This window comes from Lissotriton helveticus, chromosome 6, assembly GCF_964261635.1.
Source record: "Lissotriton helveticus chromosome 6, aLisHel1.1, whole genome shotgun sequence".
In the NCBI taxonomy this organism is placed as follows: domain Eukaryota; kingdom Metazoa; phylum Chordata; class Amphibia; order Caudata; family Salamandridae; genus Lissotriton; species Lissotriton helveticus.
The window spans coordinates 1,882,370,158-1,882,442,246 of record NC_136067.1 but is presented as its reverse complement, the minus strand read 5'-3'; positions in this window follow the sequence as shown (position 1 = coordinate 1,882,442,246).

Genomic DNA, 72,089 nt, shown 5'->3' with positions numbered 1-72,089 from the left:
GTGTTTCCCTTTTCGTGTCTGGCGGGACTGTGTTTGGACTCGAGACTGTTGGCGGTGTTGACATTGTTCCAATCAGACTTCCGCCATGCATCATCGGCGAAATTTCGGTGGCTTGGGTCCTATGGAGCGGCAACACTGCCTGATCCTTCCGGTGTAATCGGACCCTTTGTGCTACTTTGTATCCCGTTTGAGGGGTGTTTCAACGTTGGTACTATTGACAAACGAGAACAGGGGTGAATTCGGTTGGAACATGGAGGGACTCATGGCTGGTTGATGGTGATTTGAGGGGCGCTTAGCGGGGTTGTCCTTGATTGCATTATACGTGATTGCTGCTACCTGTACTTCTTTTACCATTACTGTTTATACGATTTTTGCACGCGGAGGTGGGAGGGGCCGGAGGACCAGATTGTGGGCCCGTCTCCTGTATTTTTTCTCTTCTTTTTCTCTTTTTCTTCTCTGTATTTCGGGTCTCTTATTTAGGGCGACAGGCACGCTGCTGGGGGGGTAGGCCGTAGCCTTTTGCAGGGGTGCAGGGTTGAGGGTTGGGGGATGGGTTTGTTATTTTGTTCTATCTTTGTTTCTATGGCCCTTTGCCCTTTTCCTTTTTCGATGTCGTCGTCTTCCATGTCTCCCATATTGTGTTTCGCCTTGAGGGGTGGGGCTAGTTCGCCGTGATTGCTTGGGGTTTATTGCATCTATCCTGACTCATATACCCCCTCCCCCATCTTTTTCATCTATGTACATCACTGGCGAAAAATCTCTTGCTTTAGTTTGCTGTATTAGGGATGTGTGTGATTATGCGACATTGATTTTCATTTATTTTTTGTTATTACAAAATGAACCGTCTCAGATCCTTATTATCGCATGGTACTTTAACTTTATGATGTATCCTGTATGCTACTCAGCTCTTGAACTCCGGACCGCTGTGTGTTTTTATACTACATTATCTTACTCGATTTGAATAGCGGCCGGCCGGACTGGTTGTAGGCCCATGTCTGTATCTCCGTACTATAACAATAAAGGTTCTTTAAAAAAAAAAAAAAAGAAAAAAAAAGTTGATTGTTTTATGGAATGGAATTTGTCTGTGTCATGATACAGACAAATTCGATTCCATAAAACAATCAACTCTTGAATATTATTCTTGCTTTCCCAAACACTGCACTTATAATTCTTTTTGTATTTGAAATATTTTTATTGATTTTTTCCCATTGCAAAAAAATTACTTAATACATGTCATGGCAATTCTTCAAAAACATAAATGAAACATTAAAAAACAGTAAAGAAAGCAGGAAGAAATATAGTTGAGATTTCATAACGACTGTACCAAATACTTTACAGGTTTAGGCAGGATTCGATGCAGGTGCAATTTTTCGAATACTCCCCCAAATCAAATGTGAAACTCAGTTCAAAGTTTTCATATCCCTTCAGAATACAAGTCTTACCATACACGACAGCCTCAACTGTGACACCACCTATGTGACTACGACTGAGCCTTTGACTCGCTTTGTATTTTTTAATGACCCTTCAATCACGCGCATTTTAACTTGCTTTTATTTCTAATTGCTGCTCTGGCGCTTAGCGTGAAACTTTATTCATTCCGCCTACCTTAGTGTAATGGTGCTCTCCACTGTGCACTTTAGAATTTTGCGTGTTTGCACATTTGAGGTTACTCCCGCCTTCAGCGCTCGGCCCCAGCGGTTCCCGGAAGTGAAGTGGGACCGCATTGCACCGGGGTTGGCGCTCTAGTTTCCGGAATCGGCCGCCCCTATTTAATCGGAGCAGGTAGGCGAGGGATGGTCTATGTGACTACGACTGAGCCTTTGACTCGCTTTGTATTTTTTAATGACCCTTCAATCATGCGCATTTTAACTTGCTTTTATTTCTAATTGCTGCTCTGGCGCTTAGCGTGAAACTTTATTCATTCCGCCTACCTTAGTGTAATGGTGCGCTCCACTGTGCACTTTAGAATTTTGCGTGTTTGCACATTTGAGGTTACTCCCGCCTTCAGCGCTCGGCCCCAGCGGTTCCCGGAAGTGAGGCGGGACCGCATTGCACCGGGGTTGGCGCTCTAGTTTCCGGAATCGGCCGCCCCTATTTCACGCGTCAATGCGTCGAGCGCGCAGCGGTCGCGCGCTGCGGGCGCGCCGTCTGCGCGCAGAAGGAGCGCCAAAGGAGGGCCCGTCTGTGCCCGTCCGTGTCCCGGACGGGCCCAGAGCCCTGCCTCCTCCCTATCTTCCCCGATGTGTTAATGCTGGCTCTCTGAAGTATACTTCGGAGGAACTTTTTGCCCTCAATACTTTCAGCTGCGATGCCACTAAACACTGGGAGGTGCTGGAGACCACGCTACATTGTTGTCCGGCTTGTGGGTTCCATTTTACACACCAACCGTCCCCTGCCATTATATCCAGGACCAATGTAGACAATATTAAAGCCGGACTGATTAATGCAAGATCTATGGTCAGCCATGCGGCCGACATTTTTGAGCTGCTTGATGGCCAGGAGTTTGATCTCCTCTTCATTACTGAAACTTGGCTCACCGAATCTTGTATTCCGGTGATCGAACTTGCCATTCCACGTGGATTTAGGATCACGAGGATGGACAGACCATCTGGCAGGGGCGGTGGTGTGGCGGTTATCTATCGTGACCATTGGGTAGTGATGAATGAACCGCCAGATTTACTTGGCGACTCTGAATTGCTACACTTTGTTGTGGTCCTTTCCCCCCACTTCACTCTGGGAGGTACCCTACTCTACCGCCCCCCCCGTCTATGCCGGTAGTTTTATGGGCAATATCGAGGAGGTTATTGTGCCTCGTGCCCTTAATTTTTCTCGCTATCTCCTGCTGGGTGACTTTAACATCCATATGGACATTAGGGACTTGCCCGAATCAAGGGGTTTGGCTGAGGTCCTTGCGGTGGCGAACCTAACACAATGGGTGAACTTCCCCACGCATAAGGCTGGTCACTGGTTAGATTTGGTCTGCTCTAACTTCGAGATCACTATGTCACCCCCTATGAGGGTTACCTGGTCCGACCATGCCTTACTTCGGTTCACCTGGCCCTTGGGTCCTAAAGTGCTGAAGGATTTGCCTGCCCCTCAAGCTCACGCCCAGAGAATAAATGTAACCACCTTTTCAGATTCACTTTTGGCTAATCGGCCAACGTTGCCGTCTAACCTAGAGTCTGCAGTGGATGTATTCAATGCTTGGGTTAAACATAGTGCTGCTGTGCCCACCAACAAAGGGGGCTGCAAACGGGTTAGGTCATCACCCTCTAAACCCTGGTTCTCCCACGCTCTCAGGGAACTCAAAGCCAGCTGTAAAAAACTGGAGCGAGCCTGGCGCCCTGAGTTCCGCCCTGATCTGAAGATCGATCTGCGGAGGGCGCAGAAGGTTTACTACGCAGAAATTAAAGCTGCCAAAAGTAGGTACTTCTCTGATAGGATAGAGAGGGCGGACAACAATGGCAGAGAAGTCTTTGCCATTGTTCAGAGTTTTCTCTCTCCCTGTGCTGCCTCCCCAGTTCTTCCGGCTTCTGATCTCTGGTGCGAAGAACTGTCCTGTTTTTTTGATAACAAAATCATCAAAATCCAAGAGGAGCTCCGGAATTCCTGCGGTCTTCTGCAGCCCGCGCTACCCTTCGCCAGTTCTGGGGTGAAGCAATCTACTAGCCAATTGTCCACTTTTGAGCCAGCTACGCAAGCGGACGTGCTGGCCATCTTGGAGTCACTAAAGTCGGGCTCACCCTCTGACCCGTGCCCCGCCAGGGTTCTGGGGGGAGCTGCGAGCTTGGTCTACCAGGAGGCCACTCATGTGGTCAATCTGTCGCTGGCCTCTGCCTCTGTGCCCCTCTGCTGGAAACAGGCGAAATTGCTTCCCCTTCTTAAGAAGTCCGGCCTGGACCCTCTTGCCACGTCCAGCTATCGTCCGATATCGTTGCTCCCGGCACTGGCGAAGGTCTGTGAAAAGGTGGTCTTTAGGCAGCTGAATAATTTTATTGAGTCCTCCCAGGCCCTGCACCCGGCTCAATCGGGCTTCAGGGCGGCTTTCAGCACCGAGACGGCTTTGTTGGAAGTCTCGGAGGCCATCAGGGAGTGTCTGGACGGAGGCGGCAGAGCGGTCCTGGTTTTGTTGGACCTATCTGCCGCCTTCGATACGGTACCCCATGCTTTGCTGCTAAACCGGCTGGCTGAGGTTGGACTGTCAGGCGCGGTTCTGGCCTGGCTGTCCTCATTTTTGTCGGAACGGACGCAGCAAGTTTGGATGCCTCCCTACGCCTCGTCTCCCAAGAAGCTCAGTACAGGGGTCCCCCAGGGGTCGACGTTGAGCCCCCTGCTGTTTAACGTTTATATGACCCCGTTGATCCATCTGGCTGAGCAGTGGGGGGCTAAAATAATGGCCTATGCCGACGACACACAGCTGTTGTTTACCTGGCCTAAGAATAGTTTAGATGCCAGTGTCGTCGGCTCCTGTCTATCCAACGTCTTCCGGTGGCTACTTTTAGCCCAACTTAAATGCAACGAGGACAAGACTGAGCTGTTGTTCTATGGCAATTTTCCGGCCAACTTTAAAGATCTTATTTGGCCGTCTGATTTTGCCTGTCCCAGCTCTCTTGGAGGCCTGGCAAAAAACTTGGGGGTCTGGTTCGGACAGGATCTTAAGTTTGAAGCACACCTAAAAAAACTAACGGCGACCTGTTTCTTGACCCTCAAGTCACTAAAAAGGTTCCTTCCACTGCTCCACAGGGAAGCAAAAGAGACGGTCCTGCGTGCTCTGATCCTTTCAAGGCTGGATTATGCCAATGCTCTCTTTAGCGGTCTCCCTAAATATCTCATCAACCGAATGCAGATTATTCAGAATGCGGCGGTCCGACTTCTTTTCCATCTTCCAAGAAGAACTAGTGCATCTGTCCATCTCCGAAAACTCCACTGGCTTCCAGTGGCCCATCGCATTGTGTTCAAATCTTTGGTCCTGGCCTTTCGTGCCCTGCACCAACAGGGACCACAATATTTGCACAAAAGGTTCATTTTCTATACCCCTCGCCGTGCACTTCGATCAGCTAATCTCCTCCTGATGGACATGCCGAAATTCAGATATGTGAGATTGGGTGGTCAGTCCATTTCTGTCCAAACAGCCCGTTCTTGGAACACCCTGCCGCTCTCTCTGCGAGCGTCAGCGACACTGACAGAATTTAAGAAAGGGTTAAAAACTCACCTTTTTAAACTCAGTATTTAGTTGCTCTTCTTCCCCTCTGGTCAGGCTCTGTTCTAGTTCACATATCGCGCCAGGATACTCTGTAGTAGCAGAGCGCGTAATAAAATATTTTATACATACATAAAATGTGTGCTCCTTTTTCCTGACTCCCTACAAAGGAGGCTTATAGGTGCCTGAGAAACAAAAGAAGTTCAAATCAACTACAATTTAACAATTACAGTGTAACCCATCTGGTCACACAGATGGTTGATTAAGTATGGATTTATCACAAATTCACATCCAAGCTGATATAAATCAGTTGCAGAAACGTAGTATAAAAATACAGAATCACTAAAGGATATCCAAAACAATGTACAAAATGTATCCTCAATAACAGAAAGCAAATGAGGATTTTTTATTGCTGCTATGCTGGGACTGGTGGCTTAGTGGACTAATGTGTCCCCTGTAAGGGCCGGCATTTGACCTCATGGTCACAGGTTCAAATCCAGGCAGATCCACTCAGCCTTTCATCCTTCTGAGGTCTATAAAATGAATACCAATGAGTTGTGTAAGAATACACATCTGTTATTCAGTGCCAAGATTCCATTCGAGGTGAACATGTGCTTTACAAATACACATGTTATGTTATACAAAGGATAAGCAATAGAGTCTGGTGAGTAGATTGAAAGTTTCTATCCTCCTGCCCATACATGAGGTTGTCTAAGAAACTATTAGGCTCCGTCCTAAATTAGGAATCAGTGAAAACCCTATTCAAGTCAGGGAAGCAGAGCATAGCTGTATAAATTCTCAAAAGTAAAGAAGGTTGGTTAGCATGACGCCACACAACAGAGATGTCAAAAAGAGGTCTGCACCTCTCAGAGTCTAAAGGGAATCTGAATAAAGTTAAATTGTGATCGTCAATTATACCTACAACAGGACATTCTAAAATCTCGTCACATGTCTCATTATTTTTCCAACTTCACATACTAAAACTTGGCAACTACACTCGAGATTTCTTTCCTTTGGTACATATATTTGAAAGTCCTTGGTTTCCTCCCGTATCCCTATTCCACACAAACGGTAGTCCTGCCTTTATTTGTTAAATCTTCTTATCTTTGCCAAAGATACTCCTATCGAGTTTCACTATCTCTTTCACACAATGTGCCTTTCTTTTAACCATGAGCTCTTGAAACTGCACCTGCAGAGGCGAGTAAAAAGATTGCATCCAAAGCAAACATTCACATTGAAAATTAAATGCTAAGAAGTCCAAATGCTTAAGGCCTTTGGTCAACTTAGAGCAGCAAGCATTTCACTGCATGTTTAAATCCATGATTAGAGATACATATCCGGCTACAATGCCATACGTACACATATATGTCACCTAATTTAACATGAAAGGGCAGAGACATAATTATGCTGCTCCAACTGCCAATGTTTAGTCTCTTGCTCGCAGTGTAGCCTGATCCCTGTGTTTTACCTGCTAGTTACTGTAGCAATTCAGCATGTTAAGCAGATGAGATCTTGCCTCCCCCATCATGGCAATGGTTCCTCAACTGTAGAGGTTGTGCCAGCAGCCTTGTCAAGACAGAGTTTACAGGGATGATTGGTGAAGCCAGAGTGCATGGCGGCACTTATCCTCAGTGGAAACAGCCCTACAAGCAGACTGCAGGTTGATGTTCTGGTGTGGTGCTCTCCAGGCCAAATCCCTCACCTTAGTGTCTTTCTGTGAGTTTCAGCCCACAGGTCAATCAGAGCTTCACGCTTTGGTGGAGACATGCTTTCACTCACAGCAGCAGTACCATCTCTTAAGCCTGTTGCTTTCTGTGAGAGAAGGGATACTTGTTCCACTACAGTCTTATGCTGCTCACTCAGAAATGGTTCCAATTAACCAGGGTGGCCTTAAATGACACAGGTTACTTCTATCTTACCCCTCTTGTCAAATCAACTTTCTCTGGGCACACATTACGTTAGTGAACAACTAGACTTCACCTCCTGAACAGTCTCTCCTTCTGCAGGGCCAAGTATAGTCCTTGCCTGATTGAGTTGCCAGTCAGCTTTCTAGGCACTAGACATAAGCACAGTGATATGCGAGAATTCTGCTCTGAGCAGTCCTCATCCTACCTAAAGCAGTAATCAGGGAAAATAATTTTAGGCCTGACCCAGACACTTCCTTCCTGTCAGAATTCAGGCAATGTGACAGACCCACGGGGGCTAGAGGTGCTGGGAAATAGGTCGATGGAAGCTGAGACAGGAACTCCAGATGGCTAATTGTTACTGATTTGCATGCACTCACTTCCTGGGTTGACATCCTTTCAGGGTAAAGAACAGCAGAGTCACTCTAAGTCCTCGTAGAACCTTCTAGTCCTGTGCCTGGTAATGATATGTGGTTGCATGGGCTTTCCAATTCTAGCTTTATTTCACACCCATTTTGGTGTTCTGTCATTGTTGTGTTTTGCTTTTTGGTTTCCCTTTGTTAGCCTAGTCAGATACGCCCCTTGTATTGTTGGTTATCCGGTCTCTTTTACCTTTTTATGGTCTGGCTTGACAGAGCAGCTTTTGCCAGACAATTGTGCAAGCATTACTAGAGAGGCCCTTTGGCTCCAACCACATATTGGGAGCCAGGAGTACAGGTTTAGATTAGGCAGACGTTGTGTGCTTCCACAACGAAGTGCTTACCCTCTGCACAACTGTGATCATTTTGTTTATTTAGCCAGCTTCCTGAGCATGAACTTTCTGGGACACACACATGACTTAGTAAGGCCATTAATGTGTCTTAGATAACTGGATACCTTATAGTGTTTTTCTCTGGCAGCAGCACAGATGGGGGGAAGGCAGTCATTAACCTACAAGGATATTTAGGTCTGGCTTGACATTGCAAGTGTCACTTGACCTTTTAACCTATAACAATATTATTCTACATTTCTTTTCTCCGCACAAATGCATATCCATTCCCATGCTATTTACGTATTTGGCTTTGCATAACCATCTAAAATTCCTTGAAAGAAGTGTTGGACCTGGTCATCTCTGCAGGGTCATACCGAAACATTTTGCACTTATACCCTCCACTTTTTTGCTGAATTTGTTTTTGTTGGCCATAGGACTCTGTGCACTTTATCAGTGCTAACCAGTGCTAAAGTGCTTGTGCTCGCTCTCCTATAAATGGTTTGATTGGCTTATACCGATTTGCAATTTTTAATTTACTTATAAATCAATTGTGGTGCGGTATACCACATATTCAAGGCTTGTAAGTTAAATGCAACCAGTGGGCCTGGAGTACTTATTGTGCCACACACTTAAGCAGCCTGCGGAAGGACTCTCAGAGGACTAACTGACTCTTCCAGATTGCTGCTGTACCTGGAAGAACTGCTTTGCTGCCTTGTGATTCCCTTGAAACCTCCAAGGGCAGCCCTGCTGTTCCCTGCATCTGTACCTGCACCTGCACACAAGACTACCAGAAGTGACTCCAAGGGCTAGTTTACTGGCCTCCTGTTCAGAGCCACAGGGACATAACAAGCTCCCACTAACTTCAACGAACACCTGAACCCAGTCTTAGTGAGTCCTGAGCCCGGAGGAGGTGACTCACCAGTCCTGGTCCCTTGGTTGGGATGCTAAAAGTGCCCAGATGGGCAATTTTCAAAACTGAGGACTTAGACAAAATTTGGCCAAAAAGGGCTCTGAGAACCAGGAGGAGACCGGTGCCAACCTGCTTACCTATCCACCAAGACGCATCTCTGCTCGGATTCACTTCTCGTTTTCTCCTGCTATGTTCATCTCCTCATAAGCAAATCTGTATCTGCAGTCCGTCGCCAAAGGAGTATCTCACTTCGAGGAACTGTCTTCAGCTGCACCCATCTGCCTTGTCTCACTGGAGTTTTTTTACTTCCATTTCGGCACCTAAGTCTGAATGTAAAAACCTTCACAGTGGCTCTGAACCAAGTCCATCCGACAATGATGCTCACCCCTGGGACACCTCCTGCAGCCATGCCCCACTAAACTTTACCTTCTCGAACACTTTTCTTCAGAAATCTCAAAGTCTGTAGGTAAGTGCTAACTTGGTCCAACCACTTCTCGTATCCGAGCTATGCTCCATCGCAGCCAGTCTTAACTTTAGACTGTGACCATGTCTTGAGGAACCTGATGTCCGCGGTTGGTGCTTTGACATTTTAGGTGGTATTTTGAACTTTAAAATGTAAACATTCATAATTCTGGTTCTACTGACTTGATTTTTGTTCTTTTGGTGTCAAATAATTTATTAAAATGTACTCTATATTTCTAAACTGGTTTAGAATTTTTTTTTGTTTTGTGTTTTCACTTTATCACTGTTTGTGCACTGCATACATACTTTACACATTGTCTCTAGGTTAAGAGCTTTTTGTGCCAAGCTACCCAGAGATAAACGCTGGGAAATTTAGTGACTTTTTGTGATTCACCTGCAAGGGATTGTGGCTGTTGCTTGACCAGGGTTCACACCCCAGTCAACCAACAACTCAATTTCTCACACATATCTACTGCCAATACCAATGCTCAGCAGTATCCTTGGGACCAGACTGATTCCATCTGCTGCTGAAGCCTTATTTCAATTGGTATTTGTTTTTGCTGTTCAGCTGGTATTTTATACTTACAGTATGCCCTCTTTCTTCCCACTGGTCAGATTCATTTGCTTTAGTAACATCCAGACAGATTAATGTGATATTCCTCACCATTAGTGCTTTGTTCGGATACAGCACAGCTCAGAAACAGAAAGAGACAAATCACTCTCAATATTTCCAAGCTGAACTATCTGAAAATAAAGCACTATTTCATAGGAATACTGGTTACAATTAATTCATGTTATGCCTTGCTGATGCATAAAACAGGCACTTAGGGACTCATTATGATGTTCACCCGCCCGCCATCATAACGGTGATGGAACCACCCGCCAGACGTGTGGCGGTCTCACCAGCCAAATTAGGATGCGCCCGCCTGACCTTTTACCATTGTGGACGGTGCTGCTGGCTGCAGCACCGTCCGCAATGATAAAAGAGCATGCACAGCATTTCCCTGGACCATATGGCTGGCACCACGCGCCACTTGGTGAAGGGAACTGCAGGGGGCACCATGGGTACCCCCCAGTGCACTCCCCCAGGAGGCCCGCAACAGGCCCCAAAGCCAATCCCCACCAGCCTTTCCATGGTGGCAACGCCACCATGGAAAGGCCTATACTCACCCACATCCTAATATGGCGGACGGTGCCTGCCAGGCACGCCACCATATTAGTGGCCCAGCTCCGCCTGGCAGGCAATCGTGACGATTGCCACCGGCAGACGGACTTTACTTCCGCTGCGATACCCACCGCCATCCTAATATGGTGGTGGGTAATTCTCCTTACAATGGCGTAGCGATCACCACTGCCGACTCGGCGGTGGTGATCGATACACCATCGTAACGAGCCCCCAAGTTCTGCAATGTGTCTGAAAAGCTTATCATGAAATGGCTCCTGCTTTCTCTCTCTCTCTCTTTATGAAGTGCAGCAACTTTGGTTGCTGCAGCGTGTTGCATGAAATATTAGTAAATCTAATCCCAACATGCTTAAATCTATTTGCACGGATTTGTACCTGCACTGATCCCTCAAAGGGCCATTGTGTGCGCTGCTTTCCAATTTCCTTTCTGTGTTTCTATTTGCATATTGATTATGTTACTTCTAACTAGGCGTAAGCAGAATATTGTTATTTTTATAGAATATCCCTTACATTTTACATAGAACTCTAAGGAAGGGGGGTCACTTCCCCCCTTGTTTTTACAGTCTTGCCTCATTCCTATATCCTTTCAATGCTAAATATTTAAAAAAAAATGGTGCATTATTCAGCAACTCAATGACCAAAGATTTCTTTAGGCTGGACAAATTCCAGGGCTCTGGATTTGCAATACAGCCCTTTTTAATACTGCCACTTTCTAACAACGAAATATTCAATTTCTATTTTACTCAACTACATCCTCTTTCCACTAAATCACAGCACTTCTTTTGGGCCACTTGTGTTCTAGCTTCATTTCATATTTCTGCTTTTAACTCCGACATTTTTCTGCATTAGTCATTAGACTCACGCTTCCTTTTTCAGGTGCCTATAATCAGATTATCGTGTTCTAAATGGTCAAAATGTGAATTCAAACGAATTTCTGCGTGAATTAAAAATAGCATGCCAAGTGATTTTCCTCTTACGATATAGAATGCAGTAATGTGATCTGTTTTTTCTCTCTCTCTTACTTCATTAACAGATGTAACACATATTAATATGAATATATTTTTAAAATGAAAAGGAATACAAATTCCTATTGTGCGTATTTCTATCTTTGAGTTTTAATCAACAAAGTGGTTTATTTTAACAGATTATCTTTTATTTTATCTAATCCCTTAGGTTTTTCTAAAATTTAATTGGTTTATTTTTGTAATGTTTTTATTTACAACTAAAAGATTATATTTCTTCTAGTTTGGCTTCAGCAGGATATTGCAATCCACACAGGAGAACCTTATCTGTAAGAGTAGATGTGCTGGCCAGTCACATTACCTCTTTAAAATCACAGTTATTTTGGCAAATTCTGGTGTTAAATACACCACACCAACAGTAAACAAGTGGCGGATGTCTGAATACCCGGTCCCGTATTGCAGAAACAGCCATGGGGGCGCAACAGCCATGTGTGCCCACTTTGTGCACCCCCAGGACTGTTTGGTATACCTGAATAGGCTGAAGACGCTTGTGCGGCCCTTTCTGCAATACTGGTAGCACTGTTGCACATGTAGCACCAGTGCAGTCTCAAGAGGGCAGTCTCTCATTTGCATGGGGTGTGACCTCATGCAAATGAGAAAATCTCCTTGCCTCTGTGCTTGCCCCGTATTATAGACTTGGGTGCAAATGAGAAAAGAAGCTATCAGGAGGAGCACTGACAGTGTGTCACAAAAAGGTAGTTCGCCCTCAGTGCGTCCCCTGAGAGCAACCCTCTAGAGGGGACTGAGGGTGTCACAATGATCCCCCTGATATCCCCCTGCAGGCGGGGGAAGTCACTTGATGCACCCACCTGCAGGGGGGTCTCTGCCCCTCTCTAAAATTCAGGCTGGCCCGGCCTGCACTGTGAACTGTTTGTAAACAGCTGCTACTGTTTTACATTCATTGTAATCAGGAGCACTGTTTATGTTTGCACCCAGCACACCTGTTTAAAGGTGCACTGTGGCACAGACATGAACAGTGCCCATGAGAGGATGTATGACGTTACAACGCATGCTTTCACATCGCATGCCTTTACAACGCGGTTTTTACATCGCATACCATTACAACGCATAGCGCTTTTGGGTGCTGGATAGTGAATAGTTTAATTTACTATTCCAACTCCAGTCCCCGTGGACACTAGGGAAGGTTATTGGATAGTAAATTAACCTATTCCCTATCCTAGAGCGCCCCCCAGCGCAATGCGTTGTAATAGTTTGCGTTGTAATGACCGCGTTGTAATGGCAGTGCGTTGTAAAAGATTCGTTGTAAGTGATGTTTACCCCCATGAGACGTAACTGAGGTGTGGCCTTACAGAACGAGAACAACCATATGCAGATCAGCGTTTGTTCTGCCCCAATTAAAGCAGTCCAACATGACCTGCTATGCCACAATCCTTGTGAACAAGAAAATGCTGTCAATAAGCCACATGCTTTGAGTAGGACGGCTATGTGTGCAAGAGGCTGGGGTAGTGGCGGGAAAGTTATTATCCAATATTTTTCTAAAGGGTGGCCCAGTGGTAGTTTTTCAAATATGAGGCTTCAATCAAGCTGTGTACGGCTATTTAGGGAAAATGGATTCAACATCAGACTCAAAATGACTTTCCTGTCTTACCTAAGGCCACCACTGGACAGCCAACTCAGTCTCACTTCAGGAAGAGCCAGGTCTTCATCACTCTTCCCAATTTTGGAAAATGTTCAATGACATAGCTGCATAGGAGCATGAACTGGAATTGTATGTATGGAGACTATGTACTTGTTTGTTTGAAAAACTCAATACATTTACCCCAACTTCATTGCGTTAGTACATCATGGAAAAATGTAATTGCATCAACTGCATCGTAGTCCAAGTAACTATAACTCATGCCCTAAGGTAACTATAACTCACAACCTCGCCATGCACTATTAATTGGAGTGGGCGCAAGTTATAACTACCTTAAGGCCAAACGTCTTGCACACTATGCACTGTGTTCTGAAGAGCATAAAGGGGACCAGGCACATGGAGGTAGATTAGAATGCTCAGGCCCAGGATCACACAATTCTGTCAAAGAAAAAGCTGGGAGTGAAATCCAGGTTGGTAGGCGCAAAAGTGTATAACCTGGACATTAGAGCACGCCTTCCCCTTTCCCCATTGGGATGGTGGTCAGTTCATTAGAAATCAGTAAAGGACACGTGAGAGGTGACCCCAGGTCCAATCAACTAACGGCCTGGCCCCACAAATAACATCCTGACAGGAATCGTTGAAGACAGTACATTATATTTTATTTGTTGGGCTATGAACTACCGTCTTGCCTTCTCCAAGAACAATTCACATAATTGTATCACTTTTAAAGATAGTACACTACGCAGTCCAGAGTTTCCCTCAGAACCTCCCCGGTTTTGGGTGATAACTCTAGAATAAACTGGGACCGGGAGTTTGACACCCCACTCACCAATAAACAATGGACATACTCTTGCCAGCAGACGGGCAATATCATAGCTAGCAGCTGATTGCGCATTATTCATTTTAAGTTCATACACCGAGTCTACTATACCCCAGAAAGAATGCACAGATATACATTAAGGGCAGCTGACAGATGCTACAGGTGTGGACAGGGTAAAGCAGGCTTTTTGCATCAAGCAAGGCAATGTGCTTCCATACATGTATATTGGGCGGCAGTAACGGCTACACTTTCCCAGATGATAGGCACTTCGGTCCCGATATCCCCTACGATTGCACCCTTGGGATATGTTGAAGAGCTGCCTCATACATACTGGAAATTCCTAGGTCTAGGGTTACTCCTAGCAAAACCTAGGGTGGCCTGCAAATGGGGACGAGGGTGAGCTCCCAAATTCAAAGAATATCTTAATGATTTTGTACCTTGCCAGGATCAACGGTAAATGTATGCAGAACTGCTACCCTTGTCCTCCCACCCTAAAGGTATGAGGGATCCTCTTATGTCATATTTGAGCTCACACACACATTGATTTTATCTGAGGTACAATTGATGGTCGCCCAGCTCCTCTCACATGCTGGATAGTTTCAGTCCATTACAGCTGGTCAGGTCTGCCTGCAATGACAAGACAATCCCTCCATAGGACATACTAGTCATCACCTGTATAGTTAGACATTATTGAGTGTAAAAGGCGATGGTTCACACACTGAGATAAGTCTTTGGTTGATTGCCTCCCATTATCCCCCTGATGAGGCTGAATAATAATATGATGGATGAATCTATTGTAGATTAATCTGAGGGTTGTAATGTATCAAAAAGATGTCAAGAATATACATTGTATGATGGCATATGTATGGATACTATGTACTTGTTTGTTTGAAAAACTCAATAAATAAATTTGGAAAAAAAACAACAAACAAATAGTACACTAGAATGAAGTCATGCCCCTGCTGCAGAAATGTGTCATTGTGTGTTGGACAAATCTGTGGATTGCTGCTTGACAGCGTTTGGGCAGATGCGCAGGAGTATAGCAGGTCAGAGTCTAAGGACTATCGTACACATGGAGAACAAATGTGTACTGTTGGCAGTGTGCAAGTCTGGCACAGGTGTGTGTGTATGTGTGTAAAGTTTAAATCTGCTTTGAATATCAGGTCCCAATCCCCACTCTGCATTAGAAAATAATACTATTGAAAAGTTCTCTTTGGTTAAGGGTGCTTTGAAAGTTTGTCTTTGTTAGTAATTAAAAAAAGAAAATCAAGGTAAGGTGCAATTAGTTTAAATTGTATCAATTAACTGATCAATATTTACATAGTGTAAACGTGAATCATTTACAACAGCCATTCTTAAACATAGCTCAGATTAGAGATAATCATGCACAGAGTTCTAGCTTTACTGTAGAAATACACCACTTACTAAAACATTTCAGTTAAAGCATATTCATGTGTTAGTCAAAAGAGGCATAACGCGACATCTGCTGCTGTATAGTTTTGTTGGGTGTCTCTTACTCCATGTTGTTATGTTTGTCAGGCATTATATATTTGTCTGAGACTGTGGTTCAGTTGTTACCCCGTGAGCATCTTCCTTGTAGTCTGTGCTAATAGACGTGTGTCGCGCTGGCACTGCAGTTGTGTTTTATTTTTATGCATGGTGCAATCCTGCAGTGTGGTTGTGTGTGTGCATCTGATCTATGCCCATCTCTAACTGATGCTGCTGTTACAAGCGCTTGTGCCCTGCTTCTCTTTCGCTTATACATGCGGCGTGCCCATATGCAAAGAAAGAAAAAAAACTCAGAGACTCATGCACCCACTCACTGACCCACTCAGACACTCACAAACTCAATCACAGACGTACTCACAGACTCATGGAAGCACTCACAAACCTACTCAGACACTCTCACACCCACTCACAGACCCTCACTCAAACACTCATGCACCCACTCAGACACCCACACACCCATTTACAGACCCATTCAGATACTCACACACCCACTTACATACCCGTTGAGACACACATGCACTCATTTGATTTGATTTGATTTATCCATTTGTAGAGCGCGCGAATGCCCAAGGGCGTCTTGGCGCTGTGATTTACCTCTGACTCTTGAAGACGTTAATTAGGGATATGCTGAGAAAAGCCACGTTTTAACTTCCTTTCTGAATGATTTCAATGACGGACTGTTTTTTATATCTAGCGGTAATTGGTTCCAGGTTCTTGCCGTGTGTACCAGGAAACGTCTACCGCCCCAGTTCGCTCTCTTGAATCTTGGTACCGTGATTGTTTTCTTTTGGCTGGATCTAAGAAGTCTATTTGGCTCATATAGTTTTAGATGAGTTTTTAAAAATTGTGATCCAGTTCCATTGATTGCTTTATATGCTAGGCATAATGTTTTGAATTGTATCCTCTTTTCGATTGGTAACCAATGTAGATTTCTGAGTTTATGGCTGATTCTTTCGAATTTTGGTATCCCTAATATCAGTCTGGCTGCTGCATTCTGCAGACGTTGGAGTTTGATTAAGATTTTCTTCCTGGCTCCAGCATATAGGCCGTTCCCGTAGTCCAGTCTGGACAAAGCTAATGCTGTCACCACTGTCTTACGTGAGTCATGTGGTAGGTAGGGTAGAATTTTTTTTATCATTTTTAGAATGTACCACAGTGATGATGCCAGTTTATTTGCTTGGGCATCAAAGGAGAGATTTGTATCTAAAGTGATTCCTAGATTTTTCACCTTGTCTGTTGGTTCGGGACATCCTCCTAGTTCTTTTGGCCACCATGAGTGGGTCCATATTTTTGTGTCCCCTCCCAATATCATGACCTCACTTTTATCCCCGTTTAGTTTTAGACAATTTGTTCTCATCCATTGGCTGATTTGTACCATGCAGATTTGAAATTTTTCTGCTGTGTTCTCTACGTTTTTTTTTATTGAGACCACAATTTGGGTATCGTCAGCGTAGGATATTGGGGTGAAGCCGCAGTTCCTTATTAGTTGTGCAAGGGGGGTTACGTACAAATTAAAAAGAGTGGGGCTCATTGAAGAGCCCTGCGGGACTCCACATGGTAGGTTAAATTGGTTGGATTTTACCTCTCCCGATTCTATTGAGAAGGTTCTATTCTCTAGATAGGAGGTGATGAGTGCACAAGCCGATTCATGTAGTTGTGCTGTTTTCAGGCGTGTTATGAGGATTTCATGGCTGACTGTATCGAAGGCCGCCGATAAATCAAGTAGTATCAAGGCGGCCTTCGATCCGTTGTCCAGTACTTGCCTGAGTTCCTCCACTGCTGTAATGAGGGCAGTTTCTGTTCCGTGCCCTTCACGGAAGCCGTACTGCGAATGGTCCAGCCAGTTGCCGTCCAGTAGGTATCGGGATAATTGTTTGTTTAGTAGTTTCTCTAAAACTTTGGCGGCAAAAGGGATCCTGGCTATTGGTCTGTAGTTGTTCGGGATTTCGCAGTCCAAGTTAGGCTTTTTTAGAAGTGGTCTGATCGATATCATTTTCCAATCATCGGGAAAGATGTTGGTTTTAATGATTTGGGAATAGAGTTTTTCTAGTGTTATACTCAGTTGTTCAGAGCAGATATGCATTATTTTGGATGGACAGGGACCCATTGGGCTACCCGAGTTAATGGTGTGGATCTCTTTATGGATCTCTTCCATTGTCGGGGGAGTGAATAGGAAAGAAGCGGTAGAATCTGGGTCCTTGCTCACTGGGGTTATTGTCTGTAATGTGTCCCTTTTTGATAATTCTGTGTTATGGTTTTTAAAGGAGTCATATACTAGTGATACTTTGCTGACAAAAAATTCCCCTAACACATTGCAGAAGTCTGAAGATAGTACTTCTGAGTTGTTATTCTCAAATTTTGATAGTTTTTTAACCGTGTCGAATAGAGTTTTACTTGAATTTTTAGATTCATTGATTTTATGGATAAAGTATTTACTTTTTTCTGTTATGATTAGTTTTTTATAACATGCTAATGTAGCTTTATATTCTTGTTTAAGATAGGTGTCATAATTAGTTCTCCACTTTTTTTCCGCTCTTCTACATGTCTGTTTCTGGATTTTTAGTGCTTCCGAGAACCATGGCTGTGAGGGGGTTTTTCTTTTTAGAGTAGTTTTCTATCGTGGGACAGTTATCTCCACTGCATTCTCTATCCATTCGTTAAATTGTTTGCAGGCTATATTACAATTTTCGTGAAATGTAGGGTATGATGATTGAAGTGTGTCAATGAATGCCTGATCATCCAGTTTAGACCAGTCAAGGTACGTTGTTTGTTTGATATGTTCCATAGGTCTTCCAGTGTCTTCTTTGATTTCTAAAGTAGATCTAATTAGTTTGTGGTCTGACCGCGGGATAGGGATGGTATCCGTTTTTATTAGACTTGTACATGAAGTGAAAATACCGTCCAATGTGTGGCCGGCAACATGGGTATCCATGTGTACTTTTTGTTTTAGATCAAAGTTTGACATTGGATCAATGAATGGGGCTATCTTCGGGTCGGAGATTTTTTCTAGATGGAGGTTAAAATCTCCTAAAACTGTGTAGTCTGAACTAGTCACACTGGATTCGAGAAACGGGCTTAACAGCTCAATCAACGGCATTTTTGCACTTGGTGGTCTATATATGAGTAATCCATTGAACGTATATTTGTTCGTAATTTTTATTTGAAATGTTAGGGTTTCACAGTCTGGGGTACTTCCTTTATCTGAAGTTTTGATGTTATAGTCTTTTTTTGCTATAATTGCCAATCCTCCTCCACGTTTTATTTTTCTATCCGCTCTGGAGAAGGAGTAGCCTTCCGGAATGGCCAGTACCAGATCGGCGTCTGAGGCTTCATCTGCCCATGTTTCGGTAACAAACGGTATATCGATATTATGATTATCTATTAATTCCGCTGTTTCTATGTTGTGTTTAACTAATGATCTTACGTTGAGCAATGCAATTTTCAGATGATACTGTCTGTATTTTGGTATTCTAGTAATGGCCAGACTGTTAATGGGGGAGAAATCAAAGATTTGTGAGCATGTAGGACAGTTTTTACCTTCTTTGTGTGGGTCTGTCCGGGCGCATGAAACGCGTGGTCTCAGTTTTTGAAGTTCTTGACTGGAGTATTTCCGTAATCTTTTCTCGATATCGTTTTGGACAGGGGATGTGGCCCTGGGCCCGGTAGTGGCGCGGACGGGCGCAGACGGGCTTGCCTTAGGCGCGCCTTCGGCGCGCAAACGGCGTGCCCGCTGCGCGCGTCCGCTGCGCGTTTGTGTAGGGCACATTTTCTAAGGGTGTGGAGGGGGGCGTGGCCAGCGTCAGTGGGCATGGCTTGTGCTCGCTCTGAATCTGGCGCCAAGAACTCCGACCCGCCGCAGCCCTGAAATCGGCAGCGCGGGGAGTTCAAACAAGGTATGGTGAGGGGAGTGCTCTGGTTTCCAAAGTGCGGTTTCTAAGTGAGTGAAATCTTTAAAAACAGCATCAATTTATCAACAGTACACATCAATTTTAAAAGTATTCTTTAAAATTAGGTGATACAATTTGTTAAAAAAGCTCTCCCGGCTATCTCGCCTCAGGAGTAGAGTTATCTCTGCTGAGTGGCTTGGCTTTCGCTTGCTTTAAAGGTTTTTGCAAGGGGGCGTGGCCAGCGTCAGTGGGCGTGGCTTGTGCTCGCTCTGAATCTGGCGCCAAGAACTCCGACCCGCCGCAGCCCTGAAATCGGCAGCGCGGGGAGTTCAAACAAGGTATGGTGAGGGGAGTGCTCTGGTTTCCAAAGTGCGGTTTCTAAGTGAGTGAAATCTTTAAAAACAGCATCAATTTATCAACACATCAATTTTAAAAGTATTCTTTAAAATTAGGTGATACAATTTATTAAAAAAGCTCTCCCGGCTATCTCGCCTCAGGAGTAGAGTTATCTCTGTTGAGTGGCTTGGCTTTCGCTCGCTTTAAAGGTTTTTGCAAGGGGGCGTGGCCAGCGTCAGTGGGCGTGGCTTGTGCTCGCTCTGAATCTGGCGCCAAGAACTCCGACCCGCCGCAGCCCTGAAATCGGCAGCGCGGGGAGTTCAAACAAGGTATGGTGAGGGGAGTGCTCTGGTTTCCAAAGTGCGGTTTCTAAGTGAGTGAAATCTTTAAAAACAGCATCAATTTATCAACACATCAATTTTAAAAGTATTCTTTAAAATTAGGTGATACAATTTGTTAAAAAAGCTCTCCCGGCTATCTCGCCTCAGGAGTAGAGTTATCTCTGTTGAGTGGCTTGGCTTTCGCTCGCTTTAAAGATTTTTGCAAGGGGGCGTGGCCAGCGTCAGTGGGCGTGGCTTGTGCTCGCTCTGAATCTGGCACCAAGAACTCCGACCCGCCGCAGCCCTGAAATCGGCAGCGCGGGGAGTTCAAACAAGGTATGGTGAGGGGAGTGCTCTGGTTTCCAAAGTGCGGTTTCTAAGTGAGTGAAATCTTTAAAAACAGCATCAATTTATCAACACATCAATTTTAAAAGTATTCTTTAAAATTAGGTGATACAATTTGTTAAAAAAGCTCTCCCGGCTATCTCGCCTCAGGAGTAGAGTTATCTCTGTTCACTCACTCACACACCCGCTAATATTCATCATCATCTTTGTTCGATCAAAATATATTAGACCATAAAAGCACATTAAACATGAACAATCATATATAATACACACAATACATTATCAATCTTATTTCAATATCACATCAATTCATATGTAATACAAGGTGCAAAGTACTAACAAATCATGCATCAAACTTAAAAGCAATAAATTCCATACAAAACCCAAAAATCATCTGAAAATTATGTTAGTTTATGCCCTTTTAAATATTCAAAGCAAGTAATCATAGTGAAAATTACAGGAGGGTAAAACCTCAAAACTGGATCCACTATACAATTATGTTTCCACTCGCCTAATCTAATAAATATTAATTAAAATTACATGTAAAAACAACAGTGATTAGTATATTTATTATAAGAAAGTCACACAGTTCAGATTTTCCACATGATTCTCCTAACGCTGTTGCCTGGTCCAACAGGACTATCTCTATCCTCTAACAACCTGGACTTCCTGGCATAAAAAACACTCCACAGAAAAGATGACATTCTTACACAGATGTCAATTATAGGTAGGGACTGTAGAAAGAGATAAGCCGGACGACATTGATCAAATTCTAAGGGGCATATGTATCAAGCCATTTTCCCGTCCGCAAATGGGTTGATTCTCAGAATCGACCCGTTTGCAAACGAGAAAAGGCATTTTGGGATGTATCATCCCAAAAGGGCATTGCAAATCAGAGAATCACAAAATTTGTGATTCTCTATTTTGCAATTGCATTTAAGGAATCTCAAATTGCGATTCCTTAAATGCAATGTAGGAAGCACAGAAAAATTGCGATTTGGCCTTAAGGAATCACAAATTACCACCAACTTCTAGTTAGTGGTTATTTCTGGATTATTTGAAAAATGCACTTTTTTGCATTTTCAAAGTGCCATATAGTGCACATACATGCCTTTAGGGCATGTATGTGCACCACATGTGCACACATACATATTTCAGGGGTGCAACAGGGTGTCCTTTTGGCACCCTTGCAACCTTGAAATTGCATTCTCTTTTTGTGATTCTCTAATTGGTAATCGCACATTGAGAATGTCATCCCATTCAGACCCATAGGAATGAATGGGAAGGTATTACTTATTTGTGAATCTCAATTTGCGATTCGCAAATAAGGAATATGTAGGATTCGCAAAATATTTTGCAAATCCTACCTACCTTGCATTTTGCGATTCTCTAAAAATCGCAATTTGAGAATCGCGAAAGTCTTTTTTGATACATATGCCCCTGGGTGTTTTAAAAAAATTAATATGTAATATTTCCTCCACTTTTTGTAGAATTTGAAGTAAATTACAACATGCCTTGTAGTCTGTGTCGAGGCATTATCACAGGGACATTTTGATAGGTTAGAAGACCAATCGTTTGGTACAGGGAAGGTAACTAAGCAGTGAAAAGTGTCCATTCTAAATCGAGTTAAAATATATCTGTGCTTTTAATGTGGTACAAATTTAAGGTATAATTGCATATCATAGCTGGTTAAAATAATCTGGTTTCTTAGAACGGAATTCTGGAGACATCCTGATGTTCTCTACATGTGCTAAACTGTCAGCCTTTAGATCTTTCCTATTTAATTCAACTAGGCATTCTGGGTTGGTAAAGTATTCTGGATGGCCCAAAACCTGACAAAAACATGGGATCAGTGTGTATAGGGTTGACTTTAGACAACCCCTTATAACAAGCCGATTTAGAGCAGTGTACTCACACAACCATACTTTATGCCACAGCAGGATTGGTTGGGTCTTAATTAGATCAACAAGAAACAGTTCACCCAGCTCTGCATGACAGACAAAGGTTGAAGCGGATTTGGGAGTAGCAAGTAGATACCTTAGAAACTCGTTCTCCACTAATTGTATTGCCATACAATTTGCATAATCCCATATGCCGGCCCATAGACTGCTTTGCTAACACATTTTGCCTTATAAATAGTAAGCATTTCTCGCGGCGGGTTAGTACCTAATCTTATGGCAAATTTACGTAGAGCCATACACTCACTTCTAAAATGCAGTGACCTAGTCTTGATGGCGTGGATCCATGTACCATCTTTATCAAATAAGACACCAAAGTACGAAAAAGTGTTGGTATATTCAGTGCTGGAATCCTGAATTCTTATTTCACTGCAGTTACCTGTTTTCCTGCCGCACTTCATTATAAATGTCTTAGCTTGATTCACATGCAAGTCAAGATTCTGCATATAATTAACAAAGTCATTAAGTACCAACTGCATGGAAATTGTGGTGCACGCCATCAAAACAGCATCGTCAGAATAGAGATGGGCAGGCACAGGGCAATATCCCACCTGAGCCAGGTCTTTTGGTCTTTTGGTTGCAATATCAGGGCAATGCCTACATTATTATTGTAAAGCAATAACAAAAAAGGTGCGAGGACACAGCCCTGCCTCACCCCTCTTTCTGTGCTGAACGGCTGTGTACATTCACCCTTAATTCCATGTCTGATCCTGGCCTTGACTCCAGAGTATAAATCCTCAAGAAGGAAATGATCGCAGGGTCCACACCTATATCACTCATAATTGCCCACAGCTTTGAGTGGTTGACACAGTCAAAGGCGGAGGACAAATCTACGAATCCCAAATATAAGTTTCCACCTTCGATCTTCGCGTATTTCCCTACTAACATACTCAAGTAAAGGCTCTGTTCGATAGTCCCCACTCCAGAACGAAACCCGTATTGTAAGTCAGCCAAACCACCCTTTAATTCGACCCACTCTTAAAGTCTATTCAGGATTATTCTGCCCACTATTTTAACTAATGAGTTGAGCAACAAAATCGGCCTATAGCAGGCAGGGTTGTGTCGATCCCCATTTTTATAAATGGGAACTATTGTGGATTCGGCCCATGTTGGTAGAAAGTCTGTAAACAACAGGCCCTTAAGACAACAGTTAAGATGGGTCCCCACAAAGGGATATTAGCTTTCTACAAATCCACTGGAATGGCATCGGGCCAGGTGCTTTACCCCCTTTACTAGAAGTTATTGCATTAGTCACTTCATCTAAGGTAAATGAGGTAATGCTAAGTGATTGTTCTAGATATATATTACCATTGATGTTAAAATGGCCAGGGTCAGGGTTAGGTATCTGTGCAGGGTAGATGGCAGAACAATATTTAATCCAGTCATCCTCAGGTATTGCGACCACACTCCCAAGACCAACATCTTCTCTCAGCAGGACAGAGTTTACTACCCTCCACAATGTATTATTATCGTTCTTACTACTTGCTTCACATAACGCAACCCAAGCCTTTTCCCTTAACCGGGTTTTCCACTGTTTCAGGGCCTGCCTATGAACAAATCTACACTGCTGTACCTCAGCTCTGCACCTAGGATTTCTGTGAAGTGCCTTTTTAAGCCTCTTATTTGCCTTACTACATTGGGCATAAAACCAGCCATTTCCAGCTTTGTTGGTTTTCGGTGCTGAATGTAAATTCTCCTTCACAGTCTTACTAATGATTTAAAAAGTATTTTAAACCACCGAGGCACTCAAACGCTCACTCACACACTCAATCTCAAAGGTTACAGGTTACAGTTAGAAAATATTTTTTTTAAAATGTTTTGAAATTCACTAAAAAAGCCAAGGGCTACAGGGATATTGTAGTAAGGCATAAACATTACAAAGCCATCTAAATTCACCCAAAAAAACAAAGATTACAGGGATGTTATAATTCGGAAATAACATTAATAAAACCTTAGAAATTCCTTGAAAGGTGTGGGAGTGGCTGTATGGGTTTGTGAGTGGCTGTGTGAGTGGCTGTATGGGTCTGTGAGTGGGTTTGTGAGTGTCTGTATGGGTCTGTGGGTGGGTGTGTGAGTAGCTAAGTGGGTCAGTGACTGGGTGTGTGAGTGGCTGTATGGGTCTGTGAGTAGGTGTGTGAGTGGCCTTATCAGTGTATGAGTGGGTGTGTGAGTAGTTTTGAGAGTGTGTGGGTGGGTATGTGAGTGGTTTTGTAGGTGTATAAGTGGGTATGTGAGTGACTGGATAGGTATGTGAGTGGCTCTGTACGTCTGTTAGTAGATGAGAGAATGACTGAATGGGTATATGAGTAGGTGTCTGAGTGTCTGTGTGGATGTGTCAGCAGCTGAGTGAGTGACTGGGCCACAACAAAACGTCACCTGCCCCTTTATCCAACAAGAGTCCACAGTTTTGCACCAAATGTCTACCCAAACGGATGACTTCCTACTAGTTAATTAGTAAGTGTTGACTTGTTGGGTAAATGTCTAGTGCATATTCTACACTACAGCTGTGTAATTGACCAGGAGGAAATGTCTCCAGTGATTTTCTGTGGATTTATTTTCAGCAATAGGATTGTTCCTCATATGTCTGCTTCCAGAAATCTGTGATAACATGAATTCCCCTTTAGCGAAGATGAACACCAAACATGGGTATTTTCTCTTAACTATATAAAGCAAGTGCTTCTTTGTTTGTTGGAGATGTCCCCATATTCATCGCATTAAGAAGACGTCACTGAATTTGGCGGGAAATGCACTGGGAGACCTTTTGGCAAACTGTCCATCATACTGGCAAAAGGTAGTATGATTTTTGCATACTACTGAGGTGGCTGGGGCAGGGTCAAACGGGCAAGGCTTGCAGGTGATTTTGCACTTTTGGATACCCTTAGTAATTTAAAGGGTGAACCCACTATCACTGGCAGTTAGGTCCCCCAGAGACGCTGCCAGGGCCAAAAAGCATTTTGTTTTTCAATTTTGCAACAAAATCTCCAATGCATCCGCGAAGTCATGGATAGATTTAAAAAAAACAAGCGTGGTCTAGCTGAGTCTCTTGGTGAGCCAGGTGCTTGAAGCATATACAAATATGTGGTTTGGAGAGGGGGATGCATGCGGCCCCCTCCCCAAGGCATGGCATGGGAGCAAGTTATAGTGAGTTCACTGAAATATAAGTGGTCAATTTCAGTTTAGTTTTTTTAAACATTAGATTTTACCTTGATTCAATACCTAACTATAACATCTTTTTAACTTATAGTTAAGATATAGATAGAGCTATAGATATAGATATAGGGAGAGAGAATGAGAGAGTGAGCGATATAGAAAGACAGATAGTTGCTGTACAAAAGAATGGTTAAAAAGATGTTATAGTTAGATGTTGAAACAAGGTAAAAACTAATATAAAAAAAAATGAAATTGATTTTTTTAAAACATAATTTTATTGATTTTCAAGTTTACATGTACCATACAGTGGCGCAGTATTGCATAGAATCACAGTGTTCATTTTGCGTCAGTACATACAACATGTTACAACAGTGCCTGTTCGCTGTTCTACAATAACCGATTGGATTGCCTTTTTAATGTCATCCATTTTTTAATTCCTCTACGACTTGACTATTGACAACCCAAATCGTCAATGAAGTTGCATCATGTTAACTTTCCGCATCTGTACTACGCTCCTGTAATAGGTTAAATTACCGTCTCATCACAACAAATGATGTACAAACCCACAACTGTACTTTTCCCTCCTCCCACCCTCTAGTCCTGCGTACATACAAAACCTCCATGTTTGGTCATCGTCACTAACATAATTACATCCTACATCCTGCATATTACACTCTGCTCATGTCTAGGCCCATGCCGGTCTGAGTCGTAGTTTTAATCACCTCATTGTGTGTTGCTAGCAGTGATATCAAAGGCTATGTCCAAGGATCTACTTGCTTCCAACATGATATCCCAGTCCATCGCAATTGGGGTCTTTCATAACCCTCTCGCCTCCTCCCGCCTCAACGCAGCATTCTCTGCTCCCGCCCATCGCACCAATTCGCTTTGCCATGCATGGGTGGTGGGCGGTGTTTTTGACTTCCACCGCATGGTGATCACCCGTAATGCCAGCAGGAGTGTCAGATTCTCAAACCTATATTGCACTTTACATTTGGAAGTTCCTTTTCTTCGTCCCAGGATACAGCCCTCAACTGTAGCAGGTACCTCCCTATGTATGATTTCTGCCATGTGGCTTCTGACCGAATCCCAATACCCTCCGATCCACTGACAGGACCCTATCATGTGCACTAGGTCTGCTCCTTCTAATTTGCATCTGGGACAATGATGTCGCGCGGTCGGGTACATCTTGTCGAGCTAAGATATGCCCTATGTAAGATCATAGTTTGGATAAACTTGAACCGCGTGTTTCCTGATACCTTCTTGGAGTGTTCCACTACTCTCTCCCATTCCTTGTCCCCAAGGGCCCTGCCTATGTCTCCCTCCCAGGCATTACGTAGCGGTGTCAGGCCAACTTGTGTGTGGGAGCGCAACCCTATATACAACCACTTAATGAGGTGCCGGCCCCTTCCCATGTAATACAGTGTTTTCACTAGATCGTTTGTGGAGGGCTATTGCCTTTGTAGGGCCCAATACTTTCGGACATATTGCAGCAGTGCTGCATGCAAGAGATATAGATGGGCCGGTGCACTTGTTTCTCGTACAAATTTATCATGGTCTAGTAACACCCCCTCACTGAAGAGGTCTGCCACCGTAGTGACCGCCACATCCAACCAAGGTGGAAGCCTACGTATCAACAGGCGTCCGCCCTGTAAATGTATACCATATAGAGGTATATTCCCGGCATATGCAGGGGATGCTCTGGTGTACTGTAGAGCTGCCCTCCAGCACTTTAGCACCTCGCGCAAAAGAGGGGGGAGATCCAGCGGGATCTTGCTATGTGGCAGTAAGAGGGTGTGTCCAGCCCATTGTCCTACGTCCTGATCTTTTATCCCTATCTCTTGCAAGTTACGCCCTGCTGTCCAAAAGGACAGCCATTGCAGTTGGCAGGCGTAAAAATACGCCCTGAGATCAGGCACACCTAGGCCCCTTCCAGACGTGCTGCTCTGCAATTTCTTTAGGCTAATCCTCTGCCTTCCCGTCCCCAAATAAGTTCAATTAGTAATGTGTTCATTACTTTAAAAGTGCTGCCCGGGAGCATAAGTGGCATGTTTGTAAATGTGAGGTGCAACCTTGAACTGTAGTGTGCTGTAGTGTGCCAAATTGAAAGTCCAGCTAAGGCGCCTGTTCCCTAAAGAAGAATACCATTGATTTTGTTGGGTTGATCGCGAGACCTGACAGCAGTTCAAAACTTTCAAACATTGCTTCCATGATGTCCATGCGGGTGCGAAGGTTGCACAGGTATAGAATGATATCATCAGCATACGCCGATAGCAAGTGCATGGTGTTACCCACCATTATCCCCATGTCAGTCAGCTCCACCCTTATCTTTAATGCCAAAGGTTCAAGTGCCAATATAAAAATAAGCGGCGAGAGCGGGCACCCCTGCCTTGTTCCCCTGCATATCTGATATTCTGCCGATATGTGCCCTCCTGTCCACGCTCTAGCTGTAGGAGCATTATATAGGAGGTGGATCCACCTGACAAACTCTTCCGGCAGTCCAAATCTTAATAGGGCCCTGAATATGTAGTCCCATTTAATGGTGTTGAACGCTTGGCGCATATCTAACGAAACACAGCCCGCATAATCATATTGGTTCGGGGATTCAGCAAGGAGGCCAGGAGTTTACTAAGTATTTTATACTCCGTCGTTAACAGTGACAAAGGGCGGTAGCTAGCCATGTCAGTGGGATCCCTGCCTGGTTTTGGAGGTGACACCGCCAACGCCTGCACTGTGGTGAGGGGCAAAGAACCCTCCTTTAGCGCTTCTTTATATAAAATTTCCAACTTGGGTACAAGGACATCCGCATAAGTAGCATAAAATTCGGCTGGCAGGCCATCCATCACAGGGGTTTTGTTTTGGGGAGACCCTTAATGGCTGCCTTCATTTCAAACTTAGTGATGGGGCCCAGTAACTCTTTCCGTGTGTCCACCGACAACTGGGTGCATGGTATTGTGGATGAAAACTCATCTATGTGTGTACTTGCTTCTTCCCCAGGTTCGCTATATAGTGTGGGATAGTATTGTCTAAAAGCCTCATTAATATCATCCTTGGTAGACACTGTACCTCCTGCAAGGGTAGTGACCTCCTTAATAACAATAGTAGAGGGGTCATCTGGCAGTAATTTTGCCAACAGGGTCCCCGCCTTGTCTGCCTCTGTGTGACTCAATTGCGTATATCTTTGATAGTCTATGACACGTGCCTGATTCTAGCTTCCTGCAAGGGGGCTTGTTTGTTAGCACTCAGCATGGCTTCCTGCTCCAGCCTATTTCGTTTCTCTTCTACATCTAGAAGGGACTTATGAACCTCTTGTCGTACCTCTACCATCACCCATTTCGCCTTCCCACGGACCACCGTTTTAAAGGCGTCCCACTCAATCAATCTGGTAGACGCTGTGTTACTATTTTCTGCAAAGTAATGCTGGATAGTGTCTGATATAGTAGTGCGGAACACTGAGTCTTCTTGCATTTGATGCCACAACCGCCATGTTGGCACTGGGGTGGGTACCCTGCCCCACCCAATCACTATTTCCAATGGGTTGTGATCAGAGAAGGACTTCACCAAGTATGTAGTAGTCATCACCTGCATTGCAATGCTATTTGAACATTACATTCTCATGTGCACTGGTGAATAGCAGGAGTACTCCCTGTGTGTTGGGTGTCTCATCCGCCAAACATCGCATAACCCCATCCCTCTGCCCATTCACATAATGCATTTGCTTGTTTACAAACCCCCATCCCATGTAGGGGAGGATGCTACCTATCAAGTGTAACATTCATCACAGCATTACAATCCCCACCGATTATCCATGGGTAACTCTCCCACCCCGCTAGGGCAACAGACAGTGTGCTCAGGAACTTCTCCTGTTCCGAGTTTGGTGCATATATTGAACCCAGAAATACCGGTTGGCCTTCTAGGGTGCCCCTCACCAAAGTATACCTCCCCTGCTGATATACTCATTGCTCCACTGACGTGAAGGACACTCCATGCCTGACCCAAATTGTAGCGCAGCGTGCAAACCCCGAACATGTGGTAGAAAAAACCTGCCTCTTCCACTTTTTATGAAGTTTCCCAATTTCCAGCACAATCATATGGGACTCTTGCAGGTATACTATCTGCGCCTTGCGCCTCAGTAGCTGCGCATTAATTGTATGCAATTTCTGAACAAAGCCCAGGCCCCTGACATTCCAAGTTATTATGGTATATTTATTCAGGTGAGGTGCCGTGCCAACCTAAGAGATTGCACAGCAGAGGACTATTTCCCTCCCCATTAGTGCCCAATACTCGGTCCAGTCGTAGAACTATACCGGACCACCCAACTGAACATAAAACATAGAAACCTAAATTGTATCTATACAAAACCTTCGCATTTTGGGGTGCGAGCCAAACCTACCCATAGAGCGCACAATCCTATTCAGGGTTACAATGGTATTCAAACAGCCCCCGGGCCATATTTTCAATCAATTTAATGCCGTTATAACAAGTATATTGGTAAGTATAGAGCAACCATGTACATTACTGTTCAGTTCCGTGTTCACAATATTGTCCACCCAGCTAGGGAATAAGCCCATCTGCCGTCTGTAGGGTCACGGAGGGAAACAGGTCTACGCTTCCATCCGAGTCTGATTTCTGAGTGTCCGCTTCGGAAGTGGTCAAGTCGTCGAACTGCGCCATAGTACGGAAGGAAGACACCGTGAGGATCGCCGTTTCCTTGACGCTCCGCATCTGCTGGGTCATTGGGCGATGCTGTGTAGTTCTTTTGCGCAGTCGCCGTGAGCTGCGTCTTCCTGTCAGCCGATCATCATACACAGTGGAAGTCGAAGTCTGGGAGGCTGCCCTCGATTGTCTCTCTGGCTGCATCACCTCCAGCCATTCCTCCACGTCACCAGGACTTTCGAAGAAATATGTTTTCCGCTCATAAATGATCCTTAACCATGCCGGGAAGAGGAGGGCGTATTGCAGATTCATTTCCCGCCGTTGTCTTTGAACTGTTAGGAATGAGGAGCGTTGCTTCTGCACCATGATTGTGTAGTCTGGGTATAACTAGACCTTAGTGTTCTCGAAGGTAATTTTGGGCACCTCTCTTGATTTCTGTAGCAGCACGTCCCAGTCCCTGTAATTTAGCAATTTAATCATGAGTGGCCGCGGTGGGGCCCCCGGTTTTGGATGGCCCGTAGGAATCCTTTGTGCCCATTCAATGCAATATTGACCTGAAAGGCTCTCCGAGGGGACGTGTTCCTTGAGCCATCCCTCCATATATCGGGCAGCATCAGTCCCTTCACTTCTCTCCTGCAGCCCAATTACGCGTATATTGTTTCTCCGCGCTCTCCCTTCCGCATCCTCCACATGGTCCATTAGGATGGCAACTTGGGTCTGTAGTTGTTTGATATGGTTGGTGTTTTGTGTTTGCTGAGGGGACAAGGCATCCAGCTCCACCGCGTGGTCCTTCACCTTGTTGGCGAGTTTGGCATGATCAGCCCGAAGGAGCGACAAACCAGTCGTAAGGGCGCCAATTTGGGGGGAAACATCCTTTGCGACGCAACTTTCACTACGCAGTACCATTACAACGCAGGTTTTACAACGAAAGTCATTACAACGAATTGCGCTGGGGGGCGCTGCAGGATAGGGAATAGTTTAATTTACTATCCAAATCCTTCCCTACTATCCACGGGGACTGGAGTTGGAATAGTAAATTAAACTATTCCACTATCCAGCGCCCCCCCAACGCAAGTCGTTGTAACGACTTGCGTTGTACAACCAGCGTTGTAAAGGCATGCGTAGTAAAAGCATGCGTTATGATGACATACATCCCAATTTGGGTTTCTATTGCTTTCCTAGAGTCCCGCACTGCTTCTAAAATTAAGTCCAGCTTGTCCGTTGTCTCCACTGCATTAGTAGGTGTTACACAGCTGGCCTGCTGGGAGGCGTCCATTGGATGCTGCAGTATCTGGGACGTGTCCATTATCACCTTCTTGGTGCTTGCCTTTCTCTCACCTCATCTCTGTATTATCAGGCGCCCTGTCCCCTATGATGACGGTGGATCTGCACACTCCATCTCCGAGGGGCTAGACCCATACACTGCCAGGCGTCTCTGCAAGGCCCCCCGCTGCGCAGCTGTCCCAGTCGGCCCTGCCGTCCACTCCCAAGTTAACCGGCAGTACATGCCGTCAATCCCGGACCTGCAAGTCTCTGGTGCTCACTTCACTGCGTAGTGCTGCGCTCAGCTCACCCCCTCTGCAGTTACACGGCGCCGTCTGCCTACGCAGGTCTAGGTCGCCCCTAGGAGGGTAGGGGGTGGAAGCACTCCTAGCTTCCCTTCTTGTGGTGTCTCTCTAGAGCAGTCCCCTGTTGATCATGCCACCACCATCACCACGGTGTGCTATATCCGCCCTTCTTTCTCTGAGCTGCTCCCCTCCGCCGGTCTCTGTGCTGCCCCAGTTGCACACCACCAGGTGGCTGCTGGCCCATTCGAGAGTTCCAGGCGGCTTTACCGCTTCAGGAGTCTGCCCATACAGCACCGCAGGGTCTTCTCCCCCTCAGCACCCTGTTGGAGCCTCCCGCCTGCGTTCTGCTTGGTTCCGCCTGCAGGGTGACTCCGCTTCACGCCACCAGGCAAAGTAGGCCCGTTTAGGCCGTGCGGCAGCCCTGGTGCTTGCGTGGCCGTGTCCCAGGCTGCGCACTCCAAACCTGTTGGTGTTCACCCCTCGAGGCCGCGTCTGGTCCCAGGCTGCGCTCCGACGTCCTCATGCGGCTTCGCCAGGTCTCTGCAACTCCGCCCAGAGCTCTTCACTGCGGGACCTCAGTGCACTTCCCGGCTTCATGCATCCCCCGGCGGGCCTCACCACAACGTCGGCTCGGCCTGCCTCGATCCCTCACCGTCCTACAGGCCCTCCAGCAAAGGGCAGCCCGCTCCACAGATGGGGCCTCGCGGGAACCCAAATGTTGCTCCGATGGTCGGCACCAGTTCTACTCTGCGGCGCCCGGTCCCAATAGACGGCAAGCACCGTGAAAAACGGCTATTACACAGGATATTTATTGCCCGGGTCCGGAGCTCCCTCAAGAGGCAACCGCCATGTTCGGCAGTTGGCCACGCCCCACGCCCAAAAAATTAAATTGATGACATATTTCAGTGAGCATACTATATCTTGCTCCCATGCCATGCAAAGCTTAATACCCTACATATAACATCACTCATAGTATGACATCACTGATGATATCATCTAAGTATAAGATTACTTTACCCTTTCCTTTTTTCGTTAATTTCTATGGATTTTCTAATGTTATTAGCATACCTTACTGTAACGTCACCTTAACCATTGTTTTTTTTGTGAGTACACCTATATGTGCATACATGTATAAGTCTACCAAAATGTTACTATTTTAAAACTAGCAAGCTGTTATAAGAATGAGAAAATTGGTAGACTGGGTAAACAGATGTGGAAAGGGGATGCTGTATTTATGTAGTCATCTCTCTCTTGAACTATTTTTAAACATCTTTAAAAATACTTTATGCTTCAAATTACTAAAACCCATACCTCTCCTCACATTTTTAACTCTCTGGTTTCATGCCTGCATTAGCATTTCAATACTAATTTATTTCAGCCTGCTCTTCAAGAAAGGGTTTAAAATCAACAGCTTCTATTCAAACAAAATGCTTTTCAGGGGTGGCTTACTTTTGCCTTGAATACAACATGGTAGAGCTCTAATTGCTCATTATAACTCTGTGGTGATACAGTATTTGATTACTAGATAGATAGCTGCCGTTGGCTTTGAAAGTACATATTCCACTTTGCATGGCAGAATGTTTTACTGAAAGATTAGAAAGATATTTGAGAATTCATTGAAAATGGTACCTTATTTTAGTTTTCTAAACCACTAACCATAATTTCTATGACAAAAAAGTCACTAATTTCTTCATTTACTGCTGTATCCTCTCAAGGAAATGGTTTCAGCTTTGATTCCATCAAAATGACGGTCAGGTGTGCCACACCTTTGTCATAAATTCAGAATGTTAACACTATAGTTGCTCATCAGAACTTTTTGGTAAAGCTGTTGTCGATCACAAGGCAGTAAACTGACGGGCTGCTGCTAGTGTTGAAAGTGCATGTTTCGGTCTGCATGCAATGTTTTACTGACATGGATGAGAAAAATGTTTTATAACTCTTAGAAGACATGTCCTCGTTTTAGCTTTCTAGAGCACAAGCCATAATTTCGATGACAAAATAGAACCCCCTCCTTTTTTCATTTCTTAAGCAAATGCTTTAGGTTTTACAGCTTCAATTGCTTCCACATGAATTCAGGTATAGAAGGTATCACTTCTGTCATTAATACAGAATTGTAATGCTCTAGTTGGTCATTAGAACACTATGGGATGCTGCTGCACAACACTGAGAAATCAACTGAATGACACACTGCTGCTGTTTGAAGTATAGTGTAAATGCACAGAAAATATGCCTTCATTTTAGCTTCTGAAGCCTCTCCCATTATCACTGAGAGAAAAACATGAGCGAAAACAGAATTCTCTCAAATATGATCCTTCTAATCCAAGCAGTGGATCAGCATTTTCAAACACATACAAACAAAGGTTAAAGTGACATTATACTTAGGTATTGTAATAGGATCTTTGCTTAAATTATAAATAGACAGAAATTCACACAAAAAACAGAGGTTGACATGACTTTATAGTTAGGTTTTGAACTAAAATAAAAACAAATGTTTTTAAAAAAATCGGCTGGTTCTCCAGTTATAGTTTACTGAGCTAACTATAATGTGTGCTCCGACCATGCACTGCATATAACCTCACATGCTACTCATCACTATATGGTAAGTCTCCAATTTTCTCAAAGCGACTTTCAAATAACCTCCTGCCTTGTCTGTTGTCTATGTTCTTTCAACTTGCTACAGTTAAAGGTATCTATCCTCTTTGTTACCAGTTTCTCACAAAATTCACCATTGCATTGCTTTGCTTAGCAATGTCTAAATTCTATGTTCCTTCCTCCTGCCCATCACAACCTGATATCTATTATCCGATCTGAACTGGACAGCATGGCCTTCCAAGTACAGCACCTCATGTTCACTCTGGAGCTTGGTCTGCTCTATGTATTATACCTAAAAAAATGCATCAAAGTAGCCTTCACTGGTGGTCGGTGACCCTGAAAAGTGGAGGGTCGTGGAGCGAGTGCCAAAACCAGTGGCAGGCACTGTGATAAATCACAATGCTCTTAGGCTCACATTCCAAAGCTCTCCATCATGGCTCGTTAACCGATTTTATAATGTCTGTGACTGAGCCCTCTGCAATCAAGGCTGAAGGCAATGCGAGTTTCTGACAGTGTCTGTCAGCCGATGCTGCTTTCATGCTGCAGATGAGCAGCATGAGAGCAGCACCAGGATTGGCTGAAGCAGGCTTCTTCGATGCTCCAGCAGGCACAGGAGGCCTGTGCCTGCTCTCCACCCAGCTGTCTAAGACAGCTAAGTGGAGGGGTTTACACTGCGCATATCAAGCTGGCCGGTGCAAGGCAGCCGGCCAAAAAGACATGTGCAGTGTAAACTGGTGGAGTGAAAACCATTCCCCTGATGCCAGTCAGCAGCAGCCCGCCCCCAAATGCTGCTCAGGCTGCAAGCAGTGAAAAATAAAATGGTAATTCATTTTATTGCCATTTTATTTTTCACTTTTGCTGCACTGGCTGCAGGGGGCGGCACTCCTCTACCCTAAAGGGGGGCTGCCGCTGTGTGTTCTTCAGTTGATGTAAAACATATCATTTATACATGCAATCATTTTCAGTCATGGAAGTACCACAAGGACACCTGCACTGCTAATTCGGAATGTAAATAGGTGCTTTTGGTAGCACAATTTGAATGAAAACACTTATTTTCCCCAAAATTATAATATTATGTAGTTATATTTCCCTTCTTTTCAGACATGTTAAAAAATGTCCACTATCTGCTAATGGTTAAGCTAACTCCTACTGTGCCAAGGCAGTTTTTTTAAAAGTACGGGTATGCGACGTTTGTACTTTGCAATCTTCACAAAGGTCTGTAGAAAACTTTGCAAGTCTTCAGAAGTTGCAAAGTGTTTCTATTGTTATGTATGGACTACAACTGTTTTTACCAATAGCAAAACGATTCTACATAATATGTATTATGTAAAATACAGATAGTTTGTTTCTGGCGTACAATATCATTGTGCACAGAAAATACCTGCAAAAGGTCAACTTGGAGAAATATGTTGTGCATACATTTGTCAGGATGACTATGTTCAATAAAAGTTAAAATGACCTTGGTATGCTTCTAAATATTATCCTGCAATAGCCAAAGATACTTTGCAAACTTCAGGAATAGAAAAACTTGGGAATTTAGCAAAATATTAATGTTATGAAATTCTTTACATGCTCTTGTTTTTAATAAGACAAATGAATGCCATGCTATTTCAACTGAGATGTCTACATAATGCTCTTTATGTTACATATTATGCCTAAAATAAACAATATACCTTTTAACTGAAATCTGAATATTTAATTTAGATGTCTTAACAGTTGTAACAGTTCCTGTTTTAAGATCCTCTTTCTGCTTCAGTGTGCTAAAAAGAAGCGTTCAATGTACCACGATGGAAAGTACATTTTAATTTTTGTAAGAATATATTTTTGCGACTTCTCTAGAAACGATTTCATGTTTAGTATTAGTTTCTAAAGTTCAGCCAAATACAGATGCTCTCTCATTTAAATCTATGCAGAAAGTTCATGGTGTTGAATTGATAGAACTAACACCTATACATAAGTCTACAAAGCTAACAACCAACTTAAGAAAAGTGGCAGCATGTGAAAACATCATTCTGTCTGCAAAAGTATACAGTGTACTCAACACACATAACACTAATCACTAAATTCGAACAAATAGTGGCAAAGCCAATAGGTATGGGCTCCCTTTTGAGCCCTGACTAAAACATTTGAGGAATCAGCTGCAGTTGTATTGAAAGTAAATAAATGTAACTGACACAATGTTTGAATGTTTTTAGTTGAAAATGTCATAAACAAAACATTGGTTATGATGGTTATGATTGTTCTTCGTAGGGTTACCCTCAACTCTGCTGCTAGGCTCTTAACAGGCACTAAAAAATACAACCACATATCACCAGACCCATTATCCCTGAACGGGCGTCCATATGAAGCTGCTCGGATACCACAAAAAATTGCATGCATGGCACACAAAGCCATTCATTTCAATACTTCGCTGTACCTCGCACAAAAACTGGAGCTCTCATGTGGTTTGAGAGCCTCCAGAAGCACTAGCAGGCTATTGCTCAAACCACAAAAATTCAAGAAAAGAAAAACCTACAATCGAGCCTTCTTAGATGTTGGACCGAGGATTTGGAACTCCCTACCCCCCGAAGTCAGGGTGAATCCTTCCATTGCCCTCTTCAAAAAGGAAGTCAAAGTGTTCTTGATGAAAACATTTCTGCCTCAGATAGGCTGTTCCGTTGGATTTTGAGGTCACAGTCACAGATTTGTGGCCCAGCTGCCAGTGCTCCCGAGATTGCCTGGCTCTACATGACTGTGAATATTCGCTCTTTTTGTTCTCTTTTTACTGCTTGTATCCCTCTTTATGTATTAACTGTAAAGCGCTCTGATACCCTCGGTGGTCATGTTCGCACTATAGAAAACTTTCTAAATAAATACATACATTGGGACTGGAAATATGCCACCTATCATTGTTTTAGCTTGATATTTTATGTAGGTAAAGTCTTCTGCTGTATCACTTCCTATATACATTTTATGTAAGTCACTCATTGCTCAAAAATGTTTAATAAGATTATTTTCTAAACTGCTTTTTGTGGTGTGGCTTGACAGCACAACTGTCCCAAGGCAATTATGTGAGAATCACAATAAGGGGCTTTAGATCCACTCACATGTTGGGATCCTGGAGTACATGTTTTGATCGGGTAGAAGATGTGTGCATCCGCAAAAAAGTGCTTGCCCTCGACACAGCTGTGATTATTGTGTTTATCTACCCAGCTGTCTTAGCTTGAACTTTAAGGGTCACAGACATGACACTGTAATTCTTTTTATTAGTCTTAGATAATTAGATAATTTATAGTGTTTGGCTATCTCTCACAGCAGTACAGTTGGGAAGAAGGAAGCCATGTGAAATGGATTACAGTCCAAGCACCCTCCCCTTCCATCATTCACTGTATATTTCAGAGTGCAGTTTTGTGTTTAAGAGTCCAGGGCTACACTAATGTACTCAGATTTTTAGGTCTGGATTAAAAGTGCAACCTTTGCTTGAATTTATGGGATAAACAAAAAATAACTTTCTGTGTATTTCTGAGAGAGGAGTTATGGCTCCATCCACATGGTAGTCTCCCCGAGTACAGGATTTGATTGGGCTGAATGTATGTGCTTTCACTAAAAACACTACTTGTCTGGCACTTTTGGCTTGAGATAAAGCTTATACTCGATACAGCAGACCTGGGTTAGTAATGGTGGAAAGTGAAAGATCAATGCTATAGCCCTGATCTTTTAACTTTGACATGTTACAATAAAGGCACTAGGCTTGACATATTTATTATGAAAAGCATATGTTAAAGTCAATAGGCTTTTAAGTGTGGATTGTCATTACTCTATGTTAAAGCCTAGCTGTAGGTACTTTGTAACATGTAAGCTCACAGATTGCTGTAGAAGGTAATATTTTGGCCTTGGCCTCCCAATCACACAAACCCTGTGGGTTTTCACTCTGATGATTCTCGTTAGGCCTGTTGAGTAGGGTTGTATATTGTTTGGCAAGCTTTCTACACAAATTTCTTTTCTTATAACTGTTTGCAAGTTTATGTGCACTTTTTATAGACTAGTGTTGAGTAAGGTGTAAAGCCAATGGTAAAAGGTAAAGGCTCCATTGGTTCATTAAGAAAGTTATACCACATTTCAGAGGCACAATGTGTTTATTATGAAATGTTATAACAAAGCGGGTAGATATGTCCTGCTTCTTGTGAACAGCATGTGTCAAAGACAGCAGACTTTTAAGGATGAAATGGTATTGTAATGTATTAAAGCAGTTGGCAGGGATTTCTTCCCATGGGATTTCACAGATCCCCATAGTAGGCAAGGGGTTTGTTGTTGGTGATTCACCTGAACAAACTACAGGGTTAGAAGATGTGCACTTTATTAATCCTTGTGAGGCTGTCTTTAGCTGTCTTTGCCATATGTAATTTTGTATACATTTGCACATTTATAACTGTATGTCTGATAGTTACCTTGTGGGCAAGCATACGCTCTGATAACAGCTATAGGCTTGATTGGTGTGCAACGCCCTTTCTCTCACTCAGCTTCCTCCATTAGATCCTACCTCCCTAGCCAGCTTGGCCACTCGTATCAAGTCTGGTTCTCCTGACGACCACTGTCCACCTTCTATATTGGGTGACATCTGCCATTCCCTACCTGGCTGTATCCTCCCTTTGCTTAACTCTTCTCTCCTCTCCGGGACGGTACCCAGCTCCTTCAAAGAGGCCGTTCTAGTGCCTCTGTTGAAGAAGCCTGGAGCTGATCCCGCTGTCCCGGCGAACTATCGCCCCATCTCTCTCTTACCTTTTCTTTCTAAAATCTTAGAAGCCCATGTCACTGCCTGCCTCTCGAGGTTCATCGAGAGTTCCACCTTTCTCGAGGCCAACCAGGCCGGCTTCCGTCCTGGCCATTCTACAGAGACCGTGATCCTGGCGGTTCTGGATACCTTGAGAGGTGGAGCTGACAAGGGCACCTCCCAGGCCTTGGTACTATTAGATCTATCGGCCGCCTTCGACACGGTGGACCATAACATCCTTCTCCACCGTGTCGAACAGGCCGGCATCCAGGGCCTGGCGTTGGCATGGGTTAAATCATTCCTCACTGGGAGATCCCAGTCTCTCAGCCTAGGCACATTCAGGGCACCTAGGGAATACCTGCCTTGTGGGGTCCCCCAGGGCTCCTCTCTATCCCCTCTTCTCTTTAATCTTTATCTTTGCCCCCTTCTTTTTTCTTTGAGGCAGTGGGACGTCACCGTCTTTAACTACGCGGACGACCTACAACTCATTTTCTCTCTCAATTCTCCCTCTGCTATTCCCACCTTCCAGGCAGTTATGTCCCATATCTTTCAGTGGATGTGTCAGAACCAGCTGAAATTGAACCCAGGAAAGACGGAGCTCCTCCTGCCGGGTAAGAGCTCCGTACACTGGGGTCTACACTTCTGGCCGGCAGAGCTTGGCTCCCCCCCCACTCCGGTAGCCTCGGTGAAAAGCCTCGGGGTCACCATTGACGCTGGGCTCTCTCTCGAGCAGCAGGTGGGGACGGTGGTTTCCTCCTGCATGTTCCAGCTACGCAGGATTAGGAAGGTGGCTTACCTCCTCACCCCCGATGCCCTGCTACAAGTCATCATGGCCCTCGTCCTCTCCCGCCTGGATTTTTCGAACTCCATATATTATGGTTTGCCCAAACGTTCCATCTACAGGCTGCAAATCATTCAAAACCAGGCGGCGAGATTGGCCCTCGGGATACCGAAGTGGCAGTCTGCCAAACCCCTCCTTGCCAAGCTTCATTGGCTCCCTGTCAGCCTAAGGGCCGCCTTTAAGCTTGGCTGTCTCGTTTTTAAATCTCTCTCTGGTGCTTGTCCCGCTTTCCTGAAATCTCTTATTCGACCCTACTGCCCTTCACGTAATCTTAGATCTCTTCATCTTCATCTCTTGGTGGTCCCTTCCTTTAAACTCTGTAGATCTGGTGGCCGAAGATTTGCCTTCCTCGGCCCCAAACTTTGGAATTCCCTTCCTCTCCCAGTTAGGATTTCCGGTTCTCTCATTCAATTTCGCAAATCTTTAAAAACCTGGCTTTTCCCACAACCTAGCTAAATTCCTTCTGTTCCCCCTCAGGTACCTTTTCAGCGCCATGATACCCACGGTGATAGTGCGCTCAATAAATACCCCCTTAACATAACATAACATAACAGTGAAATGTTATAACAGAGGTTATGTCTGGCCTGTTTATTCAGAAAAGTCATCACAATGGCAGTAAGACTGGCTTATTTATTATGAAAAGCATATGGTAAATCCAATAGGCCTCTAACAGTGGACTGTTGTCAGATTAAATTACAGGCCATAAAAGGTATTTGGTTACATGTAATCTCTGAGATTACCATAATATGCAAGGGTTTTGGTGTTGATCACTTACTCTGACAAATCCTGGGAGCAGACGTTCTGAACCTTGTTAGGCCTATTGAGAGGGATCGTATATTGTTTTGCCAACTATAACTTTGCGCAGATTTGCAATTTTACAACTGTATGTATGACGGTTTACTGTTCATGCGCACCTCGGCAGGTCTGTCTCTATACAGTGTCAAGTGATTGGTAAAGGCAAGGGGCCTTTTCCATACACTAGGAACATTTATGTCAGGTTCCTTAGCTGTGACCAACCAAGTAGGCCTTACTTACTTTTTGTGAAAAGCATGTGTAGCAGACATTAGGATTTTGAGGATGAATTGTTATTACACTGTGCTAAAGCCTGTAGTCATTTATTTTGTTACATGGAATTTCACAGAATACCTTAGTGGGCAAGGGTTTTTGCTGTTGATGACCTACCCAAACAAACCACGGGGCTTGATGGTTTGCACTATGGTAATCCTTATTATGCTGTATTAGTAGGGAGTTTAGATTGTTTTGATAACTGCATAATGTACATATTTGTAATGTAATTATTGTATACCCAATGGTTGCCTTGTGTGAAAGCTTTTAACCAACATACAAGATCTAAGTTGGTTATGGTGACAAGCCAATGATAACAGCTACAGATCACTAGGAAAACATATTGTTGATTCCATAGGACAGATCTGTTTATTCTGAAAAGTTATGATAAGGGCAGTAGGCTTGACTTATTGAGGATTGTTAATTATCTGTATTAAAGCCTACAAATAAGTAAACTTAAACACGCATTAAATGCCAGGGTGAAAGACCAGGAAAACGTTAGGGAATCCAGAAGGAATTATAAAGAAAGGAAGAAAATACTGAAAAAGGAAGCATGGAGTGCCCTGCATGAGGCTTCTGTTAACCGAGACTCCACTGCTTTTTGGAAGGCGGTTAATGCGCCATTTCTGGTTGAGAATTACAAAGCAACTATAGAAATTGCTATAACTTAATTGGAGTGTATATCACATTATTCAAAGCTGTACAACAACCGAACTAGTGACGAACTGGGAACCTTGGTGAATGGCACTGACCTTGACCCCCCCCCCCCCGCCCTTTCAAAAATTATCCCTGGAGTTTACTTTGAGCGAGGTCAATGCTGCCAGAAATGCAAACCTGGGTTGTAAGGCCCCGGGACCTGATGGTATCCGGTGGACCTATTTAAATCTAATTTGGCCTTGTGGTGACCACTTTTAACACAAGTTTTTAATGCGTGCTGTACAAAGGGATTTTGAATGACCTGGTATGATGCCATAATTGTCCCTATTTTTAAAAAGAGAGACAGGGTGAATCCAGCCTGTTACCGCCCAATTTCATTATTGGATTCACCATGAAGATTATAGGAAGGGTGATCCTTGAAAGACTGCAGGCCTGGGTGGGGGAGCAAGGTTTTATAAGTTACCTACAAAACGGCTTTCGTAAGGGCCTGGGGACAATCAATCAGGGACTAAATCTACACATTTTATTAGATACATTTACAAAAAAGTGAAAGGGGAAAGGCTGTTTTTAACTTTCGTTGACCTAACGGCAGCATTTGACTGCGCCGTCCATGAAAAACTATGGTTGATTTTAGAGAGGCAGGGGGTATATATTTTATTAATCTCCTTTTTAATGCAGCTTTACTCGGGGGCAAGGGCAAGGGTGCGCTTTGGGATGGACGAGGACTGTACAAAAAACTTTAGAGTGTTGAAAGGCATCAGGCAAAGCTGTGTTCTCGCTCCATTTTTATTCACATTGTATATAAACGATCTTGAGACCACCCTGGTTAAGGAGTGCAGGGATTTACCTTCAGCAACAACTCGCCCTATCCCTGCACTCCTGTATGCAGATGATGCAATCCTTATGGCCCGGACGCCACTTGGTCTCCAAGGGGTAGTTACTTCTTTTAAAAATGTTATGTCTAATCTGGGTCTTACAATTAACTGCTCAAAAACATTTGTAATAAGTTGTGGCAATGGATACTACAAAAAGAGTAATACAATTTTTATTAACACTAAGGCAATAGAGTGCACTAAAACTTTTTCTTATCTAGGGATTTTGATCGAACAATCAGGATCCTGGACCCGGGCAGTTAAATCTAGAAGGCTTTTGTTTAGTAAGTCATTGATGGCACTAACCAATTTTAGTAGAAAACTAGCAAAATGTTCTCCGGGGCAACTATTGCATATATATATAAGGTGAAATGTGTTGCGATTGCCATTTAAGGAGGAGGAATCTGGGGTTTTGCCAACCTAAATATATTACAGACGGCAGAAAATATGTTTCTCAGATTCCTCTTGCCAGTACCAGACAGTACGCCTAATTTCATCTGCCACCCTGAACATGGCCTGCCCTCCTCTGGCATAGGGTCTGAACCACAGATGAGTCTGTTTTTAATCGCCACATAATAAAAGATGCCATGGGGATCGATGGAGCTAAACATATAAGATGGCTAGAATATGTTAAAAGATTTGTACTTCAATTAGGCCATCAAGAATATTATAACAATCCCCATACTATATGTAACATGTCTAGAAACGACTTAAAGTGTAGCTGTATGCGATATTTGAGTGAAATGAGAATTTTGTCTGAAATTATGAAAACAACGGTCCAGGCTCACCATCTTACTCTGGCTTTTGAGAACATTCAGCCATATGTCTTGTTAGTCACTAGCGACTACGATAGATTCTTACTAACATGTTTCAGACTAAACATTTTACACAGATCGCTAAGTTTCCCCGTTCTAAATGATTGGTGAAGATCATTATGTAAGTGCCCGTGTGATGACGTCTCCCCACAATCGTCCATACGTATATTGTTTTTTTGTAAATTTTGCTGTATCCCTAAAAAAAGATGGATCATACCAGTGCTAAAAAATATTGGGACTTAGACAATGCCGCCCTGCATTTTTGGCACTGCAATTTTTAGATAATGAATTTACTTTTGCCTCTATTACCGCCTTTATAAAAAACGTATTTAAATTGCGTAAATCAATTGTGATATGATATATTCTTGCTTTTTAAAATTGTTCAGGGAATTTTGTGTATTATATCAACTGTGCTTTAATGGTTTACTCTATACAGTAACCGAATAAAGTTATTGAATTAAAGTATTTTGTTAAATGAAATGTCACAAGTTACCTTTAAAAGGAAAGATTTTGGTGTTTGTTACCACCTCTGATGAAGCCTAAGCAGAGTCGAGTTGCACTGTAATAATTCTTGGTTGAATCTCTTCTTAGCTGTCTACCAGAGTCTTGTAACAAACAAAATCATGAAATAATACATGCATCCATATATAGAAATATATCCATATAGGTACAAAGAGGGCCTTTGGTTCATCATTGTTCTCCATTAGTCTGTTTGAGTGTCATGTACACCCTGCTTCCATCCAAGACAGCATACTGCCTAGGGTAATGTCTCAGTCCACAGCAGCCATTGGCGCTCTTGTCCTTTGAATGACTGAATTTTCTGATCACATGTGTACATCCACTTGAAAATGAGTATGCTTCAGTGTCAGGGCTGGTTGGCCAGTCCTTTAGTTTTCAATTTTCTTCTTTTACACTTCTCCTTTCATTTATTTGCTTCTCTTCATTTTGTCTTAATATTTCATTTAAGATGATATTTCAGCTCTCCAGGCAGTGCTAATGGGTCACTTGCTTGCCCCTCATTCCATGCATGGCCACTTCCTCTAAACCAGGAGTGTGTTATGTCCTTAGTGTATTATTGTTTTACCATTCCAAGATGCCTAACATGTTAATTCTAAATGTAGCAGCTATGCTGGAACTTTAAAAGAACAATAGACTATTTACAATACCTCTACAAGACAGACACCAGCTGCTATATTTAGTTTCCTTGTTGCAAGCATATGCCCTTTATGCTTGGACAAAGCATGCTTTCTTTTAACTTATCATGGATATGTTGTTGAGTTAGGTCAGTGCTTTATTGTGATTGTGTCAGAGGGTTAATGCAAGAATGAGACAGTGGATGGATGAATGGTGTGCAAAGATGAGAGTCAGATTACATGTATGATGATTTATCGAGTTCTTAAACCCATCAGTGACACATAAGGCATATTCATTCATAAGTCAGGCCTTTTGGCATTGGCAATGCCTGTTTCTATTTAAAATCTCAAATAAATTGCCAGTTTAAAGTTTTCTTTATGGGAGGAAACTCCTCGTGGGGAACAGTGCAGCCTGTCTTGTAGATGTGAAACACCTGTAGAAAATCATTGTACTTTGGACTGATGGACTTCTTCTCAGGTTTAGCTACTATTTTGCCTTATAAAACGTACAGGAGAAATAAAGTAGCTTGTGACTTCTTGTATAAATGTTGAATTCTTATTCTTGGAGAAAGATATGAAATTCAAAATGACTTTATTATTGACAAAGTGGCAACACGTGTGTCGAACACTGCCTTATTACAACTCTCAGATTTAAGGACACCACTTAAGAATTTGAAGGGAAATAAAAATCCTTCATTTCTGATGAAAACTCTAAATATGGAATAGAATCCTCTACCAAAGCTATAGAATAGAGGAGGAAATCCAGCCCATGTACTTTACTCAGTATTTAGAGTTTCCTACGGAATTCGGGGGATTTTCAGTACCCTCCAAACTCAAAAGGAGGTCTAGTGCACCAATAGTCATGGTCTTTGGCTTGTGAATTAAACCTGTTAATGCTCGGCCTTTTCCCCTAGATTCTACACCCTTTATTTTGGCTTTTTGGGGTAGTTTGCGCTTAGGCCTCCATAATTTGTTTTTGCACTTAAGGTATCCACGCCAAGTTTGCATCCTTTTTATCCAAAATCCTTGGAATTCCAAAGATACCCAGGTTGTGTGGATTTCCCTGGAGGGGACTATGAAAGTAGCCAACATTTAGCAAAATGCTGGGTTTTTGGAGAAAATATAAAAAATGTACTTCACAAAAAAGCTTCTCTTGTTTTTCCTAAAATGGCATCAACCCAAAAGTTTGCTGTGCTAAAGTCACCATTTCCCCAGCTATCATTAACATGCAGAGTTGAATTAAAAATTATTTTTTTACCACAGTTTTGGCATTTTTCAAAGAGGTAGACTGTTTTTACAATTTTTTGTGCTTTCAGCCTACTTCCAATTTGTGATGGAAACCAGGGTGAAGCCCATGGGTTATCCAGGTAAGCGAAACATTTTTAAAATGTAGAATACATTCTAAATTCAGAAAGGGGTCATTTGTGTAGATCCCTTAAGGTTTTCCCAAATAAACATTTTGGTGAAATAAAAATACACATTTTGTACATGAGTATGAAAATATTGCCATTTGTTACAACATTTTCATTTTTAACTTCTTGTCACAATGGCCTATTTACAAATGCAATATACCATTAAGTCCACTAACCCCTTCTGGTTGTGGGGATATATCATGTTTGAAAGGTTCTCCAAGAACCCGAAGTACCCAGTGTCAACATGAATTATAAGGAGTGAAAAAAGGGTATGTATTTCTAAAATTGACACTAGATATAGAGTTTATGAGCAGTGTTTTTTTGTACATCTCTGAATATGTGGTTACCCATACTACCATGTGATTCAGAGGGCAATTATCAAAATGTCTTCTTTTTTACACACTGTGTAACATGCAGAGAAAACCAATTGGCAATAACAAATGTTCTACTATTGTGTATTTCCACATGTTCCCTGATAAAAATGGTATCTCACTTGTGCAGGTCAGCCTAATGCCTGAGGCAGGAAAGGGCCCTAAACACAACATTGACACATCGCATTTTTATACAATGAAAACTGGCAGTTTTTTCCATGTAGGTACCTTTGAATTTTGGGTTTTAGCTTAGCAAGCATTGATGGAACCCTAGCAAACCTGTACATGTTTTTAAACTAGACACATAGGGGAATCCAGGGTGGGGTGTCTTGTGTGGCTCTCACCAGGTTTTCTTCACCAGAAACCTTTGCAAACCTCAAACTTTGACTAAAAAACACAAATTTTCCTCACATTTCTGGGAGCAAAACTTCTAGAATCTGCGGGGAGGGCGACACAAATTTCCTACCACCAAGCATTACCCCAAGACTCTCGATAAAAATGGTACCACACTTTTCTGGGTAGGTCTAGTGCCTGTGACAGAAAGGGACCCAAAACACCTAATGGACACATCACATTTTTCCACTGAAAACTAACCCTTTTTTGCAATGCTGCTTGCTGTAGATTGTGGGCACTATCTCAGCTGGCTTCCAAGGAAACCTAGCAAAGGTGCCAATTTTTTAAGACTATACACCTAATGGAATCCAGGTAGTGGTGACTTGCATGGCTCTTACCAGATTGTCTTGCTCAGCAGCCCTCGAGCTTTGACTTAAAAACACATTTTCCACACATTTCTGTCATAGAAAGTCCTGGAATCTGCAGGCAGTCACTAAATTCCTACCACATATCATTCCCTCACGTCACCCAATAAAAATGGTACCTCACTTGTGTGGGTAGGGCTAGTGCCCGCAACAAGAAAGGCTTCAAAATACAACATGGACACATCACATTTTTCCACTGAAAACTGACCCTTTTTTGCAATATGGGTAGCTGTGGTTTTTCGGTCCTAGCTCAGCCAGCACCAAGGGAAACCTAGAAACCCCTGTATGTTTTTGTAAACTAGACATCTATGGCAATCCAGGGTGTGGTAACTTCAGTAGCTCTCAGAAGATTTTCTTACCCAGAAGCCGTTGCAACCCTCAAACCTTGACTAAAACACACATTTTCCTCACAGTTCTGTAATGTGCAGGGAGCCACAAATCTCCAAACATTTCCAGAGTCTGCAGCTAAAACTGGTACACTACTTGTGTGTGTAGGCCTAGTACCCGGAATAGGAAAGGCCCCAAAATACAATGTGGAGGGATCAACATTTCCTGTAACAAAAATGATCTGATTTGGCAATGGGGGTAGTGACGTTTGTTTGGCTGGGAATCAACAGCCACCTGAGGAAACCAACCAAATCCAGACATTTCTCAGAACTAGACACCAAGGGGAGTCCAGGGTGGAATGCCTCATGTTGATCCCACAAAGTTTTTTTACCCACAATGTCTTGCACACCTCAAACTTTGCCTAAGATTGCACATTTTCCTTGCATTTCTATGACATAAATTTCCTAAATCAGCAGGATTCCACAATACCTTTACCACCCAGAATTCTCCCTCTTGTGCCGATAAAAAGGCTACCTCACTTGTGTGGCTGGGCCTAGTACAGTGACAGGCAACCATCAAACCAAGGTCAATGGGTGTCTCATGGATTGACTTTCATTGATCTTGGTTTGATTTCTTTTCTGGGGCCCCAGGCCAAGTCACACAAGTGGGTTAGCATTTTTAGCTGGACAGCTCTTTCGTGACTGAGGTGTCATAGGAGACAAAAGGATGGACTAAAATGCATTCCACCCATCACTTTGTGGTTTCCTTCAGTGCAACACCCTAAGTGCAACACGTATGCCCTGACATGTCTCTCTTGCTTACTGTGCCACTGGACTCAAGCTGCAACCTACAACCTACTGATGGGTCCCTAACAGGACAAAACCAGTCTGCATTTACTTTACCCATGTGTGAAGGGACCTTGCATGGCACTGTGGGCTGTATCGCTCCAATTGGAGGATAGTGAAGACTGATATGCATACATCTTGTCCCAATCGGAGTTGGTGTGGTGGGTAAAAGAAGGATGGGCTGGAATGCAGCCCGAGCCCAGATCCATGGCTGTGATTACTTCAAGAATTCAAACCATTATGTTCCTGCTTTCCTTAACATTTAAAACCTTGCTAAACAAGTAGAAGAACATCCTTTATGGTTTATATGCTTTTGCCATACGACAAGGCTGCTCAAATCTCCAGGACTATCCAAGTCTTGCGAAATTTGCTGTACTCTCTAAAGATGTCTCTTGTGGAAGCATTGTGAATGCCTGTAGTTGTGTGGTGCATCCAGGTCAGCCAACCTGTACAAAAATATCAGCATATCAGCAAAATGACAGTACACAATACTTCCACAGCCTTCATGGAGGATTTCTGTCTTGGCTGCATGTGAAGGTGCTGCTTTATGTCTATGTATGTGATCTCTTGGGCAGACCTCTTGATGTACTCTGGAGTCCAGCTTAAGTCTGAAAAAAAGGGGGGTAGGGGAGGGTCTGAGGGTTGGTTTAACGACCTAGATATCTCATAACCCAGTAATAACCACGAAAAATACTAACAAGAGATACCAAGTCAGAGCACTAGTGTAATGTACTAATCCTAAAGTTATAAGGAAGAGTGGGACACAACAAAAAAAATTACAAATGGCTGAAAAACTCCCATCAGGCCACCAAGATGGCGGGGTATCGTCATTTGGGATACGGATGGTAGATCCAATCTTACCCAGCCCATCAGGTGATGGTGTGAAGATGGATTCAGAGGTGACCCTCTAGCCAAATGTATTTAATGTGGTGATGGTGGTGTGCAACGTAAAAGTGTGAGATAAAAATAATAACTACTGTAACAGAAAATATGTTTAATGAGCACTGTTACAGTGTTAAAATTAAAAGGACGCTACATAGTGTGAAATTATCACCATGTAAGGGCGTAGTGCAGAGTGGTCAGCATGGCCTGGTTAACAATAGACCATATAATTGTGAAACTGTTGATGATGAATGTTCCACCTTGTTGCGTGGAGTTGGATCTGAGCACTCTGCATGTCTGACATTCGAGAAGTAACTCATATGCTGTGTTATGCTATAGGTTATGTCGGCATGTAACGCATCCTCAATTCACAATCAGTATGCACTCTCTTCCCTACTCCATTGGCATGGAGATGTGCCGTCAAATATGATGACAGCATACCAAAGTATACGTTTCCCACAGCATCTTCAGGTTAATCTCTTTCCTATATTTGCAACATTTGCCCATATCAACTCTTGCTGGTGCTCCCGGCTTGACTCAGCTGTAGTTGGCTGTGTTTTAGCCGAGTCTGGTGCTCAGTGGACTAATGCATCCACTGCAGGGGCCTGTGTTTGACCTCATGGTCAAAGGTTCAAATCCTGGCAGGTCCATTCAGCCTTTCAACTATATAAGGTCGATAAAATGAGTACAATTGAGTTGGGTAACAATAAACATCTGTTAGTCAGTGCTAAGATGCCTCCGGGTGAACGTGCGCTTTACAAATACACGTTTTGTTTACAAGTACACGTTATGTTATATTTTATAAGTGCATGTCAATCATGACGAAAGTGATATTTTCCTGCAGCTATGTACGTGACCTTCTATTCATGGAAACCAAAAAATGGATCATTCCAACAAATATAGAAGCTGGGCTACAACTTTGCATCGGCCAAGGGTCCCAGAATGTCTTAATTGACAGGGGTTGCCAAGAACATAGAAACACAAACAGTAGGGACTCAAGGACAACTGCTAAACACAATATTGTGTGTCTTAACTAAATATCCTCCTTTTAGGGCCTGCTAACTCTGCACTGGAACATATGAACTCTTGGCTCCCTCTGTGTGTAGTCATCTGTCTCTAAACTCCTGGACATATGCTACATATATTGAAATGTGGCAGGTCAGATGGTGGAAATAGGGACTAAGTAGGCAAATTCTAGATGTGTGGTCACCCTAGTGAGATGACTAGTCACCCTAGTGAGATGCCTAGTCACCCTTGTGAGATGACTAGTGACACCTTCAGCCGGTCCTCTATATCGACGCAACAGCAGGGATGATGCTATTGACTGTAAAGCGAGGTTTGCTTGAGTGCTTCACACATGATAATGGCATGGTATACCTTGCCAACCATGGGCACGCACTACATTGGTAGACATTGCGGGGCAGATTTACAAACCACTTCCGTCGTTTTTGCGTCACACTTGCACCACTTTTTGTGACGCAGCAGCAGCGTAAAAATTCTGCCCATTTACAACATGACGCATCTAGGGAGATGTGCCACATTGTAAAGCCCTGCGTAACATTATACCTGTGTCAGGTATTATGTATGCAGGGTGGGTGTTCCAACGCAAAAAAAGCCTCATAGAAGTGTTGCAGTGAAATCTACAAGATTTCACTGCGCCACTTCTAGGACGCCACTGCGTCAAATTCTTACGCCTGCTTGAAGCAGGCGTAAGGAGTGACGCAGCACAATGAGGATAGGTCTCCCGCTGCATTGCTGGAGTTGCATCAGGCTTGCGACACGACTCCAGCAATGCGTGACTTTTACGTCAACAGATGCGTCAGAATTTCTGACGCATCTGTCAATCCTTGCGCCATGGAGCACCGTATTAGCAATACGGCGCATCCATAGTAGCACAAGCGTTTCCTAAAGTGGCACAGGGAAAGTGACGCATCTTCACAGATGCGTCACTTTCTTGTAAATCTGCCCCTGCAAGCATCAGATGCAAAGGAGTTTAAAAGAGGTTTTTTGTACTGCTTTCTTTCGATAATTGTGTTCTTGGAACGGATTTGTCACCAGAACCTAATCTCGATGCCTGGGTTGTCAAGTCTCTGGTGGCTGCTAAGACACTCATCACTGGAGAGCAGCTGCAATTAGATGTAAGACCTTAGGCAGTGCAGGAGGTGTTTAACCTTGGCTGTGCCCTGGTGATTAAGGAGCTGATTGTGGCTGTACACTAGGGATTTACAATAACAAATAATGTAGTAAAGTAATTTGCCATATTGAGATAGTTGTACGTTTCCCAAATTGCAAGATAAACACAAAATATAGTCAGTGTGAAGAGGAGTTGGCCTAACGGCTAAGGCGCTCGACCTCGGACCTGGGGATCTGCGTTCGAGTCTCGGTAACGACGCCAAAACCTCCTGTGATTCTGGGCAAATCACTTACCGCCTGATTCATCAAGCTAAATTGCACTCGCAAAGGGCATGATTCTCAGAATCTTGCCTTTTGCGAGTGCAATTTTTGCATTTGGGATTCATCATCCCAAATGCAAAATTCGCTATTTAAGAATTCGCACATTTGCGAAGAATTGAATTTAAGGAATCTCTATTTGAGATTCCTTAAATGCAATTCATGAAGCATTTTAAAATTGCGAAATTGCAATTTTGGGCCGCTATTTACCGAGAGGTCAGACCTCTCGGTAAATAGCAAAAACTTAGAAAAATGCATTTAAATGCATTTTTCTAAGTTGCATGTTACACACACACATGTCCTTTGGACATGTGTGTGCGCAACACCAATGTAGATTACATTTCAGGGGTGCTACAGGGTGTCCTTTGGACACCCCTGCACCCTTGAAATCGCATCCTTATTTGCGATTAGCTAATTGCTAATCGCAAATAAGGAATAACTCCCCATGCATTCCTATGGGCCTGTAGGCCCATAGGAATGCATGGGGAGTTATTCCTTATTAGCGATTAGCAATTAGCTAATCGCAAATAAGGAACATGTAGGAATCGCAATATTTATTGCAATTCCTACATGAATCCCGTTTTGCAAGTCCTTAATAGCGATTCGTTATGAATCGCTATTAGGGGCTCGCAAAACGGGAGAATGATGAATCAGGCTGTAAATCTCCCCGTGCCTAAAAAACATGAAAGTGTGTGTCCTCATGTAAAAAAAAAGAAAAAAAAACGTAACTGTTGCAATGTAAAGCGCTCTGATAACTGATTCGGTTCGGTTCTAGTTCGCGCTATATAAAACTAAAAAAAAAAAAAAATTGTTGATCATTATTAGACTCCATGTTTTTAAAGAGAGTTAGAAACTTCTTCACCTCTGGATCTGTAGCTGTTGAAGAAAAATGAAACGCATTGCCATCTGGAGGCTGTTAGTGGCTTCCTAAGTTAGATGAGAAGGTGGACACATTCCAGTGGCAGGTTTTCACATTCCAGTGGCGGGTGTTTAGGTCCCTCTTCTCATGCAGCACTAATTAGCAACCATGCTGACAGATAAGAACCTTTCGAACGATATGAAGCTCATATAGAGATGTGCCTGTAGCTATTTGAAAAGAGTAGTTAAGCCCCCCCAAATTCTGCAATTTGGATGATGGGTACTCTGGTAAATGATAACATCCAGGACTACATTGAGGGATTCTGGCACACAGCGGCCCTCATTACAAGTAGGCTGGAGGGCTTGATTTGTTTTACTGAGGCCAGTACCCCGGGGTGAGGTATTTATCTGTTGTGATAACTAACCCCCTTTCCAAGTTTTTCATTTGGAAAATAAAGCATAACATGTAGAATATTTATTTATTTTATTTTTATTTTATTTATTTACCATCTTACATGCAAAGTTCACCTCCCACCCCCCCAACCATTACTTTTTGTGACATTAAGGCAGTTTGTGGTTAAGCTTTCAGAACTTTTTTCTTCCACAAAAGACATCTAGGCCAAATTTGGGCTCTTTTCCCCCACAAAGTCCTGTAAAGGTGCCCTTGGTTTGAGATTTAACCATGAAAGGCCAACAAATAGCCAAAACTTGGCAAACCTTTGTTTTATTACAAAAATGAGGCAAAGTGATCAGTAGGAAAGTGTGTGTGGATGTGTTTCTGAACATGGCATCATTGAAATATTTGCTGTGCCAAGATCCTCCTCTTTTCAGCTTTGGAAACAGAAACAGTGGAAAAGGTTTTCCAATTTTTGATTGAGTGGCCAATATTTCCTACTTTTGTGGTTCCTATCCACTTGTAAATAGAGGGAAGAACAGGTTTTAAAATCATGAGTGAACCCATCAAGCTGTACATTACTAAAAAGTAAGTAACATTTTGAATTCTAAAAAGGGTCTTTTATGTAGATCACTCAATGTTTTCCAAAGAAACTATGGGGCCTATTAGGATGGCGCGCAGACTTTCGTCTGCCCCCCGCCCTAGCAGTGCTGGGACCAGCCGCCAGTGGTGCGGTGGTCCCGCACCGGCAATTAGGATGCCATGGTGGCATCCCCCATTCACAACATTGTGGCAGGCGGTGGACACAGCACTGCCTGCCACAATGCTGTGGCTGCACAGTGTGCATTTGCATGCACAACGTGGCAGGCAACGTGCGGTGCCTGTCATGCCATGTTCACCGCCCACGCCCCCAATACCCTGAGGGCCCGCTACAGACCCCCGCATGCAGTAACCGGATGCCTTTCCATGGCGGCAATGCTGCCCTGGAAAGGCACATCACCGCATGTATAGTAATATGGACGGCGGTGTCTTGCAGACACTGCCAGCTTATACAGGCCCTTTTCCACCCGGTCGACTGGTCGACTGGCAGAAAACCAGCGGACGGGAAGACCGTCCCCCCGCCATACTAATGTGGTGGGGGAAATGGAATGCGGGCGGAGGAGAATGTCGGGCGGATCGTCACTGACATTCCAATAGACCCCTAAGAATTGAAATGAATAAAATGATGAAAGTAAGACAAAAGATAAATAGGTGACATGGTTTTCATTTGTAAGTTTTCCCATGGAAGGTTGATCTACATAAGTAATGTATACTGTAACATCCATCAGATTATTCTGGTCACACAAATATGTAGTGTTTTTTGGTTGCCCAAAAACTTACAATAACCAGAGCCATCAACTGAGCCGCAGTTTACAATGATTTTTCATATATCACTTCATGGCAACAATGTAATGATTAAAAAATGTGTATAAAGTATTGTTATGCATCATTAAAAGATTCCCAAGAATCTAATTTTAGGATAAGGATTTTATGTACTACTCTGCCTTCTGAGAAGCCCATAATGCTAGCTGATTCTGAGGTCATTTTCTCAAAATGTTTTTTAAGTTCCCACTGTCTTATAATTGAAAGCCACAAATATAGAAAATTTCAATTCATAATAAGAGATGACAAAAACTTTCTGTATTCTCACACTCATCCCAATAGAGATGGCACCTTATGTGAGGGGGCTGGCCTATCATGTGGAACAGAAAAATCACAAAAAAATGAGAGCATGTGAAGTGACAAAATAATGTTTTGTGATGATGGTTGACTGTTGTATTTGGGCCCAGAATCAGTCTGCACCCAAAGACACTGAACAACCTTGAGAGAGTCAAGGGTGGTGTGGCTTGCATTTGTCCAACTCCCTTTTCTTACACAGAATTCCCTATAAATGTCAAACAGACTTCGAAAATACTATTTCCTCAAATTTCTGTGAAGGAAATTTCTAAAATTTGTAGGGAATGCAAAAATACTACTGCTTGGTGGTTCCATAATTCTCCAGATAACACAGTACTCCACATGTGTGGTTTAACTTATTACAGATGGCAAGAAAGGACCACAAATGTGACATTGGGAAGGCAGGAGAAGATGCTTGGATGCGTTAGACATTTGTGGTGATGGTTGGCTGCTGCATTTGACCTGGGGTCATCCTGCACCCTAAGAAATATACTAACCAAAGGCAGTTATGAAACTGGAGCTTCATGGGAGTGCTCCGTGGTGTGGTTCCCAAGATGCCCTGCAAGCATCAATCCTTTGGTGAAATTAGTCTCCCATCTTCCTGTGAGGGAAAGTTCCATAATCTTTAGCAAAGTCCTACCTCCTATCATACTATAACGATACTCCACTTGTGTGGGTGGGCTCATATGCTGGAATGGGAAAAGCACAAAAACCTGGCATGGGAACATCCAGACTTTTGCTATCAATTACATGGATAGCTGGTGTATTTGGGCCCTGGATCATCCAGAAAGTGATGAACCTCTATCAATCCCAGATATTTTTGGCATCCGGACATCAGAAGGAGCCCAGAATGATGTGGCTTGTGTGGAATTTCTTTCTCAGAATGCCTTGTAAATATCAAACCTCAAGTGTAATCACAAAGTTTCATCTCTTTAATTCTGGGCTCTGCAGATAATAAAAAATCCTACCATCACACATCTCCCCATTAAAACAGTACCTAATTTGTGTGGATGGTCCTATCACATTGGAAGACCCCAAAAAGCACGATGAATATGTCAAGATTTTTGTGTAAGTGGGGCATTTGGGCCTGCTGTCTGCTGACACCCAGGGACACCTACCAACCCCAGACATGTCTGAAAGCTAGGTACCAGTGGAAGTCAAAGGAGATATGGGTGGAAAATGAATCCAGTGTGTTTGCCTACCTAGAATGTCATAAATCAAATATTCTCTATGTAAAATAACAGGAGCCCCCTGGTGCAAATAGCAATCCTGGGTCAGGGTAGAGAATATATGTAAGCAAAAGTTCCCAGGCAAGCACAAACGTAACTAGCAGGTACACTTGTAGATAGAATTAACTACAATGACATTAGACAAAACTGCTTTTTCCAATACAATTAGTTTTAATTATTCAAATATGCATAAAAAATTCCTATGATAAAAATGCATTACAATGTTCAGAGTCAATGCAAACTTCATTGTAATTATACATGATCTAATAGTGATAAAATTTGATTAAACATTATAAAAAATGATGGTTTCCTGTCGACGCGTTTCGACACGTAAGTTGTGTCTTCCTCAGGACTGTACCATCGATGTTCTGTAAAAATAATAATTGTAAATATATTTTTACTATACAATTTTCTTCCCTGGAAAAGCAGTTTACACTTGTTTATATCATGTTCCTTGTACCGCTAGTCAAACTTTCAAATCTATTGATATACCGCATTATGCCTCAACATATCAATGTGAAACCCACGCGACTATGTATAAGCATCTCCAAGATAAGGCATTACCTATTTTAAATGCTTATATAGTGTCCATATCAATTGTTCAACATAATAACAATAGAGCACAAACTTGTCTTCACCTTTTTTCCCACATTATTGACATTTTGCATCTACATTCAAAAAATGCCTAGTGGCCTTGATGGTTCATTGATGACTTAAAGACAAACTGCAATCGAACAATAATAATTTAAAGACATATTCTTTGTCTTGTCAGGTTGGCATAAGTATATACTGTGCTGTACATATATACATAAAACTAGATATCGGTAAAGCCCAATCCCGTGTAGGTCTGCACAGTAGTAGATTTAATACTATGCAGAGCATGCCATCGTATTACACAACCGTGCATTCATTTCACTCCCCCGCAGGAAAGGTTATCCAACGAGGCCCTACAGTGAATAGCTACTACTTCTTTAGGGGTTGTGTGTTATAAGGAAGTTTAAAACATAAGAACTGGCTTTTACCTGTATGCCAGTTTCTACATTTATCAATTAGTTCACACCTGTTGGCTTTAACTGGTTCCTATCCGAGGGACAGATGTTTCAATTATAGACATACATTGTAATAGTCTATCCCTTCCCTATCCTAGGCAATTATTTACTAAATCTGTCTCACCTTTTAGTGTGTTTCAAAAAATGGCGTTGATTTTTTTGAATGGGATTTTCTAAGGGCGAATTACACACCGACGTTCCCCCAATCTGCCGGTGAAAAGGCACTTAGTATCTGGAATATTTTTGAAAAACAAGTGGTATTATATAGATTGATAAATTTAGTTAGGTCCTTATATTTATATAACATCTTTAACACTCATGTATGTTACCTCGTAAATGGTAGTATCTGTTCGTATGATGATATTAAAATATATTTTTTCTCCACTGTATGACACCAAGAGACTGGGGACGTTGTAAAACGCTAGTATTGCCGACCCTAGAATAGAAAGCAATGTTTGGATGTTATAGGTGTGATTACTTTTCCTTTTTAGTCAGGTTTGGGGACCTAGCGGTTTTGCCGACCTAACTACATGGAGTCACACTTACTGAAAGAATTAGGTTGGACGCGTGGAACAGCGGGGGGACAGCTCGACCTCACAGGATACAGTTCCTCCGTTCGGTAGCGTATTCAATAAACAAAGCTCTATGCGGACCCCAGCAGCTGAAAAAGCAGAGTCCTAATTTTAGATAAATGGTCTGTACATCTATTGGTTCTCTCTAATCGAAAAACAAAGCGGTTCTTACCGATTGGGCCCCACGACACATCTCCTACTCAAAAGGTTAAGTATGGCGTCTGGATAAACAAATAGACGACCAAACTTGACAGAATGCAAATTGTCCGTTAGGCGGCGAGTCAGGTGAAGGCTGCTCCAACGGGAAACCGTCAGCTGTAAGAACGGAGTCCTGAATTAAAAAAACATTTTTGTGTCTCTATAGACTATCTCTCTAAAGTAGCCGGGCAACAAAACAACGCCGATAAATCTTACCAATGTGCACACAGAGATGCGCTTGATTGAATGGAGAGGTACGGAATTTCTGTAATTCGTGTTGCCGCAGGTCTACACTAAAAGGCAAAAGAAAGCGGGCGTTACCCAAAGGGAGTTCACAGCCCGTGTGCACACCATGGTTACGAGTGTCCCTAACGCTTATTTACTCTTACCGTTGTCCCCGGGCTGTATGTCACGGAAGTGGTCTTGCTTCGGTCGGTCAGAATTCGAATACGTGACTCCATGGGCCTTTTATGTAAACGGACTGGCTATTGGTTGATGCAGCCCATTATATTTAAAGCGATATTGCGCTTTATATGCGGCTACCTTTATCTTCCGCCCTAGACTCCTGGCAAGGCGATGCAGCCCATTATATTTAAAGAGATATGGTGCTTTTTAGCAGCTACCTCTATCTTCTGCCCTAGACTCCTGGCAAGGCGATGCAACACAAATGTGTGTTTGTCATTCATCTCCTATTGGGGCAGGTCTAACGATCTTTATCTAGCCGTTCCATGATTTCTATCCCCTTTGCCCCCAAAGAAGTGGGGGGGGGGGGGAGGTTTAGGGGCGGTTATCCCAGAGAGGAACACACTTCATCTATAAATCCAACATGGATTGAGACAACAGTATCTCATGGGGTATTTTTGGGGCGGTTATCCCAGAGAGGAACACACTTCATCTATAAATCCAGCATGGATTGAGACAACAGTATCTCATGGGTGTCCCAACGCGTGTATCTGAAATAGTATTGAGGCTTATGGACACCTCATTCACACATGGTTGGAATGCTTATACTATTAAAGAATGGCATTCGACCAGGGCAAGTCATTGTTCAGGCCTTGCGAAAATGTTTTAAGTGAAAAAATCCAGAAGACTTCTTTCTTCTTTCTTATTTTCTCACCACCTGCATCCTCGGATAGATGTATTTTCTCAAGAATGCGCCATCTGATGTCCGATGGGGCATGGTGATATTCTATATAGTGACTCACTAAGGGGGATGTTAATTTCTTTGTCTTAATTGCAGATCTATGTTCCGTCAGGCGTGTTCTGATCATGCGGGCAGTTTCACCAACATACCCCTTGTTGCACGGGCATAAGATCAAATAGACAACATTACTTGTCTTGCAGGTCCAAAGTTCCTTTGCTGTAATTTTGTAGTCATTATGTATTAAGGTTTCTCCTGGAATGATTCCATCGCATGACAGACACGAGCCACATCGAGACGTGCCTTTAAAGGCATCAGACCCTGATATGGACTTCTGTATGAAGGGAAGTCTTGCCGTTGGGCTATCAAAACGTGATCTGACTATCAGATCTTTCAGATTCTTGTTTCGCCGATGGGCATACATCGGTTTGGCAAGTTTAGGTTTAGTTGGGTCTGTATTTAACAGGTGCCAATTAGCATTGATGGTTTGTCTGATAGTAGCATTCAGTGTGGAGTGCTTAGTGATGCACACCAGCTTAGGTTCTTGAGTTGGTTTATCCTGCTTGAGAAGACTCTCCCGGTTATAGAACCGGGCTCTCTTGTATGCTTCACGCACCAGACGACGTGGATAGCCCCTATCTATGAACTTCTGTTTCATTTTTACGGATTGTTGGTCGTAATCTTTAATATTTGTGCAATTTCTCCTTACACGCAGGAATTGGGAAAAAGGGATTCCATCTTTCTGACACCTAGGATGATAGCTGGAAAAGTGAAGGAGGGTATTCCGCGCGGTGGGTTTCGTAAATAGATCCACCTCCAATTTATTGGACTGATTTTTAATGTATATGTCCAGAAATTCCACCTGGGATCCGTGTACATGTGAAGTGAACCGAAGGTTGCTATCAGCCATGTTGATCCAATGGAGGAATTCTCGTAGAGTCTGTTCCCCATCGGTCCAGATGAAAAAGATATCATCTATAAACCGGTACCAATGGGAAACAGACTCGTAGAAGGGGGCCATTTCATTGAATATATGGTGAGCCTCAAAAAGGGCCATATATATATTTGCTATGGACGGAGCCATGGCTGCCCCCATGCTCACGCCCTTGGTTTGCTGGTACATATGGTCACCAAACTGGAAAACATTTTCTCTCAATACAAGGTTGAGACAGTCACACATAAACTGTTTGTTACATGGGATATTATAGAGATCGATAAACCACATAGTGGCCTCCACAGCCTCTGTCTGGGGGATGTTGCTATATAGAGCCTCAACATCAAGAGTGACTAAAAGGTCACTATTAGTGTTGAAGGGAAGATGCTCTATCTTACTGATAATTGCTCCAGTGTCTTTAATGTACGATGGAGACAGTTGTACATATGGTCTCAGAATGTTATCTAAATACTTTGAAACTGCCTCAGTCGGGGTGCCTATGGTGGAGACTATCGGACGATAGGGTGGATCTAATTGGTCCTTATGCATTTTGGGCATCCCGTAGATACATGCTATCTTTCTTTGTGATGTATTGAGAAACTCATACTCTTTCTTATTTATAATATTATCCTCTAGGGCCTTAGTGGTGATTTTTTGAATGTTGGTTATTACTCTCATAGTAGGGTTGCTAGTTACTTTCTTATAGAACCGGGGGTCATTCAACATCTTTAGCATGTTGGTTTCATACTGTGTTGAATCTATAAGAACAATACCTCCTCCTTTGTCGCTACTCTTTATAACGACCGATTTGTTGTTTTTTAGGTTGTTTAGAGACTCGTACTCATTTTTAGATATATTGTACCTAGGTTTTGGAATGTATCTGAGAGTTTGTTCCAACTTAGTTATAACCACTTTTTCAAAAATGGCCATTTCTGGGCCTAGTTGGTCCAAATTGGGGGTGAAGGTGGAGGGTAAGGCTACAGTGTTATTACTTCCCATGTCTGTATCATTGTCAGATTTATCTTGGAAGAATTTTTGGAGTCTTATCTTCCTAAAGAAAGAGTGTAGGTCCTGTAAAAGTTCAAATGTATCTACATTAGTATGGGGAACAAAAGTGAGTCCTTTTGTTAACAGAGATATATCTGATGTTTCAAGACGGTATTTAGAAAGATTGAAGATCGGTATTAAATCCATTGTTTGTGATATTGTTTGTGGCGTGTCTCTAGGTAATTCTGGTGTTCTGGAGGATGTTGGTGTGTCTGATATTGGCCTCGGGACTGAGGTTGGAACCGAACCCGTTGTCGGCCCCGTCTGGCCCCGCGGTGGCCTAAAAAAGGCTGCCGGGTATTTCTTCCTCCCCGTTGGGGATTATATGGGCCATCCTCCTGATAGTTAGAGTCTGCATCTGAGTCCGGATCGGAGGAATCCGTAAAATTATTTACTCTAGGTTGATAATAATTTGCTCCTCCTGAATACTGTTCAGTGTTATAATAGTTCTCTATCAGATAAGGATAAGTGCGTTCTAATGTGTAGAACCTTTTATCTTTAGTGAATTTCTCACCCTTCCTTTTGGAAAGATATTCTGCAAATGACGCAATGTCCTTTTTAAGGGCTTCTAATTGGGCATCTGCATCCTCAATGGTACTAGATCTTTTAATTTTTTCCTCAAGTTCCTCTATTTCTTTTTTTATTTCTGCCGCTAGTTCCTTAGAGGTTGTTACAATGAGGATCATAAGGTCCCTTGAGCATCTGCTCGCAATCATGCTCCATTTGTGTAGGAAGGCTTTGATGTCTACGAATAACCCAGGGATGTTCCTAATACGTAGTCCCATGGGTATGATGCCTGATTTCAAATAATTTAACATAAATTCCCCATGGGCTTCTATTCTTATAAGTTTTTTCCTAAGGTTGGACAATTTGCCTACATCACTGTTGTTATGGGTATTAGACATAAAACCTCGACTTGAGGAAGCCGAGATCCCAACCAATGTTTCAAAGTCAGCATCTGAAAACCCAAATGTTTCCATTTGTGCCATTGTGGTTGAAGGAATAAGGACAATGAACGTTTAAATATGTATAGCACAGTACAACAGGGGGTATGCCAGCTTAAAAAGTTTCACAGTGTACGAGCAATAGCGGTAATGCAATAACAACAACTAACACCCCACACGGACAGGCCGTGGGTAACACTATGTAAAATAACAGGAGCCCCCTGGTGCAAATAGCAATCCTGGGTCAGGGTAGAGAATATATGTAAGCAAAAGTTCCCAGGCAAGCACAAACGTAACTAGCAGGTACACTTGTAGATAGAATTAACTACAATGACATTAGACAAAACTGCTTTTTCCAATACAATTAGTTTTAATTATTCAAATATGCATAAAAAATTCCTATGATAAAAATGCATTACAATGTTCAGAGTCAATGCAAACTTCATTGTAATTATACATGATCTAATAGTGATAAAATTTGATTAAACATTATAAAAAATGATGGTTTCCTGTCGACGCGTTTCGACACGTAAGTTGTGTCTTCCTCAGGACTGTACCATCGATGTTCTGTAAAAATAATAATTGTAAATATATTTTTACTATACAATTTTCTTCCCTGGAAAAGCAGTTTACACTTGTTTATATCATGTTCCTTGTACCGCTAGTCAAACTTTCAAATCTATTGATATACCGCATTATGCCTCAACATATCAATGTGAAACCCACGCGACTATGTATAAGCATCTCCAAGATAAGGCATTACCTATTTTAAATGCTTATATAGTGTCCATATCAATTGTTCAACATAATAACAATAGAGCACAAACTTGTCTTCACCTTTTTTCCCACATTATTGACATTTTGCATCTACATTCAAAAAATGCCTAGTGGCCTTGATGGTTCATTGATGACTTAAAGACAAACTGCAATCGAACAATAATAATTTAAAGACATATTCTTTGTCTTGTCAGGTTGGCATAAGTATATACTGTGCTGTACATATATACATAAAACTAGATATCGGTAAAGCCCAATCCCGTGTAGGTCTGCACAGTAGTAGATTTAATACTATGCAGAGCATGCCATCGTATTACACAACCGTGCATTCATTTCACTCCCCCGCAGGAAAGGTTATCCAACGAGGCCCTACAGTGAATAGCTACTACTTCTTTAGGGGTTGTGTGTTATAAGGAAGTTTAAAACATAAGAACTGGCTTTTACCTGTATGCCAGTTTCTACATTTATCAATTAGTTCACACCTGTTGGCTTTAACTGGTTCCTATCCGAGGGACAGATGTTTCAATTATAGACATACATTGTAATAGTCTATCCCTTCCCTATCCTAGGCAATTATTTACTAAATCTGTCTCACCTTTTAGTGTGTTTCAAAAAATGGCGTTGATTTTTTTGAATGGGATTTTCTAAGGGCGAATTACACACCGACGTTCCCCCAATCTGCCGGTGAAAAGGCACTTAGTATCTGGAATATTTTTGAAAAACAAGTGGTATTATATAGATTGATAAATTTAGTTAGGTCCTTATATTTATATAACATCTTTAACACTCATGTATGTTACCTCGTAAATGGTAGTATCTGTTCGTATGATGATATTAAAATATATTTTTTCTCCACTGTATGACACCAAGAGACTGGGGACGTTGTAAAACGCTAGTATTGCCGACCCTAGAATAGAAAGCAATGTTTGGATGTTATAGGTGTGATTACTTTTCCTTTTTAGTCAGGTTTGGGGACCTAGCGGTTTTGCCGACCTAACTACATGGAGTCACACTTACTGAAAGAATTAGGTTGGACGCGTGGAACAGCGGGGGGACAGCTCGACCTCACAGGATACAGTTCCTCCGTTCGGTAGCGTATTCAATAAACAAAGCTCTATGCGGACCCCAGCAGCTGAAAAAGCAGAGTCCTAATTTTAGATAAATGGTCTGTACATCTATTGGTTCTCTCTAATCGAAAAACAAAGCGGTTCTTACCGATTGGGCCCCACGACACATCTCCTACTCAAAAGGTTAAGTATGGCGTCTGGATAAACAAATAGACGACCAAACTTGACAGAATGCAAATTGTCCGTTAGGCGGCGAGTCAGGTGAAGGCTGCTCCAACGGGAAACCGTCAGCTGTAAGAACGGAGTCCTGAATTAAAAAAACATTTTTGTGTCTCTATAGACTATCTCTCTAAAGTAGCCGGGCAACAAAACAACGCCGATAAATCTTACCAATGTGCACACAGAGATGCGCTTGATTGAATGGAGAGGTACGGAATTTCTGTAATTCGTGTTGCCGCAGGTCTACACTAAAAGGCAAAAGAAAGCGGGCGTTACCCAAAGGGAGTTCACAGCCCGTGTGCACACCATGGTTACGAGTGTCCCTAACGCTTATTTACTCTTACCGTTGTCCCCGGGCTGTATGTCACGGAAGTGGTCTTGCTTCGGTCGGTCAGAATTCGAATACGTGACTCCATGGGCCTTTTATGTAAACGGACTGGCTATTGGTTGATGCAGCCCATTATATTTAAAGCGATATTGCGCTTTATATGCGGCTACCTTTATCTTCCGCCCTAGACTCCTGGCAAGGCGATGCAGCCCATTATATTTAAAGAGATATGGTGCTTTTTAGCAGCTACCTCTATCTTCTGCCCTAGACTCCTGGCAAGGCGATGCAACACAAATGTGTGTTTGTCATTCATCTCCTATTGGGGCAGGTCTAACGATCTTTATCTAGCCGTTCCATGATTTCTATCCCCTTTGCCCCCAAAGAAGTGGGGGGGGGGGGGGAGGTTTAGGGGCGGTTATCCCAGAGAGGAACACACTTCATCTATAAATCCAACATGGATTGAGACAACAGTATCTCATGGGGTATTTTTGGGGCGGTTATCCCAGAGAGGAACACACTTCATCTATAAATCCAGCATGGATTGAGACAACAGTATCTCATGGGTGTCCCAACGCGTGTATCTGAAATAGTATTGAGGCTTATGGACACCTCATTCACACATGGTTGGAATGCTTATACTATTAAAGAATGGCATTCGACCAGGGCAAGTCATTGTTCAGGCCTTGCGAAAATGTTTTAAGTGAAAAAATCCAGAAGACTTCTTTCTTCTTTCTTATTTTCTCACCACCTGCATCCTCGGATAGATGTATTTTCTCAAGAATGCGCCATCTGATGTCCGATGGGGCATGGTGATATTCTATATAGTGACTCACTAAGGGGGATGTTAATTTCTTTGTCTTAATTGCAGATCTATGTTCCGTCAGGCGTGTTCTGATCATGCGGGCAGTTTCACCAACATACCCCTTGTTGCACGGGCATAAGATCAAATAGACAACATTACTTGTCTTGCAGGTCCAAAGTTCCTTTGCTGTAATTTTGTAGTCATTATGTATTAAGGTTTCTCCTGGAATGATTCCATCGCATGACAGACACGAGCCACATCGAGACGTGCCTTTAAAGGCATCAGACCCTGATATGGACTTCTGTATGAAGGGAAGTCTTGCCGTTGGGCTATCAAAACGTGATCTGACTATCAGATCTTTCAGATTCTTGTTTCGCCGATGGGCATACATCGGTTTGGCAAGTTTAGGTTTAGTTGGGTCTGTATTTAACAGGTGCCAATTAGCATTGATGGTTTGTCTGATAGTAGCATTCAGTGTGGAGTGCTTAGTGATGCACACCAGCTTAGGTTCTTGAGTTGGTTTATCCTGCTTGAGAAGACTCTCCCGGTTATAGAACCGGGCTCTCTTGTATGCTTCACGCACCAGACGACGTGGATAGCCCCTATCTATGAACTTCTGTTTCATTTTTACGGATTGTTGGTCGTAATCTTTAATATTTGTGCAATTTCTCCTTACACGCAGGAATTGGGAAAAAGGGATTCCATCTTTCTGACACCTAGGATGATAGCTGGAAAAGTGAAGGAGGGTATTCCGCGCGGTGGGTTTCGTAAATAGATCCACCTCCAATTTATTGGACTGATTTTTAATGTATATGTCCAGAAATTCCACCTGGGATCCGTGTACATGTGAAGTGAACCGAAGGTTGCTATCAGCCATGTTGATCCAATGGAGGAATTCTCGTAGAGTCTGTTCCCCATCGGTCCAGATGAAAAAGATATCATCTATAAACCGGTACCAATGGGAAACAGACTCGTAGAAGGGGGCCATTTCATTGAATATATGGTGAGCCTCAAAAAGGGCCATATATATATTTGCTATGGACGGAGCCATGGCTGCCCCCATGCTCACGCCCTTGGTTTGCTGGTACATATGGTCACCAAACTGGAAAACATTTTCTCTCAATACAAGGTTGAGACAGTCACACATAAACTGTTTGTTACATGGGATATTATAGAGATCGATAAACCACATAGTGGCCTCCACAGCCTCTGTCTGGGGGATGTTGCTATATAGAGCCTCAACATCAAGAGTGACTAAAAGGTCACTATTAGTGTTGAAGGGAAGATGCTCTATCTTACTGATAATTGCTCCAGTGTCTTTAATGTACGATGGAGACAGTTGTACATATGGTCTCAGAATGTTATCTAAATACTTTGAAACTGCCTCAGTCGGGGTGCCTATGGTGGAGACTATCGGACGATAGGGTGGATCTAATTGGTCCTTATGCATTTTGGGCATCCCGTAGATACATGCTATCTTTCTTTGTGATGTATTGAGAAACTCATACTCTTTCTTATTTATAATATTATCCTCTAGGGCCTTAGTGGTGATTTTTTGAATGTTGGTTATTACTCTCATAGTAGGGTTGCTAGTTACTTTCTTATAGAACCGGGGGTCATTCAACATCTTTAGCATGTTGGTTTCATACTGTGTTGAATCTATAAGAACAATACCTCCTCCTTTGTCGCTACTCTTTATAACGACCGATTTGTTGTTTTTTAGGTTGTTTAGAGACTCGTACTCATTTTTAGATATATTGTACCTAGGTTTTGGAATGTATCTGAGAGTTTGTTCCAACTTAGTTATAACCACTTTTTCAAAAATGGCCATTTCTGGGCCTAGTTGGTCCAAATTGGGGGTGAAGGTGGAGGGTAAGGCTACAGTGTTATTACTTCCCATGTCTGTATCATTGTCAGATTTATCTTGGAAGAATTTTTGGAGTCTTATCTTCCTAAAGAAAGAGTGTAGGTCCTGTAAAAGTTCAAATGTATCTACATTAGTATGGGGAACAAAAGTGAGTCCTTTTGTTAACAGAGATATATCTGATGTTTCAAGACGGTATTTAGAAAGATTGAAGATCGGTATTAAATCCATTGTTTGTGATATTGTTTGTGGCGTGTCTCTAGGTAATTCTGGTGTTCTGGAGGATGTTGGTGTGTCTGATATTGGCCTCGGGACTGAGGTTGGAACCGAACCCGTTGTCGGCCCCGTCTGGCCCCGCGGTGGCCTAAAAAAGGCTGCCGGGTATTTCTTCCTCCCCGTTGGGGATTATATGGGCCATCCTCCTGATAGTTAGAGTCTGCATCTGAGTCCGGATCGGAGGAATCCGTAAAATTATTTACTCTAGGTTGATAATAATTTGCTCCTCCTGAATACTGTTCAGTGTTATAATAGTTCTCTATCAGATAAGGATAAGTGCGTTCTAATGTGTAGAACCTTTTATCTTTAGTGAATTTCTCACCCTTCCTTTTGGAAAGATATTCTGCAAATGACGCAATGTCCTTTTTAAGGGCTTCTAATTGGGCATCTGCATCCTCAATGGTACTAGATCTTTTAATTTTTTCCTCAAGTTCCTCTATTTCTTTTTTTATTTCTGCCGCTAGTTCCTTAGAGGTTGTTACAATGAGGATCATAAGGTCCCTTGAGCATCTGCTCGCAATCATGCTCCATTTGTGTAGGAAGGCTTTGATGTCTACGAATAACCCAGGGATGTTCCTAATACGTAGTCCCATGGGTATGATGCCTGATTTCAAATAATTTAACATAAATTCCCCATGGGCTTCTATTCTTATAAGTTTTTTCCTAAGGTTGGACAATTTGCCTACATCACTGTTGTTATGGGTATTAGACATAAAACCTCGACTTGAGGAAGCCGAGATCCCAACCAATGTTTCAAAGTCAGCATCTGAAAACCCAAATGTTTCCATTTGTGCCATTGTGGTTGAAGGAATAAGGACAATGAACGTTTAAATATGTATAGCACAGTACAACAGGGGGTATGCCAGCTTAAAAAGTTTCACAGTGTACGAGCAATAGCGGTAATGCAATAACAACAACTAACACCCCACACGGACAGGCCGTGGGTAACACTATGTAAAATAACAGGAGCCCCCTGGTGCAAATAGCAATCCTGGGTCAGGGTAGAGAATATATGTAAGCAAAAGTTCCCAGGCAAGCACAAACGTAACTAGCAGGTACACTTGTAGATAGAATTAACTACAATGACATTAGACAAAACTGCTTTTTCCAATACAATTAGTTTTAATTATTCAAATATGCATAAAAAATTCCTATGATAAAAATGCATTACAATGTTCAGAGTCAATGCAAACTTCATTGTAATTATACATGATCTAATAGTGATAAAATTTGATTAAACATTATAAAAAATGATGGTTTCCTGTCGACGCGTTTCGACACGTAAGTTGTGTCTTCCTCAGGACTGTACCATCGATGTTCTGTAAAAATAATAATTGTAAATATATTTTTACTATACAATTTTCTTCCCTGGAAAAGCAGTTTACACTTGTTTATATCATGTTCCTTGTACCGCTAGTCAAACTTTCAAATCTATTGATATACCGCATTATGCCTCAACATATCAATGTGAAACCCACGCGACTATGTATAAGCATCTCCAAGATAAGGCATTACCTATTTTAAATGCTTATATAGTGTCCATATCAATTGTTCAACATAATAACAATAGAGCACAAACTTGTCTTCACCTTTTTTCCCACATTATTGACATTTTGCATCTACATTCAAAAAATGCCTAGTGGCCTTGATGGTTCATTGATGACTTAAAGACAAACTGCAATCGAACAATAATAATTTAAAGACATATTCTTTGTCTTGTCAGGTTGGCATAAGTATATACTGTGCTGTACATATATACATAAAACTAGATATCGGTAAAGCCCAATCCCGTGTAGGTCTGCACAGTAGTAGATTTAATACTATGCAGAGCATGCCATCGTATTACACAACCGTGCATTCATTTCACTCCCCCGCAGGAAAGGTTATCCAACGAGGCCCTACAGTGAATAGCTACTACTTCTTTAGGGGTTGTGTGTTATAAGGAAGTTTAAAACATAAGAACTGGCTTTTACCTGTATGCCAGTTTCTACATTTATCAATTAGTTCACACCTGTTGGCTTTAACTGGTTCCTATCCGAGGGACAGATGTTTCAATTATAGACATACATTGTAATAGTCTATCCCTTCCCTATCCTAGGCAATTATTTACTAAATCTGTCTCACCTTTTAGTGTGTTTCAAAAAATGGCGTTGATTTTTTTGAATGGGATTTTCTAAGGGCGAATTACACACCGACGTTCCCCCAATCTGCCGGTGAAAAGGCACTTAGTATCTGGAATATTTTTGAAAAACAAGTGGTATTATATAGATTGATAAATTTAGTTAGGTCCTTATATTTATATAACATCTTTAACACTCATGTATGTTACCTCGTAAATGGTAGTATCTGTTCGTATGATGATATTAAAATATATTTTTTCTCCACTGTATGACACCAAGAGACTGGGGACGTTGTAAAACGCTAGTATTGCCGACCCTAGAATAGAAAGCAATGTTTGGATGTTATAGGTGTGATTACTTTTCCTTTTTAGTCAGGTTTGGGGACCTAGCGGTTTTGCCGACCTAACTACATGGAGTCACACTTACTGAAAGAATTAGGTTGGACGCGTGGAACAGCGGGGGGACAGCTCGACCTCACAGGATACAGTTCCTCCGTTCGGTAGCGTATTCAATAAACAAAGCTCTATGCGGACCCCAGCAGCTGAAAAAGCAGAGTCCTAATTTTAGATAAATGGTCTGTACATCTATTGGTTCTCTCTAATCGAAAAACAAAGCGGTTCTTACCGATTGGGCCCCACGACACATCTCCTACTCAAAAGGTTAAGTATGGCGTCTGGATAAACAAATAGACGACCAAACTTGACAGAATGCAAATTGTCCGTTAGGCGGCGAGTCAGGTGAAGGCTGCTCCAACGGGAAACCGTCAGCTGTAAGAACGGAGTCCTGAATTAAAAAAACATTTTTGTGTCTCTATAGACTATCTCTCTAAAGTAGCCGGGCAACAAAACAACGCCGATAAATCTTACCAATGTGCACACAGAGATGCGCTTGATTGAATGGAGAGGTACGGAATTTCTGTAATTCGTGTTGCCGCAGGTCTACACTAAAAGGCAAAAGAAAGCGGGCGTTACCCAAAGGGAGTTCACAGCCCGTGTGCACACCATGGTTACGAGTGTCCCTAACGCTTATTTACTCTTACCGTTGTCCCCGGGCTGTATGTCACGGAAGTGGTCTTGCTTCGGTCGGTCAGAATTCGAATACGTGACTCCATGGGCCTTTTATGTAAACGGACTGGCTATTGGTTGATGCAGCCCATTATATTTAAAGCGATATTGCGCTTTATATGCGGCTACCTTTATCTTCCGCCCTAGACTCCTGGCAAGGCGATGCAGCCCATTATATTTAAAGAGATATGGTGCTTTTTAGCAGCTACCTCTATCTTCTGCCCTAGACTCCTGGCAAGGCGATGCAACACAAATGTGTGTTTGTCATTCATCTCCTATTGGGGCAGGTCTAACGATCTTTATCTAGCCGTTCCATGATTTCTATCCCCTTTGCCCCCAAAGAAGTGGGGGGGGGGGGGGAGGTTTAGGGGCGGTTATCCCAGAGAGGAACACACTTCATCTATAAATCCAACATGGATTGAGACAACAGTATCTCATGGGGTATTTTTGGGGCGGTTATCCCAGAGAGGAACACACTTCATCTATAAATCCAGCATGGATTGAGACAACAGTATCTCATGGGTGTCCCAACGCGTGTATCTGAAATAGTATTGAGGCTTATGGACACCTCATTCACACATGGTTGGAATGCTTATACTATTAAAGAATGGCATTCGACCAGGGCAAGTCATTGTTCAGGCCTTGCATTGACTCTGAACATTGTAATGCATTTTTATCATAGGAATTTTTTATGCATATTTGAATAATTAAAACTAATTGTATTGGAAAAAGCAGTTTTGTCTAATGTCATTGTAGTTAATTCTATCTACAAGTGTACCTGCTAGTTACGTTTGTGCTTGCCTGGGAACTTTTGCTTACATATATAAATCAAATATTCCTCACTTTTGATGGGGGCTGGCTGCAGTATTCAGGCTCGATGTTAGCCAGTAGCTATATAACCCTATCAACATTATTAATTTCGGAGAACTAGTGACCCAGGGAAATTAATGGTGATAAGGCTTGCATGGGTTCCAAAACATTTTCTTAAACAAAATTCCCTGTAAATGGTAGAACTATGTCTAGAAAAAAACGATTTCCTTAACCTATCCATAGGGGATTGCTGCAGTATTTGGATCTGTGATCGGTTCAGCATAAACAAGTATAGAGCCAGTCAGACATAGATCTAACTCATGGCATTTGCAAAACCTAGTTCAAATACCTTGTACATATATTGGGGACATTGAAATGTTAGCACAAACTTCATGCAGACACACCAGGAGTTCCTGTGACACCCTTGAGAACAATGCGGAATAGTGTGATGGTCACCATTCAGTGCGCTCTCGTTTCATCAGTTGGCCGCCTACCCCCATGGGTTAGTATACAAGGAAAAAGGAAGAACAAAAAACATTCAGCTGATCTTCTGCTACCTACTAATTGCACTTAGTGAAGGCTACATTGCTGCCTTCACAAATAGTACATCCCTATTCTTTCCATAATTTATCAAAGCCACCTAGAACATATGTGAGGTGTTGAAAATGATTAACATTGGTTGAAGGCCCAATGTGCCAACATTTTTAATTGATCAAATGCTGGTGACATGTATCTGATTTAAAGAGGAGTGCATGTGAAACTAACTCTGCTACGGGGTCAATATGTTTTAGTGGCTTTAATGGTCCCAGTGGTCCTCCGCTTTTGTCTGAATACTGATCCAGCGGCCTATAGAAAATATATCATAAACAACGCTACCCAACTTTATAACCTATAAAGAAAATTCTACACTAATTTATGGACCCATTTATAAACATGACATATTCGGGCCTACTGAATCAGGTGGTCAGATTAAATCTATATACACATTATCTACAAACTATTTGCAATTTTATACATCTGCGGAAAGAATATTGTCATTAGAATAAATCTTAACCATTTAAACGACCACCATTGGCGATGGGATCTAGCTAATAGTAACCTACACTTCTGAATAACCAAGACCAGCTTGTTTGTCAAAAGTAAGATTTTATTTACTAAATTATGGTATTTCAAAATATAAATTTATAAATGCATTTTTATTAGCATTAAAATAAGCATGTTTGAAAAGTTTCATAAGAAAATTACAGTTTAAGTAAGAAAGTCAAAGTTTAAGTAAGATTTTAACAGTTTAGCATTTCTAAAGCCTAAGTCCCTAGCTAAGCTAAATAAATGGA